Here is a 72,089-nt window from a genome sequence, read left to right on the forward strand (position 1 = left end):
CATAAATATGAAACATAAATCAGGCCCTCGGCCTCACTCAATCATAAACCTCTCAAGCCACTCGGGCATCTCAGTTAAACAGGGCATTCGGCCCAAAATATTTTTATGCATCAAAATAGAGTCATAAAACTGAGTTATGATATGCAATGAAATGAATATGACTGAGTATGACTTTTCAATTTAACATAATAATTCACAGCAATATGACCTCTGTGGGTCCCAATAATACTGGCACATAGCCTCAACATGATTTGTAATATGCTTTTCAGCTCAATGTCTTTAACACATAAAACCGCATGGAAAATACCAAGGTTATTTAACTATAACATTCCAAATAAATAATTATGTCACAATTTCTATAGTGCACGCCCACACGCCCGTCACCTAGCATGTGCGTCACCTCCCAACAATTTACAAAATACATATATTCAGGGTTCATACCCTCAACTCCACGATTAGAAGAGTTACTTACCTCAATCCAAGCAAATTCTTTATTCCAATAAACCTTTTCCTCATGATTCGGCCTCCGAACACCTCGAATCTTAGTCAAAATAATTCGATACAATCAACACGAGGTATAGGAATCAATTCCATATGAAAATGCTAATTTTTCATAAAAATCCAAATATTAGCTCAAAAATAGCCCATGGGGCCCACGTCTTGGAACCCGACAAAAGTTACAAAATTGGAATACCCGTTCTGATACGAGTCCAACCATACAAATATTATCAAATTCCGACATCGGATTGACCTTCAAATCTTTATTTTACATTTTTTGAAGATTTTATAAAAAATCTGATTTTTCTTCCATAAATTCATGGATTCATGATGTAAATGAGTAGGGAATCATGAAATATAATCAATATAGGATAAGGAACACTTACCCTAATATTTTCCCGTGAAAATCGCCCAATCCGAGCTCCCCAACTTTATTTTTGTCAAAAATGGTCAAAAAACCCGTTTATAGAGCCTCTGGTATTTTTGAGCGTCACAGGGCGCTGCCTGTGGCGCAGCTTCCAGTACCCAAAAATTCCCAGCGCCAGGGCTAGTGCCCCACGCTACCCTGGGCGCTCGCGGCGACGGAAAAATCATTCCAGACACGAAAATAGGCATAACTCTCTCATATGATGTCCGAATTCAATGATTCTTTTTGCTATGGCTCTGTAATTTCAATACGGATCAAAACTGAAGTTGGAGCTCATTTGCTTAATGTGATACCACATATTCTTGAAGAATCGACATCCAGTCACTATTTTAACTTAAGCTTTAACCTTGGAACTAGATATTCCAATTCATTCCAAAACCTCACTGGACCCGAACCAATTGCCTGACAAGTCACACAACAATTGTAAAGCCCAATTTTATGAGTAATGGGGGAAGCAAGGTTGTAATACTCAAAACGACCAGTCGGGTCATTACATTCTCCCCCACTTAAACATATGTTCGTCCTCGAACGTGCCAAGAGTTGTTTCCAAGCCATCAAATCACCGTTCCATCTTACCACACACGTACTCTGGGGTGAACCCACGTCACCCTATTCCATATAGGCTTGACAACACAATCCAACTGAATTCATTAATTTAACTCTAGACCATAAACCTTGGAATTTTATTTTCAACCTTTAGAATTTCTTTCAAGACACAAGTCTTAAACTTACACACCGTATAAATCCGACCAAGTTGCATCGAGCTATAACTATCACCACGGATATAATCAACCAACATATTACACAACTCGCTTGCTCGTAGCACCATTCCCGATCGCAGTGACTACTCCAAAACTAACCGCATATTAGTATTAAACCCATATCGAACCAAACCTCATCCCAAAACCTTCGTACCCTGTTGATAATAAAAGAAACACGCGAAATAAACAAGTCACAGAGCTCTCTCGCCCAACCAGAACCATAATCGCTTTTTGAGCCGACTTTCAATATTATCCTCCCTAACATACGGTAATCAAACATGATAGTACCCATTCGAGGTCCAATGAACTTATATTACTAAACACAACTATTTCCACAGACATGCCGCACCAATATAACTCAGAGCCACAACCCGTGCCATCTGTGCACCAATACGCAACAATTCAAATGTACTCAGTCATGAAAAATGACTCAAATGAGAGAACTGCCCTGCAATATTAATAACTACCGCCACAACGAAATGCTAAAAATTCATCATACACCGTAGAACCATCACCCGATTCTAACACGAGGTTCATACCTTAACATAGCTCTGCTGCAATGTGTGTCCCCATCCTAACGTTGGTCCATATAATATACCCCTAGCCACCCTGCTCAAAATCAATAACCACGGAGAAGCAAATGACAAAAATGCCATACAAAACCTGAAAGAACATAACCATTACGCAATCGATCATGCAATACCCAGATACTCACCACGCTCAAATTCCACTATAAAACTCAAATAGGAATCCAATGAATCACAACTCCTCGTAGCATAAAGGAGAAACTCACAGATCATCTTAGAACACGAATAAGCTCAACATCAACCGAATGTCACATCCCTCAACAATAGAAATATGGAGCCAACCATTCCGGCTCGGTGTAGAATACACATCTTAATTGGGCCTACCAATGGACCGCCAAATCAACTCGGGTTACCCAAAAATAGATAAAAATTCTTCTGAAACTCCATAATGACTGAATCATAACACATTCTATCATCTGGCTAGCTCCGGCCACCACTTCATAGTCCATAACCATGAAACAATCCGCTCTTGAGAACTCCCAATCTCCAAATCCATAGAATACACAAATCACCATATTTGATTCCATCTCCACCGCCCAAATGTCTAACACCTCTCTCATACATGATCATCCCATGAGAAATACCTTAAAAATTCTTCCGTGCCACTTGGCAAAATTTGAATATCAGCAGTCTATCAACTATGTGAGTACCGCAATACTAATTTATACATCCGTAAGTAAAAATACAATGCTCCTTCTGAAGTCCTCTCTTTTCTCATACAACACCAAGTAGTAATAGTATTCATCTAGTTATTTGAAACCGTCCATGTCTCTAAGAATTTATGACCTCCCTTTCAAGGCTAAACTGTGACCTTGCACACGCCAACCTTAATCCCACACAACTCACCGCATCTATTATGCCATCATGTGACAAGCACAAGGGTCCCATTATCAACTTTGAGTCACCAATAATTTACCCCTTTTAGTTAGAAACCTTTCTCTTTCTTCTTTCCAGGAGAAAATCACAGTACATAACACGTTCTCCACACCGGTAGAAACCATCAAGAATTCTTTGGAATCCATTTGCACAACCAAGCCACCAGGATTGAATCCCTCCAACTCATCCAAGCCACGCAGGTTGCCAAGTCCAGGTGTATTGCCACAAAGCACCTGTAGAAACCCCCCCACATCATAAGCACCCAAAAAACCGATCATATCCATTACCATACTGATCCAACCTACTACCTAGTTGTCCTATTTTCTCCGAGTCCCTTCTGAATTTGTCTTCCGATTGATACTTCTTCTTGATAAAAATACCACGATCTTTAACCACAACTCACCCTACAAACCTTAGCATAGAACCACAACGCCCTACAGCCCATAAGCAACTGTATTTTTCTTAAGTACCTTAAAAAATACCACAATTATAACACTCACTCTTAGAATACCTTATGTGAATTTGAAATTGTTCTTCTTACCTTCCTTATAAAAAAATGTAGAATCCTTAGTCATATAGAATTTTCGCAAGTCCAGGCACCATCAAATGCAAATCTCAGATTTTATCCATACACAAGTCCAGAAATATTTTCAATTGCTACATATAATTCTCAAACCCACTGAAATTTTCTCGGGAGTCACCCACTTTGCTCAAATCTAATTGCACCACCCAAATGGGCCAAAAGACACGTGCCCCATTAGCACCACAACACTCAAAGAAGCAACTCTACTTTAACACCACATATCAAATTCATACTCCATGCGCACTACGTCATTCACCAATAACAACTCACTCAGCCCACGGATTTTATATACTCATACGTGCAATATAATCCTTACCCAGAAATTTCTTATTAGAGTCATCCTTGATCTCAACTTCTGCAAGTCATAGCTATCCCACAAGTATGCCTCATACCAAAATTAAAGTTTAACACCTAACCATGAAATCAAATTGTCAATAGTAGACTCACCCACTTGGCTCAAAGCCATAGATTAAAATATTCCATAACTCACAATACCAATACTCTCTTACTGCCATAATGCCACAGTCAGTCTAATTAAACTTCTTCCCAAGTTCATACAACGCCAATCATAAACATATCTAAATCATCCGCTAAGCTCGTATTCATCCTCTTAACACACAAGTCAACTTTCTCAACCACATTCAGATTCAAATCTCCACCCATACACCCCTTCATTAGAAAAGAAACTCTCTACTCACATCATAAGGAATACTCCTACGTAGATTACTCTGCAGGGGATAATCCACCTACTTAGCCTCAATCTGGTATCTTGTTATACCCTTTCACATTCACAATAACTATGCAATCACTTAGTCTATATGAGTCCAAACTCATTAACCAGACGTGAGATTTTAGTTTTACCCCAAAATTTAACAATGTGAAAGATCCATCAAAACATTTATACTAGAGACTGTACGCCACATCAATTCGAAAATCAAGCACTCAATGGCCTTTTCTTTACATTTCAAGGAAACACTTCTCGTCATATTCAAATCATCTTAACACATCCCGCACATCATACTCATCACAAAGCCATTCCATCGCTCATCGAGCCACAACTTCCACTCATAGGGATATTACCGGACATATGAGTCCAAATGTACAGGTTACAACTGAAGCTACTGAGCCTAAGCTGCAGTCTAAACTTGGCCTCAAGTCCTCCAGACTGGCCCATCACCAAAACACAAAATACATACCTCTAACCTCATTCATAGAATCACAAGCTGGCGATGCACAGCTGATACCGAGCGTTCATGACGTGGAAGAAATTCAAAGAGTTATATTTCAAGCTGAATCAATTCCGCACGATAAGGAAAGAAAGATGGGAAATTATCCTAAATGCCTTGTAGCCTCTTGAAGATAAGTATGGATGTCATCATATCGATCCGCAAGACTCTACTAGACACTTGCTCATGACTTGTAGAACCTATGAACCTAGAGCTCTGATACCAACTTGTCACGACCCAAAATCACACTAGTCGTGATGACACCTAACCCAACCCGTTAGGTAAGCCAATTTCCAACTATCCAATTCCAATGAAATTAATTAAAATAAAATATCTAAAACTGATACATCTCCCTAAGAACTGGTAGTACAAATCATGAGCTTCTAAGAATAGAGTATACAAAGCGAAAATGAAATAAATACATAGTCTGTTTGAATAATACATAAACAGAGCTTTTATAAATCTAAGGCTACCTGAACAAGAGGCAGCTACAACAGGAACGCATGTACATCTTCAAGTCCCGCAACCAGCGAGCACAACAACAACAACAGCCAACATCTGCACGCAATGTGCAGAAGTGTAGTATCAGTACAACCGACCCCATGTACTGAGTAAGTAACAAACCTAGCCATAGGTTGAAAGTAGTGACGAGCTTCTACCAAGGTCGGGTCCACAACCAATAGTACACAATAATCCATAACAACATAAAACAAATAATACCAGAAATAACTCAGGGATAAAATACTCAGCCAAATAATGATTTCAAAAAATTATAGTTCTTTCTTCCAAATATCTTAGTGAAAACCCAAATCATTTGCCGAAGTTTCCAATAATATAAATAGTTTGAAAATAATAAATTTCTCCCAAAATCTTGTCAACAATAAATAAGATGTTTCATTTTCCTTCCGGATAACCAGTGTAAAATGAATGCATCACTATGCCCATCTATCAAAAATGTGTGAGAAATCATGAATGATGTGATGTTGTACAGTATGAGGAAAAATACATCTCTATGCCTGTATGTCATGTGTGCATGCCAATACAATACAACTCAATGATAAAATCATAGACAGCCCCTCGGGCAGAACATCACTCATATACAGCCCCTCGGGCAAAAACCTCACAGTCACTCGTGCCACTCGGGAATACCTCACAATCACACTTGCCACTCGGGCATACCTCACAATCACTCTTGCCACTCGGGCATACCTTACAATCACTCATGCCTCCCAGTCACTCAACACTCGGCACTCGACACTCGCACTCAGTAGGTACATGCGCTCACTGGGTATGTGTACATACTCCGGAGGGGATCCTTCATCCCAAGCGCTATAATCTGTACGGACAACTCACGTGCGATAATAATAAAGTATGTTGTAGGCGGGCAGCCCCGATCCACACTCATCCTCACAATTCAGGCCCTTGGCCTCACTCTGGTATGCTGCAGGCGGGCAGCCCAGATCCACACTCATCCTCACCAATCAGGCCCTCGGCCGATATCAAACATGCTGCGGCGTGCAGCCCGATCCCATGAATATGCAACATGCTACGGCGTGCAGCCCGATTCCATGAATATGCAACATGCTGCGGCGTGCAGCCCGATCCCATAAATATAAAACATAAATCAAGCCCTCGGCCTCACTCAGTCATAAACCTCTCAAGCCACTCGGGCATCTCAGTTAAACAGGGCATTCGGCCCAAAACATTTTTATGCATCAAAATAGAGTCATAAAACTGAGTTATGATATGCAATGAAATGAATATGACTGAGTATGACTTTTCAATTTAACATAATAATTCACAGAAATATGACCTATGTGGGTCCCAATAATACTGGCACATAGCCTCAACATGATTTGTAATATGCTTTTCAGCTCAATTTCTTTAACACATAAAACCACATGGAAAATGCCAAAATTATTTAACTATAAAATTCCATAGAAACAATTATGTCACAATTTCTATAGTGCACGCCCACACGCCCGTCACCTAGCATGTGTGTCACCTCCCAACAATTCACAAAATACATATATTCAGGGTTCATACCCTCAACTCCAAGATTAAAAGAGTTACTTACCTCAATCCAAGCAAATTCTTTATTCCAATAAACCTTTTCCTCGTGATTCGGCCTCCGAACACCTCGAATCTTAGTCAAAATAATTCGATACAATCAACACGAGGTATAGGAATCAATTCCATATGAAAATGCTAATTTTTCATAAAAATCCGAAATTTAGCTCAAAAATAGCCCATGGGGCCCACGTCTCGGAACCCGACAAAAGTTACAAAATCTGAACACCCGTTCCGATACGAGTTCAACCATACAAAAATTATCAAATTCCGACATCAGATTGACCTTCAAATCTTCATTTTACATTTTTGGAAGATTTTATAAATAATCTGATTTTTCTTCCATAAATTCATGGATTCATGATGTAAATGAGTATGGAATCATAAAATATAATCAATATAGGATAAGGAACACTTACCCTAATGTTTTCCCGTGAAAATTGCCCAAACCGAGCTCCCCAACTCTATTTTTGTCAAAAATGGTCAAAAAACCCGTTTATAGAGCCTCTGGTGTTTTTGAACGTTTGAGCGTCACAGGGCGCTGCCTGTGGCGCAGCTTCCAGTACCCAAAAATTCCCAGCGCCAGGGCTAGTGCCCCACGCTACCCTGGGCGCTCGCGGCGACGGAAAAATCGTTCCAGACACGAAAATAGGCATAACTCTCTCATACGATGTCCGAATTCAATGATTCTTTTTGCACCTTAAAGGACCAATATACCGAGGGCTTAACTTACCCTTCTTCCCAAACCTCATCACACCCTTCATGGGCAAAACTTTGAGCAAAACCTTCTCACCCACCATATATGCAGCATCACGAACCTTCCCATTAGTATAACTATTATGTCTGGTCTACGCTGTACGAAGCCGCTCCTGAATTACCTTAATGGAACAAACTGATCCCACGAGCCTCCGAAATCCATAACACATGCACGTAACATATCCTCCAAGATTTGAATAGTGCGTTCGGACTGCCTGTAATCAACTCAATCTGTGTGCCAAACTCTCGCTGCACTGCTTTCCAGAACTGCTATGTGAACTGTGTGCCTCGTTCGGAAATGATGGAAATGGGCACGCCATAACAACAACAAAAACCCAATGTATTTTCCATAAATGGGGTCAGGGGAGGGTAGTGTGTACACAGATCTTAGCCCTACCTTATAGAGATAGAAGTGGGTACGTCATGCAAGCGGATAATCTCCCGGATGTATAGCCAACTGTTATGAGAAATAGGAGGTCACCACTGGAATGAAGTGTGCACACTTATTCAACCAGTCCATAATAACACATACTGTATCATATTTCTTGAAGGTCCGTGGCAAGCCTACCACAAAATCCATAGTGATGCGCTCCCACTTCCACTCTGGTATCTCCAATCTAATAATCAACCCTCCCGATTTCTGATGCGCATACTTCACCTGTTGATAATTCAAACACTGAGAGACATAGGCAACAATATGTTTCTTCATTCTCTGCCACCAATAGTGTTGTTTCAAGTCACGATACCTCTTCGTGACACCTGGGTGAATGGAATAGCGCGAACTGTGAGCCTCCCCAAGCATCAAATCTCTTAACCCATCAACATTTGGAACACAAATCCAGCATTGAAGCCGTATAACACCATCATCACCAATCACAACCTCCTTGGCACCACCCCGTTGCACTGTGTCCTTTAAAACCAACAAGTAAGGATCATAAAACTGGCGAGCCTTGATATGCTCCAACAACAACGACCGAGCCATAACGCAAGCAAGAATCCGATTAGGCTCCAGAATATCCAATCTCACAAACTAATTGGCCAAAGACTGAACATGCATGGCTAGGGGTCTCTCTTTTACCGATAAATAAGCCAAACGACCATACTCTCAGTCTTCCTACTCAATGTATCGGCCACCACATTGGCCTTCCCTGTATGATATAATATAGTGATATCATAGTCTTTCAACAACTATAACCATTTTTGCTACGGCAAATTAAGATCTTTCTACTAGAACAGATGTTGGAGACTCCGATGGTTAGTATAGACCTCATAATGAACACCATACAGATAGTGCCTCCAAATCTTCAATGGGTGAACAATAGATGTCAACTATAAATCATGCACTGGGTAATTCTTTTCATGAACATTTAACTGCCGAGACACGTAGGCAATTACCCTATCATCCTGCATCAACACCGCGTCAAGCCCAATACGCGACGCATCACAATACACAATGTAAGATCCCGAACCTATAGGCAACATTAACACTGGGGCTGTAGTCAATGCAGTCTTGAGATTCTGAAAGCTCTCTTCACACTCATCAGACCACCTAAATGGATGATGTACTTTCAAGGTTTTGCACCTAAACTTGCTCATGACTCGTAATACCAATAAATATAGGGCTCTGATAACAACTTGTCACCAACCAAAATCCAAATCATCGTGATGGCACCTAACACACTTGCTAGGCAAGCCGGACATAACAATAATAAACCAAAATAATGGAATTTACAAAAATAACCTAGGTCCAAAACCTCAATATAGTAAAATACCGCTAATACATGATAAATCCCCGAGAAACTAGTAAATACTGAGTCATGAGCTCTAATACGGAGATACAAATCTGAAATGATCAAGTACAATATTGTCTGGAATAAAGGCAACAATACATAAGTAAAGATACACCAAGAGTGCGGTCGAGAAAGCAGTTCTACCTCGTCTCTCAATGATCCGCTCTATTACAAGCCTCAGCTACCAATGACTGGGTCCGACACTTGGATCTGCACAATTAAGTGCAGAGTATAGCATGAATACAACCGACCCAATGTACTTAGCAAATATCATAACTAACCTCGGAGAGGAAAAAGAAGCAAAAATTATAAATGATACTTGCTATAACCTGTTCAGTTTCATAAATTCAACAAGTGTAGAGTAGTAATATGATCAAGTATAAGGCACAAAGAGAACTACCTATGTCTGAACAAATACTCAAGTACTCTGCCCAGTAAATGCTACGACATATAAGGACGACATGCAAATGAATCAGGTAAATAACCACAAAAATTGCAAGCAAGGATGAAATGCAAAATCCAAAACAAACACTGGCCAGATTTTCCTCAGTATTTCCATGTCTGTACCAAACCACTGATCAGTTTCCTCAAATTCGTGTGTATATCATCAAAAAGGCATATTGAGAGGGTGACCATAAGGGGATGGATCCATATCCACATGCTGCATGGACAACTCACGTGCTAATAATATCAACCACACGGACAACTCATGTATTGTACGGACAACTCACGTGCTAATAATATCAGTATGTGGATCCACACGGATAACTCACGTGCTGCACGGACAACTTATGTGCTATAATATCAATCAAATGGACAACTCACGTGCTAATAATCATAATCTTCCCGGCATAGTCACAGGCTACCAGTCCAAATCATATCACATATAAAGCAGATACAGAAAGATACATGTACATGATCTAAGAACAACAAATTTCATACATCTGGACTGGTATAATTGACATGCTAAGGTGTATGCATGTGCAAGTGTGATAGCATAGTTCAAATTAAGTAAATATCACAAAATATCAACATCGGGTTTAATCAGGAGATTAACCACTATGAAACCTCAAAAATGGCTCAAATAGCTCACAATGGGGTACAAGTATGAGAAACATCACAACATGAAACTTGGCAATCGATTCAAGGCCTATCATAGCCTAAGCACTACCGTATAGAGGTGATTATCGGGCGAATCAGGCGGATAATTACGTTTAACGGTTTGGCTTATCGGTTATTAGATTATAAATATAGTAATTCGCTGGTCATCCAAAGACAACGGGTGGATTGGTATCGGATTAACGATGATCGAGCGGTTATCAGACGATTTATCGGCTAAACCAAATAATTATTTTTTGAACAATCCTAGTATTGTGAATATACTAAACGATAAACTGCATAGTTCACTGTCTTTTATCATTTAAACCCTCCAACTGTAACAACACAGAAAGCTCAAAGATTTTAAAGAAACAACGTAAGAAAGAAATGGAGGAAGATAAACTTGGTGATGCAGCTAGGTGATTATGTCTAAGCTTCAGATAGCAGTACTCTATCACCTTTTACTATTCTATATATATTAAGTCATCCGTATTTTATTTTGAAGACCTAAATCTTCAACTGTATCCGAAGTTTCTGTCTTTCATGATCTACGAATCTATCTGAAGTGACCCTCGTGATTTAAGTTGTTCAATTAATCAAAGTAGCATAATTATACCTCATTGATCTCATTCTCTTGTCAAAACTTGTTTGGAATTCCTTTAATATACTTAACTTACTTATGAATAAGGATAAAACTAGCTGAACCAACACAAAAGTAGACTACACCAGAGGGCACCACCAAGCCAGTACACAATGTTGCTCATACGCAGCTATAGAAATCCAACAGTGATTCTATAACTGTAAACACTTTGCCAGAAATACCAGCTTATCGGCATAATAAAGACAAAGCTGATTCTGATACAAAGATGAAAGACCCAAACTTCTGTTGCGCACAGTGGCAATTTGCCACTATTATACCCTACTTCGTTACCCTGTTTATCAAGTTAGAGATTCCTATGATCATCAACCTGGTTGTTCTAGTATGTCAACACGAATGCGGATTATATTATCCTATTGTGAACATGCAGTGTGTGTATTTGAACAACTAGGGGTAAAAGTGTAAATATAAACATTCTTAACGGGTTAACGGTTTATCTGATAAGAAAATTGAGTAATCCATCCCCAAACCGTTAATCCGTTAATTATAAAATCTCAATCCATTCACCATTAATTATCAAATCTCAATCCGTTCACCATCCATTACCCCGATAACCCCATACTAAGAAGTCAATAAGCCATCGGTTCAGTTCGGGTAACGGTCACGGTTCGGTTTTGAATGTCTCTACTACCGCAGGCATGACAATAGTACCCAGGTGCATACATATGGGCTCCACCCCACACATATGCGCCACTCATAGCATATAGCTATTACAAATAATTCAGGCAACTAGTGGCTCAACCAAGTTTAGGTAAGATACTTACATCAAGCAAGCAAACTCACTCATCTAACAAGCCCTTCCCCCGCGTATCAATCTCTACAAGGTCTTGATGTGATTCCAAAAGAAAAATCTAGGATCTTTAACTCAAATAAAAAAGTCAACCCAAAAGGTCAACCCCGGGCTTGCACTCGGAACCCGACAAAATTTATAAATTCCGGACACCCATTAAATTACGAGTCCAACCATACCAAAATTATCCAATTCCAACTAAAAATCGACCCTCAAATCCTCAAATCTCACTCTCTAATAACATAGTCCAAAAATCCCCAAATTCTATCTTAGATTCATGAAAATTAGGCGTAATAATCAATGGATAATTAATATCTAATACACAAATGAATGAACTTCTCTTACCTTTACAATTGGCATGAGAAACACTCCAAAAATAACATTAGACAGAGTTCCACAATTCCAAAAATGAGAAAAACACTCAAACACTCGACATATGTAGTCTGTCCAGCAAAACTACATCTGCGGTCCAAGCAGTCGCATCTACAATGCCACTTCTGTAGAAATTCCATCGTAGATGTGGATTCTCATTAATACCCGACCATCTGCTTCTGCGGTTAGACCCTCGCATATGCGCATCAACGCCACTTTTGGGACTCCCTTCCCCCGCTCATCCTCCGCACATGCGCACAGCTGGCTGCATCTGCGGCACCGCACCTACGGTCTAATGTCCGCATTTGCAGACTTCCCCTGAAGCTCTCCCCTTAGCTTTTGCAGCCTCGCACATGCGTCCACATTCTCGCATGTGTGATTGCACCAGACCTAGAAATCCTCATGAATTCTTCTAAGTCCAAACTTGATCCGGCAACCATCTGAAACACCTCTGAGGCCCCTGGGCCTCCATCCAAATGTACCAACAAGTCCTAAAACACAATTCAAACTCGCTTGAAGCCTCAAATCACATCAAACAATACCAAAACCCTGAATCCCATATCAATTCAAACCTAATGAAACTATTGAACTTCCAACTTCTAAAACTCATCCCGAACCATATCAAATCAACTCCGATTGACCTCAAATTTTGCACACAAGTCATAAGTAAAATAACGGACCTATTCCAAATCTCGGAACTGAAATCCAAACACGATATCAATAAATTAAACTCTCGGTCAATCCCCTCAACCTCCAAACCTTCAACTTTCCAACTTTTACCAAAATACATCAAATCAACCTACGGACCTCCAAATCTGGACATACGCCTAGATACAAAATCAGCATACGAATCTATCGGATCCATAAAAATTCTATTCCGAAGTTGTTTACACAAAAGTCAAACTCCGATCAACTCTTCAAACTTAAACTTCCAAACCTTGGGACTAAGTGTCCCAACTCACTCCGAAACATCCCCGAAACCAAACCAACCATCCCAGAAAGTCTCATAACCACAAATGAATGTAGAAGAAGCAATAAATACGGGAACTGGGCTACAATAAAAAAATAACCGGTCGAGTTGTTACAATAATACATTGTAATGTCGGACTCATGTGAAGGTTTTTGTTTATATTCCATTTGGAAATTGATATGGAATTGGGACACTTTATATTCATGTAGAAGTATTCGAGTAGATGCTTCTTGGCACATATCCATTTTGTATGTGGAATTGGTGCATGTTGTATTTGCTTTGACCTATTTAATTGGAATAGAACGCTTATTATCTCTTCTTCAGTTGTGCACCTTTATTATTGATATTTGTTGTTCTGTGACTGTTTCATTAGATCATTCTCTGTATTATGCATGTTATTGAGCTGCACAGGTATAAAGTGAGTATCTTTTGACTTAAAATCTCGTCACTACTTAGCTGCAATTAGTATTGATACTTATTGAGTACATAAGGTAGTTTTTATTCATACTACACACTTGCACCATGTGTGCATATTTTGGAGCTGAGTAATTGTAGATGATGAAGGCTAGTATTCGAGATGTACAAACATTCCAGTTACAAGCTACCATTTGTTCATGGTAGTTTAGAACTTATATTTCTATTTATGGAAATTTCAAACAAATGATGTAATTTTTCTTCATTTCAGAGTTAGTTGTCTTATTTAGTATTTGTCTTACCTAGAATGTTGAGGTTAGGTGACATCACGACTTGGTGGGTTTTTGGGTCGTGACAAGTTGGTATCAGAGCTCTAAGTTCATAGATTCTACGCGTCATAAGCAAGTTTAGTAGAATGTTGTGGATCAGTATGATAACGTCTATACTTATCTTCGAGAGGATACAAGGAATCTAGGAAGGTTCCCTTTCTTTCTTTATTTCTTTATTTATCATGTGACTTTATTTCAGCTTGGAGGCTATATTTTTCATTTCTTTCCATTCATTCGTATGTGATATTGAGTACTCAATTCAGTTGTGCATCAAAGCCTAGTGATGTCATGTATGGGGTGAGATATGTTTCTTTCTTGTGAGGTAGGCCAGTCTGAATGAATTAAAGCTAGGTTTAGATTGCAAGTTTGGTTTAGCATATTCAGTTGTGTGAGAATGTGATTTTGGACTCTTGCATCCGGTAGTGTCCCTGGTGGTAGGATTGATGCTCAGTGAGTGGCAAGATATATATGTGATGAGTATTATATGACTGAGGGCAATGCATAGATAGTGTGCATGTGACGAAAAGGATTTTCTTGAGATGCAAAATAGAATATGGATGTTTGATTATAATCTTGATGTATAATATACTCTTGAGTTGTGAGTGTCTTGGTGGACCTTTTAGTTATTTATTTATGGAATAATGGGATTCTTATATCTTGTTGATGATCATAGACTCGGGAGGATCAATTGATTACATAGAGGTAGTAATCATGGTAAACTCATAGAAAGATGTTGACTCGAGGCAAAGCAAATGAGCTATCTCCTACTGTTACAACACGACCCGTTACTTTGAGCTTTAGCATCCCGTTTGACAGTTTGAGACCTTGGGTAGCTTTATATGATGCATTATGACTTGTGTCTATGGTTAGTTTTGATGTTCAAGAGGTGCGAGATTGATTTAGTAGAGTGATTCTCAATTTGGAAGCATTAAGTTGGAAGAATTGACCAAGGTTTGACTTTTGAGTAAAAACCTCATAATAAGGATATTATGATTTCAATAGGTTTGTATGGTGATTATGGACTTAGGCATCTATTCGGATTTGAATTTGGATGTTTCTAAAAGGTTTTTGCTCTATTTGTCGAAAGTTGGCAATTTGAAGAATTAGAGAGTTTATAGATTTTACCGGAGGTTGAATTTGATGTTATCATATTTTGTTTTGTGTTCTGCAAACTTGGATAGGTTCGTTTAGCTGATTGAAACTTGTGCACAAAGTTTGGATGTGTTGTGATCTAGAATGTCTAAGTGTGATTCGGACGCGTTTGGCGAAGTTGGAATGTTTGAAAGTTAAGGGAATGATTTGATCATCGATTCTATTTTGATGTTATTTGTGGTGTTTCTAGCCTTTGTATAATTTTGGTTAATGTATTTGGACTTGTTGGTATGATTGGACAGGGCCCCAAGGGGGTCGGGTGTGTTTTGGGATGATATCTGACCATTTGAGAGTTGGTTGAGTATTGATGGTTTGGCAGGGATTTGGTGCGTCGCTGAGGTTAATCAAGATACTTACTGAGTACACGAGGTCAGTTGTACTCATAATATACTTATGTACCTTGCGTACAGATTTCGGCGTTGAGCTACTGTGGATGACGAAGGCTAGCATTGCAGAGGTACCAGCATTCGAGATGCAAGCTACCACTTGTTCAGGGTAGTTTAGTACATATATTTCTATTTATGTAAATATCAAACAAATGATGTAAGCTTTCTTCATATTAGATTTGTATTCGTATTCTTGTTCTTAGTCGTTTATGACTTGTACTACCAGTCGTTGGGATAGTTGTATGTATTTTCACCATCTTATTTATTATTTATTGATGATATTTCATTCGAGTTGTGTAATTTATTATTTGGCTTACAATTTTGGGATTACGTTCCATCAAGACTAGGTGGGATTTTGGATAGTGACAAGTTAGTATAAGAGCTCTAGCTTCATAGGTGTTACGAATAATGAGCAAGTGACTAGTAGAGTCTTGCGGATTGGTATGACGACGTCCATACTTATCTTCGAGAGGCTACATGGCATCTAGGAAATACTTCTCTGTCTTTCTCATCCTTATCGTGCAACTTTGTTTCAACTTGAAGCCTAAATCTTCAGTTTATTTCTCTTTGATTCGTATGCGATGTGTGTTGACGACCAATTTTGATCCTCCCCTCTTTTAAAATTAAATTATTTACATTTATTAATCAAAAATAAAGGTAGTAAAATATTTTTAAATCAATAATACCTATTTTCTAAAAATATAAATAATATAATACATAATAATAATTAACATTATTAAATTAATGGCAATTTAGTATTAAGAATTTATAAATTATATTACTCTTACTGTTTCAAATTATTACAATTTCATTTCTTGATAAACAAGTTTACAATTAATTTAATAAATTAGTCTTTAATTTATAACTATACTACCTTTATTACTTTAATTAGGCAAAATTAGTTTTCATAGATGAAGTATTATGATTAATTTGAATAAATGATTAATTACATTAATTATTAGTATATTTAATGATTATATTTTATTGTATTTAATTGAGATTAATTAAGTCTAATTAAGTTAATTTTAAAAGCGATTAAAAACTTAAAAGGCTGTAATTGCAATTGGTTAATTAAGTGCAATGTGTCTATGAATTAAATTTCATTTAAGCTGATTCAGCCCAAAATACAGGCTCAAATATGTTTTGAACCGATCCAGAACCCACACCACCTATCCAAGTTTGCAATCCTTGTCACCCTATATGAGCCAATTAACAAACACCACGTCACACTTCTTCTACACTCACAAAAGAAACACAATGCATCTGGATCGTTAATTTAAATCATCAACAGTCCATAATTAATCTCAATTTCTCTTTTATTCTAGAATTCCCAATGCCCCATCTCAGCCGTTGGATTCAAGCAATCCAATGATTCCCATTTTATCCACTTTTATAAGTTTTCTTCCCCTTTATCTCAAAAATGTCGGAGCCGTTGATCACAATGATCTAACGACTCCCCTTCATTCGTGCACTTTAAACCGAAGAACCCTTAATCCTAAAATCATTCTAACATCGCCCTACCGCCCTCACTTCCCTTTTATTTCTCTTTTCTCTCTATTACACTCCATGTTTTCATACGTAAAAGTATGTCGTAAGTCAGTTGATGTATGCTCGGAAATTAGATCATATTTGAAAGTACATAAATTAAATTAATAATATTACTTTAGAGGTTACAAATATTTAAGATCATGAACTGCAAGTACCAAGAGGGTTGGAAAGTTTAGAAGCTAAGTAAATCAAAGAAAATAAGTTTCGTCAAAAAGGCAAGTTGGGAATGTTATAACCCATACTTTTGGGATGATGCTAGGATGATTAACATGATAAGAAGGTGATATTATGAGGTATTTTAGTCTTATTATTGTCGTGTGTTGAGTTTTGAAGTCAAACAAGTTAGGAATCAAAAGTTTACAAAAGTTGTCGCAAGTTATGTTCATAATTTTACTTAAACTTTATGTCTAATATTATAGAGCTTTTCTCTCAATGTAATTAGAATTACAGGGTGATCCACCCACCAAATTGAAGATCTACTAGTCTAGTTTCCAACGCATTAAACCTTTCATACATACAACATTGGAGTGGAGAGATATTTACATTTTTGCTAGAATGCGCAAGCAGCTTCCAATGGGACCCACAAAATCGGTTGAGGATTATCTTGATATATAAAGTTGTAGCCTTCGTCTCTAAGGCTCATTTCGACCTAAATCAGACCTAAAATGTCTCTCTAGACATCCTAAATATAGCCTTGGGGTTTTAAAGCAATTCCAACATCCGCAACTCAAAATCAGGACGCGAACACATCAACGCGATACTTACGACATAGGTAAGACTTTGCCATCCTCATTATCCTTATAACTCGTGTTTTGGAAAGCGTTTCATGGCTAAGGAAGATTTTCACCTGTGTATTTTAGTTATACAAGCATAAGTAAGGGTGTGGATCAAATGAAACAAAGTTTCGAAGCAAGAACACAAGAGGTATGTAGGGTTTTCGTTTTGTTTTCGGCCTGATTTGGATTAGCTATGTTCTAGCCTTTCTTCTTGATATTTTAAGGGTTGTTCCAGGGGAAGTTTAGCATGTATGGTATACTTTTATATTATTCAATTCCATATGTGAATTATGGAAGAAACTAGTTTAAGTTGAAACTTCAAAACTCAACAAAAACAAAAAGGACGAATTGCCCATTTGTCCTATGCCATTTGGACATTCGTTTGTTCCGTTCCTTTGATGTTTTTAGGTATACCTAACACCCATATGATCCTAATAGCTTCGTTTAATATTATATATATACTTAATTATCAGGTATTGATGCTAATATTATTCCTAAATCACATTTAGACTTTTATGTCACAAGTTAGCCACTATGAGTCGACATTACATTGACAATTCCGTTTTGTTGATCGTCTGAAACTATTGTGGATAACAGGATCTTCTTTAGTTTCATGTTATCATCTTGGAAGGTTATCCATTCCCATGTATATTGTGGTGCTTGCTTTTGTTTTTGGGGATCATCCAATATTAGGGAAAACTCTGCCAAAAGTTTTTGAAAATCGAAGAATTAGACAAATATTGAGTTCCTTGCTTCTTAATTGATTATAGAGGAATCCTAATGAGCTAATTAACCTTAGTATCTCATGTACATACTTAGTTTCTCCCTAAAATTTGGATAGGCTCTTCCGTCCAACTTATGGATGACGAGCGTCAGATTACGTTTATGATTCCCTTTATGGTTTCCTTCATGATATGAGTCCATATGATGTTGCCACATGTGTTATGCCTCATACATTCTTACTTTGATTATGTTGGGGGGATATATCCCATAACACTAGTGAGGCTTATTGATTATATGCTGGGGGAGATAGCCTACAACACCAGTGAGGCCTATTGATTATATGTTCGGGGAGATAGCCCATAACACCAGCGAGGCCTATTGATTATATGTTTGGGGAGATAGCCCATAACGCCAGCAAGGACTATTGATTATATACTGGGGGGAGAAATCCCATAACACCAGTTGGGCTTGTTGATTATATGTTTACCTCCTGGGAGGATATAGCCCATAACACCAGTCATGCATGTTACATACGCGTATATAGCTATAGTTTGCATTGCATGACTATACATGAGTCTAGTTTAGTTTTACAGTTACCTGATTGGGGGAGATAGCCCATAACACCAACCAGTCCTATTTATCTGCTAGGGGATATAGCGCATAACGCCAGTCAGGCATGTTATATACGTGTATATAGTTACAGTTTGTATTGCACGATTAGCTTTTAGCTTATATTCAGATTTCTATCTTATAGTCACACTTTAGTATGCTTTACATATGCTTTCCACCCTACATGCTTTGTACATATCGTACTCATGTCCCTTCCGGGGCGGTTTATTTCATGCAGTGCAGGTACATATAGATCAGCATTTGATCCACATCAGTAGGCCATCCACCAGCTGCTGTAGTCACTCCGCTTACTCCCAGAGTTAATTATCTTTTGGTATGTGTACAGTAAGCTATTTTGGGTATGACGGGGCCCTGTTCCGTCCAGTAATTTTTCAGTTCAACACTCCTAGAGGCCTGTAGATATGCACCTATATAGTTAGTATGTTTTATATGTCAGCTTGTGTTAGCCTTGTCAGCTTTCCAGATCGTATAGTTCTTATCAACTATGCTTATACTTGTTAAGTTTATCGATTTATATTCATGATTAGTAGATTATCAGCAAGTTTAGTGATGATCGGCACTTAGTTTCAGTTATTCATCGCGACCCTAGACTAGGTCGTGACAAACATGGTATCATAGCAGTTAAGTCATAGGGTGTCTACAGACCGTGTCTAGTAGAGTTTTGTTTATGGGTGCGTTGTGCACTACACTTATAGATATGGAGCTACGAGATATTTAGGATGGTTACATTTCTTTCTGATCTAGATTGTTTGATAGAGCTGAGTCGTAAGTATCGCTCCTAATCTTTATCTTATTTATGTTCTCAGAGATGCTTATTACTACTAGACTACAGCTGCCAACCGCTAGTACGAGTTAGAAGGCTACGAAAGTTTTAAAAAGAAGTATGAGTTACACTATAAAGTTAGACCCATCAAACATCATGGGTTCTATTGAGGAGGATCTGTCTGATGATCCATATTAGTCATATGTTCAAGTAGTTTCGATTCTGCCAACAGCAGATGGGGTGAGAGGAGTTTCGACCTCACCAAGGCCCTTATTTTCATTATCAGGGCTAATTGATTAGGGTATAAAGGGAGTGGTGCAGGGATTGGCACAGCCGGGTCCCCCGGGCTCAAAATTATGTCAGGGTATTTATGGACACCAGCTCTTCCAACATGCCGGATAGTCCACAGTCTTGGGAGTCTGTCAATCAGGGTTCATCTGTATATGTCATAGGATATTCGGAGGAAGAGGAGAGTAGTCAGGCCAAGAAGATGAAGGTAGCTGATAGGATGTGAGAATTCTGCTTCAAAGTGTGTCTGATCGAAGCTCTCATATAGGACCAATGCAGGATGGTTAGAGGTACATTAATCCCCCCACTGAAATTTCCTACATTATGAACTCAGGAGGAAACTTATTATTTATTATACATGAATGAATGTTATTCCAGAAGCAATAGAGTGTGATTGTAAAATGTAAAGGGGGGACCAGAGTAGAAGTAACGGGACCGCAACACTGCTCTAGCAGGCTAATAAGATATGGGTTTTAGTTTAGTTTACACGGAAGACCCTGGCAAAATTTACATAGGTCTCTAAGAGTTAACATTTGAGGACTAAGGGAGGAGAGGGGAGTGACCTATGATATTAAGAAGTTAAAACTCTGATGGCTCTAATGCCCTAGGGAGGAAACCGTGGATAGTACACGATATTTTGGGGAAGTTAGTATAGTGGAATAGAAAGTTAAGAATCCGGTTAATAAGTTTACAACCAGAAGGTGCTAGTGCCTAGAAGATTGATTAACAAACTCGTAGGTGACGAATGGATTAGGAAGTAGTTTTAATGAGGGAGGGTGTCCTAACCCTGTGAGAGCTCGATAGTTGTTTCATTGGAGTATAGCCCGGGAAGGTATATATACATTTAGAATTGCTGAGTATGTCATGTAGATATTGCAAGTTTAAATATTCGAGGACGAATATTTCTAAGGGAGGGGAAGGATGTTACATCCCGCATTTTCGTACATTAAGTTTCATCGTAAGTTAATCGACGTAAGCTCTGGGATAAGATTATTTTTGAGGTGATAAGTATTTATGCTATTTATAACAAGTGATAAGTAAGTGTCATGAACTTCAGAGGATAAACAATCAAAGAAAATGAGTTTCGTTGAAGTTTGACATTTTGGGATAAAATACGGTCCAAGCTAAATACCCCGTATTTATGGACTAGTGCCATACAATATACCACATGACCATGATAGTAAGGTATATAAAGTATGTTAAAAGTAGTTAGTATTTTTAGTTAATTGAGATGAGATTAGCCTGTCATTCTTAAGATGAACATAATGAGGAAGTTAAAGATTAGCCTGTCATTCTTAAGTAAGTGTTATGGTATTATACGACCTACCTAGATGCAGAAATTCCATAAGGATATATAATCGAGGCTACAAAAAAAATATAGTAATAGTCGTAAGTTTGACAAAGTACCAAGCAAAGAATTTCAGTACACCTATAGATGCCTAGATGAACAGTTTGTCATAGTTCTGTATATGTTCACAAAGTGAGGTTTAGAGATATTGGATAAAAGCTGGAGGAAAAAGGAGAGAAAAGTCGCATAAGTGTGCGTACAATGACAGAGTCATACAGGCTGCATGACAGAAGGCAGCAATAGTTACGATATTGGAAGAATTCCTAACACATGTCATGGTGTGAGAAATAGGCCTAAAGGGGGGAATGCCCTGGCCTTTGGATTTATTTGCAGAGCAGTTGCCTAGATTGAAAGGATAGTATAAAAGAATTCGTAAAAGTTGTAGGTTATAAGACTGATAAGCACATCAGTCAATATTCGAGGACGGATATTCCAAAGGGGGGAATGATGTTACACCCCATGTTTTCGTCGTAAAAGTACATCATAAGTCAGTTGATGTATGCTCGGAAATTAGATCATCTTTGAAAGTACATAAATTAAGTTATAATATTACTTTAGAGGTTACAAATATTTAAGATCATGAACTGCAAGTACCAAGAGGGTTGGAAAGTTTAGAAGCTAAACAAATCGAAGAAAATAAGTTTTTCCAAAACGACAAATTGGGAATGTTATAACCCGTACATTTGAGGTATTTTAGTCGTATTATAGTCATGTATAAAGTTTTGAAGTCAAACGAGTTAGGAAACAAAAGTCGACAAAAGTTGTCGCAAGTTACGTTTATAATTTTACTTAAACTTTAGGTCTAATGTTACTGAGATTTTATCTCAATGTAATTGGAATTACGAGGTGATCCACCCACCAAATTGAATATCTACAAGTCTAATTTCCAACACATTAAACCCTTCATCCATACGACATCGGAGTGGAAAGATATTCACATTTTTGCTAGACTTCACAAGCAGCTCCCTTAGCCTTCATCTTTAAGGCTCATTTTGACCCAAATATGATCTCAAAAGTCTATATTGACATCCTAAATACAAACTTAGGGTTTTGATGCAATTCCATCATCCTCTACTCAAAATTAAGATGCGATCCTTACGACATAGGTAAGACTTTGCCATCCCCCGTTCTCCTTATAACTCGTGTTTTGGAAAGAGGTCCATGGCTAAGGAAGCTTTTCACCTCTGTATTTTAGTTATAAAAGAATAAGTAAGGGTGTGTATCAAAGGTAACAAGTTTTGTAAGCAAGAACATAAGAGGTATGTAGGGTTTTCGTTTCGTGTTCGGCATGATTTGGTTTAGCTATGTTCTAGCCTTTCTTCTTGATATTTTAAGGGTTGTTCAAAGGGAATTTCATCATGTATGGTATCCTTGTATAGTATTAAATGCCATATGTGAATTATGGAAGAAACTTGTTTAGGTTGAAACTTCAAAACACAACAAAAACAAAAAGGACAAATTGCCATTTGGCCTATGCCATCAGAATATCCATTTGTTCTGTTCCCTTAATGTTTTTATGTATACACCCATATGATCCAAATAGATTCATTTAATAATATATACATATAAATATATATATATATATATATATATATATACTTAATTATTAGGTGTTTATGCTTATATTATTCCTAAATCATATTTAGACTTTCATGTCACAAGTTAGCCACTATGAGTTGACATTATATTCACAATTCCGTTTTGTCGACCGTTTGACACTATTGTGGATAATTGGATCTCATTTAGTTTGATGTTATCATCTTGGACGGGTTTTCATTCCTGTGTATATTGTTTTGCTTGCTGTTATTTTTGGGGATCATCCAAATTTAGGGGAAATTCTGGCAAAATATTTGGAAATTCAAAGAGTTGGACAAATCTTGGGTTCCTTGGTTCTAAATTAATTATAGAGGGATCCTAATAAGTTAATTAAACTTACTATCTCATGTACACACTGAATTTCTCCCTAAAATAGGGATAGGCTCATCCATCCAACTTATAAACGACAAGCGTCAGATTACGTTTGTGATTCCGTTTATGGTTTTCTTCATGATCTATTGAGTCCATATGATGTTTCCACATGTGTTATGCCTCATACATTCTTACATTGATTATGCTGAGGGATATAGCCCATAACACCAGCGAGTCCTATTGATTATATGTTGGGGGAGATAGCTCCTAACGCTAGTGAGGCCTATTGATTATATGTTATGGGGAAATAGCCCAAAACGCCAGTCGATCCTGTTGATTATATATTTACCTGCTAAGGGATATCGCCCCTAACACCAGTCAGGTATGTTATATACGTGTATATAGCTACAATTTGCATCACATGACTATACATGAAGCTAGTTACGTTTTACAGTTACCTGATTGGGGGGATATAAACCATAACATTGGATGGGTACCAGTTCAGATAGTAGTTCAGTTTCAACACAAATTCAGCTTAACCTTTGGTTCAGTTCGAGATCAATTTCTAGTTCAGACTCTTGTTTAGCTTTCAGCTTATATTTAGATTTCCATCTTACAGTCATACTTTAGTATGCTTTACATATGTTTTTCACCCTACACACTTTGTACATATCGTACTCACGTCCCTTCAGGGGCGCTGCGTTTCATGCCGCGCAGGTACAAATAGATCAGTGTTTGAGCCACATCAGTAGGCCATCCACATGCTATTGGAGTCACTCCGCTTACTCCCGGAGTTACTTATCTTTTGGTATGTGTACAGTCAGCTATTTTTTATATGATGGGGCCCTGTTCCGTCTAATACTTTTTTAGTTCACCATTCCTAGAGCTTGTCGATATGCACCTATGCAGTTAGTATGTTTCTATGTGCCAGCTTGTGTTAACCTTGCCAGCTTTCCAGATTGTACAGTTCTTATCAACTGTGCTTATGCTTGTTCAGTTTATTCATTTATTTTCATGATTATTAGATTATCAGCATGTTTAGTTATGATTGGCACTTAGTGTCAGCTATCCGTCTCGGCCCTAGGCTAGGTCGTGACACTCGCATCCCACCAAACCTCGTCAAACAAAAAACCTTGCAGAAATTTATACAAGTTAATCGATTCAGCCTCAAATCATCTTATTTGTCCCTACTAGCCAAGAATCATGCCGGATTCTTTTCCCTTTCATCGTTACAATTCAAAATCCAAATTAAAACCCTAGACCTAAAAGCGTGACCATGGGATTTCATTTGTTGTGGCTCTTCTCTTTCAAAATCAGAGCATGCATGAACATTATCTCTAATTTCATCATTATTATTCGTTGTCCAGAGGTCAAACGCTATGAGTTTAGACATTAGGGCTTGACCAATGGTCCAATGTCCTCAACGGTCTTCCTCCCCATCTCCTCGTGTCCAGGTAAATCATACACTAATTTTCCCTTCTGTAGTTCTCTGATTTCACCTCTATTGCTATTATCATCTGTCTGTCATCACTCTCAACTAACTGTTTGAACCTATCAGAACCCTATGCTGCTTGAATGCCAATATTAATAGGGAATTCGATGTCGTTACCTAAAAAACAATCAATATACACTTAATACCAATGGCTCATACACTGAAAGAATTAAAAAGTTCAAGCCTTTTATGCTAAGTTTAAGTTCCAGTAATTCCCCTTTAATTTCTCTTTCTTCCTTTTCATTTTCAGTTCGAGTTCAATCTCCGTGAGTGGATCATTGTTTGGTTGGATTCCTAAACGGCTAACAATCAGCATTTACTTGGCTTGCTGCTCCTCAAAAGGTCAGTTCATACTGACCTCTTCTCTTTATTTCTCCTTTTTGTGTCTATGTTGTTCTGCTGTACATGCTAATATGTGGTTTTCACCATGTCTTTCTATTCATGTTATTCTGTTGCTTCTAGAATTAATGATTTCCTGATAGTCATATTGCTTTTGTATTGTTGTTTAATCTGTGATAGTTATTGAACTTTAACTCTCATGGTTTAGTTAGTCAAGATGATTCTACATTATCCTTATGATCAAATCCTTTTAAGTCTTCATGATCAGAATAGAGTAAACCTTATATTAATGATATTATGTGTGATTCATCCCTAGAAATCAAAAGATAATGATTATATAGTCACTGTCATGTCTGCTAAGTCGATTCAATCATTTTTTTAAACTCCATTGATGTTGTATTAAGATATCTCTTATTCAGGAACATGTTGCTTTGATCTTCACAACCATATGAATGTACTGCTTTATCTTGGTCCAATAATCTATTCTTATTACTGCTCATGTCTTGTCTTCATTCTGTTTGCTATGACGATCCTAACTAACAATCTTGTTATTAATGCCATGTCTATTCTAAACATTGTGGTTTGAAGTCATGTGATGAACTAATTGGCATAGCCCTCATTAAACCTGCTCACTTACCATGTCCTGATCAGCCATGTCATTACTTGTTACCTCATGATTGTTTGAACCTTGTGGTGTAGCTGTAAGTTACTTGTATTGCAACATTTATTGAATGACCTCTGTTTGACTTTTGTGATTGTATCCTCACTTATCATGCTAGTTCTGTTAGTCCAGTTATGGTCATGAACTCTTTCTATGCCCTTAACTTGAGAAAATTATATGCTTGGATCACTGTGCTGCTTGCCAAGATTTATACTTGTAGACAAATAAATGATCCTAATTAAGAGACTTGCTCTTGTTTCTCATGTTAATCTATTTTGCTTAAGTAACTCCAGACTTGATCATGTTACCATGTCATCTTGATGGAATGAGATTGATAATCTGTGTGTATGAAGATAATGAATTGAACTCTGTAGGTGTAACTTGAACTCACTTACTTGTTTAAATGAAATTATTATGGTCTGTTTATATTTTTTTAACCAACTAAGGATAGACATACCTACTGCTCCATGTCTGTCTATTATCACTAGGTATAGAAGAACCATATCATGAACTAGAGTGCTATTTGGCTCTGGCAGTTTGAAAACCTATTAAACTGTACATTGTTACTATTAGACATTATTAGGAAAAATGTACTTTTATGTTTATATTCATGTCTCTGTTGTTTGGTATCATCTCTAGGATGTTTGATCAAAGTTTTTAGTATAGGTGTTTAGTGAAGTAAGATTTCAGCTATGTGTATATCTACTCTAGACTGATATGAAGATCACTGGAATATTTGTTTACCTGTCCTAAGTATTATGAATCTAGTTAATGATACTGAAATGTTGAATCCTCAGTAGAATTAATGAGATCAATGCATATGTCCTTCCATATCATTTACTGATACATTAGATCACTTAACAAGACATCTCTGAACTTGAAGTGGTTAAAGATAACACCTATCTACTGATAATATGCAACTTATACAGTAAAAATATACTGGTAATATGCAACTTACTGATATTTAGGGCTAAATTTCAGAAATGTCATTGTTTTAAAATGTTTTGTTTAGTTTCTCTACAAATTTGTATATGTACTTAGTGTTCGAGTAAGGGACCTTGAGGTCAATATTATGATTGGTTCTGAACTACCTTTGAACTCTAATAATAGAATAATGTTCTCTAGCTTTGAACCTTTGTGTCCACTTTTGACAATGTGAAACTGCTAACTTGAAACTTTATTTATGTTTAAACCTTTGAGGAATATTAGTAGTGGGTGACTAAGGGTATTTGGGAGCGGAAGTTGGGTTGTGATTAAGATAAGACACAAGCACTGCTCGGGGTCCATGAGACAGTCGTGAATACTTAAGTGTTAGGAGGCCCACAAGGGGGTTTTACTCTAAGCCTTTGATCATCAACTCTTATTAATCCTCATAGAATTAATACAAGTAAAACGGGTTTCACTGTATCTCTAAGCCTTTCATTATTATTGTTACATGTTACAATTTTTTTATCTCACATTGATTTACACTAATTATTTCCTTATGGTTTATGCATGTTCAATCTGGGCCTGTTGAGTTCCTTGGGACTCATGCCCAAGTCCCAGATATGGATTTCCTCTTTTATCCGCTTTATTGGAGTTTGTCGCTGATGTGAACCCCATTGAGCCTGACTATCCGCTAGCCCAATATCAATAGTCCAGCTCTCTCCCTCCTTTCTCTCATTTTTTAACGATAACAATTACTATTTGTTGCCTTTATGTATATGTCTTTGAAGTTAACATTGCTATTGGAAATTGTATTGATATTTTGGTTGTTTAGGAAACATATGGCAAACCAATATTTGTAGGTAAAAAGGCCAAAGTGGAATTATAAGATCGCTTGCATTCGATATTTGAGAAATAAAGTTTTTGAGGCTAATCTAGCTCATAAACAAACGGTTTTATCTATGTTTCTTATACAAGCACTATTTTAATGAAATAAAGGCAGTCGCATTCATAAGAAAAAACAAATGAATTTAAAAAACCTAAGACTTCTTGCTAAAATAGTTTTCGGATAAGGTATACCCCATTTCTAATTTAAGGCACATTTTTAAAGTAATCTTTTGCTTTACAAAGTTATAAAAATTACAAATAATTAATATCATTCTCTTCAAGGTAAATGCACAACTCTATTCAAAACGATGAGCTTTTAAATAAGACCTAAAACAGTTTTTCATAAAACTTACTTAGCCATTTTTACCACTAATTAAACATAATATAGACCTCTCTTTCCCCAAACCTAGACTAAATTTAAGGAGTAACCTCAGGTAGATTTTATGTGATGCTTAACACCTTCCCCTAAGAATAACTAGAACCATTACCCAAATCTCACCAGTTAGCAGACCATTAGGCTAGTAATTTCATGGACTTATAGTTACCCTAATATACCTTAAATATTAAGTGAAGACTCTCTTTTATCAACATAAAAAAAACCATTAGTTTTATTGTGACTAGTGCAAAATAGGATGCAACAACATGGCGTCTCTGTTCGGGATTTACACTTGGGGATGTTTGTTTATTTTCTACCTGCCAATATGTGTTTACTCATTTTTTCCTACGTTTTTGCATGTCTTTACAACCTGGTAATATGTGTTTACCTACCTGCTATTATATTATCATTGTTTCACCACAATATGTGTTTACTCATTTTTTCACGTTTTTGTACGTGAAAGTATGTCGTAAGTCAATTGATGTAAGCTCATAAATAAGATCGTATTTGAGATCATAAATGAGGTTACAAATCTTTATGATCATGGATAACAAGTACCAACAAGGTTGAAAGGCTTAGAAGCTAAACGAATTGAAGAAAATAAGTTTTGTCGAAAGTCGACAAGTTGGAATGTTATAACATGTACTTTTGGGGTGAGACTAGTGTGCTTAAAATTATAATGAGGTTATGTTATGAGTTATTTTAGTCGTATTATAGTCATGTATTATGTTTTGAAGTAAAGCGAGTTGGGAACAAAAGTTGGCAAAGGTCATCACAAGTTACATTCATAAATGTGCTGAACATTAGGTCAATTGTAGCTGAGATTTTGTCTAAATATACTTATAATTAGGGGGTTATATGCCTTTCAAATTGAATATCCATGAGTCTAGTTTCTAACACATTAAACCGTTTGTCGATACGACATCGGAGTTGAAAGATATTCGTATTTTTGCGAGACTGCGCAAGCAGCTCCCATGGGACCCACAAAGTCAGTGTAAAACTCCAGCTTGTATTTAAGTCAATTCTAAGTTGTTTAAACTCATTTTTCTCGTCAAAAACAGTTCCTAAACCCTGCTAAATTCTCTCCATGATTCTAGGGTGAAAACCTAAGATACAAACATGAATCTAACTCTAGAAATCTCGTGGTGCTTGCTAGATCGTAGTTCCTCATCTTGTGGTTGTTTTGGAGGTTCTTCAAAGGTAAGTAACCTCAGATTTTATATTTTTCTTATTGATTAAGGTAATAATCCGTCCCTCCTTCATATATATTAGATTTTCAAGGTGAACTACAAGTGTTTACACACCAACTAGAAAACCAAAATTTGATTCAAGAAGAAAATACAACACCTATAGTGTTGTGATGTCATTGAAATAGTTGTGGGATGTTCTTGGCTTAAATATAATGTTGTTTTTACTGCTCAAGGTGAGTATAACATCCTACCACATGTGCTTGAAGTTGTTTGTGTGTTGGTTGCATTATTGGAGTGAAATACTACAAGAGGAGGCTTGAAATAGTTTGAGATGTTATTGTCTTTAATGGAGTATTTTGGAAAGGTTGTTTCCATGAACTATAAATGGTTGGAAACCCTTGAAAATGACTGTCTTATGATGTTGTTATTATAAAATATTGTCTACATGTCGAAATTGTTGTTGGTACTATGAGTATGAAGAGAAAGGACAACATAACAATGGAAGTTGCACTTGTTGTTGTTGTTGTTGTTAGATTGTTGGGCTGTTTGAGGGTGAATTAGGAGATGAATAGGAGGTTAGAAGTCCTCCCATTGTACTTAATATCATGCTGGCTATGTTGTTAAGTTAATGAATGAATGACTTTGGGGTTAAAGGGTTCAAAAAGGATTCAATTCGAGTTTGCCGTTTGTCATTTTAAATAGTAGTTTCATTGGTGATGTTTATGCACTTGTTGTTGTGTAGCTTGATTTTTGTTATGGTGATAAAAGTATATAGGTGAAGGTTTTATGGTAAGATGCTTCCCAAATTGACATAAACGAGCTACTAGTTTAAGTTCCGGACTTAGCCTTTATTCAGCTTTGATTTTGAATCTCCTTATGCTATGGTTAATTGAGTTGGGTTGTTTGAAGATTGCTTGAAAGGTATTAAGGAATCATCGGAGTTAACGTATGTTAAGGCTATCCCTTATTTTCCTTTTGGAATAACCCGTATGATACAAATGAAACGAGCAGACATGAAACTTTCACAAATAACTCTATTCTTATAAGTACTAGGGGTGCCTATGTTCTTGATTTCCCATGTGTCATATTATTATATCGTCTGTTCATGGGTGTCAGAAAATACATAAGTTGATAAAGTTTAGTTCATGATATTAACCGAAGGCATATCGATCTGATGACATCCCGAGAGATCTTATTGACTTACTTCTTATTCATTGCAATCTTTTATACATGTACATTGACCCATGATCAGATGGTATTATATACGTCTATATTAGATGTACTGAAAGTTAAAGTAAAGCACAAGTTAAATGATCAGCTGGTATACATTGATGATTTCGCCCACAGAGGCCAAGATGATATGATGGGATGCCCTTAGAGGCTTGATGACATTATGTACGCATATACATATGCATGATATGATATTTATATGCATACACATGAAATTATAAAAGTTACATGATTCAAAGAGCTATTCAGATTTACAGGTTGAGTTCTTTACTCCATGTTTCTTTTATGTCTTTTATATACTCTTTTCATGCCTTACGTACTTGGTACTTTATTTGAACTGAAGTCCCTTTTTCCTGGGACGCTGTATTTCATGCCTGCAGGTCTTGATAGAGAGGTTGACAGTCCTCCTAGTAGGCTATCAGCTCAGCGGAAGGTGGTGGTGCACTCCACTAGATCCAGAGTTGCCTCTTTGGTCAGTATGCTTTGGACATGTATTGATTGGTATGGCGGTGCCCTGTCCCAACCTTTATGATGTTTATGTACACTTAGAGTCTTATACACAAATGTGTTGTATATGGATGATTGTATGGACTTGTCGGCGTATTTTTGGAGTGTACAAATGATCATTTTAGTCTTATAGGCCTATATAACACATGTATAAGTTGGTATACCGTGTTGTGTCATCCTATGTCAAGTATTCTCTTATGTTTAATTATGGTCATCTCATGACGGCCTTTCCGGCTCATTTACACATAATGGTATCATAAGAAGGATACATTACGTTGGTACTCGATTGAGTTAGGCACCGTGTTCCCATCGCAGCTCTTCGGTTTGGGTCATGACAAAAGTTATATCAGAGTAGTTCTGTCCTAGGGAGTCTACAAGCCGTATCTACTAGAGTTTTGTTTATGGGTGTGTTGTGCACCACACTTATAAGTGGGAGGCTACAAGGCATTAAGGACTGCCACTCTTTCTTCTTATTCTAGATCGTGTGGTAGAGCTCAGTTGTAAGTATTCAAACTCCTAAATTCTATTTTATTCATAATATAACGATACCTACATCGAGAAAGACATTTGGAAAGAGATTGAATGTGGTTGTGAAAGAGTTGAGTCAGAGGAACTCAATTTTTCATCATGCTTATGATGAGTAAATGTGAGGTCTTCAACAGATCATATGTGTACTAAGATGTGTAAGCTTCTTGATAAGGAGCCCTAAGGCATGAATATATATCCATCCATATGGTAAAAAGCAATAAGAGAATCAAATGGTAGATACAAGTTTCAACAAGTAACAGAAGCAAGGTGAAGAAGGGTACGAGGTACCTAGTTAGTGAAGATTATCAGTATTTACAATTCAGGCAGAGAAATATAAGCATTCCGAGTTACTTTCAACAGTAACAAAGATATATACAATTGGCCACATCTATCTCAGTTATGCCCTATGGGAGCTAACAAATATAGTAAGAGAAGAATAGGATATCAGAATCCATCTGGGGTTAGCGTAACCTAAAATGATGGATGGATTGATATCATTAACTAACATTTCCAAAGGATAGTGCAAGCGTGGTAATAAATCTCCTTGTGAGACACCCAGATGGTGCACTCTAGAATAGTACAGTCAGATATGAATACTAGAATGTTCAAAAATTTCAGGAGATTGGTAGTGAAATCCTAGAAGGGATAAATATTTACCTTAGTATGACTCCCGCCCCTAGTAAAAAAATGGAGAATGTTAGGCTACCCGATGATCCAGTGAGATGGTGCAAGGGCAGCTAAAAGTGAAAGAATATTTTGTTGAAGTTTTCAGAACAAGGTAATAGACAAAAGCATTAGCAGGAGAATAAGAAAAGAGTAAATGAAGCATTAGGAGTAAGATGTGATAAATGGGTGATAACGATAAATCAAAATACGACAGAATGACAGAGTTTATAGTCAAGTGAAGTTAAAGACAAGAGGTGACATGCCTTGAGATAGTAAAAATGTATAAGCCATAATGTCATATCCTCATTTCGAGAAATAAGTTGGTGACTCCAACGTGATTACCGGAAGTAAAAGTTAGACCCCGGAGTAATAGAAATCGCTATGGGCTAGTGAACAAGATAAATTGAACATAAATTAGGGATCAAATGATTTGATAATAGTCGGCATTATGGGAATTTAAGAGACAGCATTCCGACAATAATAGAATGGACAACAAAAGAATAACCTTTAAAGGTCATTCAGGAAGACGTTTCCCTAAAGCAAGCATTGTGAGCAGAGTTAAGCTTAAGGGACTAAGTGTACCAGCTACACTAGGTGTCACCTTCGTGCGTATGAAATTCAATTATCCTTGGTACAAAAGGGTTACCGCAAGGCGAGTAAGAGTCCGCGAAGATGTGAAAATATGCCAAAGATGAAGAGGTAAAACATTTATAGGTAATTTTTCATAGCATTAAATGATAGTGCTCCCCTAAAGGGGGAAGATGTTGTGATATGGTATTAAGTCGTAGTTATGTGGTTCAGGTAACTATGGAATAGTAAAGGAAGAATGTGGTAGAAAGGCGAAAGGAATAAGATTGCATTTATTCAGATCGTACAGATATATTGTGACTCTTGAACATTATGCAAGCACGACACCAGGGAGAGGGAGTAAGAGTTCCCGGCCAGGATGTTATTGATCAATAAGTGCAAATGAACACTTGATACATAAGGAGCCAGTACGAGGGGTAAGTTAAGACAAAGGACATAACCCAAGAGAGATTACGCAGAATATAGATATGAGAATGGAGCAACGAGTAGATAGTAGTTGATTCAGGAAGATCCTTGTTATGGCAAGACAAAAGGATACAGACAAATCAGCAGATTATGTAAGATAAACGTAGTGAACCCTAACATAGTGAATTTAGTCTCGCAAATATGACGTCGTAATCCTTGAGAAATATTTAGATCGGAGTTAGGGTAGTTAAAGGTATCGTATAAGTGTTACAGAAATAAAAGAGAGTGCTATTGGGAAGATAGTCAAAAATTTCAGTTCAGAAGCAAACCTACGAGCAAAAGGGCGCGAAGGTAAGTAACTAGGGATAATTATAGGCGAGCAAGAACATCAAAAATTATGTCAGCTATATGATGTAATAAGCTCGCAGCTTTACAAGATTAAGAGGGTCTCCCCTATGTACTACAATGAAAGACTAGCTGAGGAAATAAGGAAGAAGGCTTCAACCTAAGCATAGTAACTTGAAGAAGAAATGGTCTTGTAACAATAGTCTCACTACAATATTGTATACACTCCATAAAAAAGTGGCACATATCGTGGCTAATGAAAGGGAAGTAAAAATCTAAAGTGATATTTGAGATCATATGAGTTACAGGAAATTCTAGTAATCTTGAGCAATAAGATAAGCCAAGTATTTATGAAACAAGTGGCAGAACGACCAGAAAAACTAATTGCTTACATTTAAAGACAACTGAGAAGGCACGAAAAGAAATCTATGGAGGTATCAAGTTAAAGGAAGGTTGCGAGTAATATAAATGGATATGTGTAGGTCGCAAGCTCAAGTATGGTAGAGCGACAAGGTTTTAGGTAGATAGGAGTAAGGATAAGAAAATGTTAGTGAGAAGGTGACGAGAATAGGTAAGGCCTCAGGATTAAGCCCAACAAGATATTTGATAGTTCTTGTAAGTTATAGAAAGCTCAGCATAGCCTGAATGAACTCGGAGGAGTTTAAGACTAGGAACATGTAGAAGAGACGAAATGTTGGCCTGGTAGTAGAGTAAGGGTGTAATTGTGATAGATAAGTGGATGACGTTTAGTCCTTTGATTCAGTAATGATTTAAAGAAAAGGTATTTCATAAATTTCATATGAGTAGAATACCCCCATAAGATGAATCATGTTGGGATGCTATGAAATACAGTTATTGAAGTATAGTATCGCCCCTAGGTGGATCAGGAAAATAACTTCAGATGTTCCCCGATGAAACGTGAGACCGAGTGACATTGTATTACGTAAGATGTTTCAAGTTATAAGTGGTAGATTATAGATCAACATTAAGGTTAATTAATAATAGATGGATAAACGTTACAGAGTATGAGATGAGATTAGGCCATTTTTGTTGAGATAAACAGTAATGAGAAGTATTAAAGGACTTAGATTTATACATATAGGATAAGCAGCGAGAGAGTAACCTGGAGTTGGGTAGAAAACCCGATAATAATAAACTGAAGTAAGAGTTATGGTATAGTATGGCCTACCTATATGTAGTAAAGCCATAAACATATATAACTGAGGATTTGAAATAAGATCTAGCAATGGTCGTAAGTTTGACAAAGTACCGAGCGAAGAACTTCAGTACACCTATAAATGCCCAGAGGGACAAGTTGTCATAGTTCTGTATCTGTTCACAAAGTGAGGCCTTGATATTGGCTAAAAGCTGGAGGAATAAAGAGAGAAGAGTGGTATAGGCACACATACAAGGACAAAGTCGTACAGACTACGTGACAGAAGATAGCAACAATTACGAGATTGGAAGAATTTCGATCACAAGTCGTGGTGTGAGAAAGAGGCCTAAAGGGGGGAATGCCCTGGCATTTGGATTTATTCACATAACAACTACCTAGATGGCAAGGAAAATATTAAAGTATTCATAATAGCTATAGGTTATGAGACCGATAAGCGCATCAGTCAACATTCGAGGACGAATGTCCAAAAGGTGGGAATGGTGTTACACCCCATGTTTTCGTACGTGAGAGTACGTCGTAAGTCAATTGATGTAAGCTCATAAATGAGATAATATTTGAAAGTACATAAAGTAAGTTAATCATGTTAACTTGGAGGTTACAAATCTTTAAGATCATGGATAACAAATACCAAGAGGGTTGAAAGGCTTAGAAGCTAAACGAATTGAAGAAAATAAGTTTCGTCGAAAATCGACAAGTTGGAATCTTATAACATGTACTTTTTGGGTAAGACTAGGGTGCTTACCATTACAAGGGGGTTACGTTATGATTTATTTTAGTCATATGATATTCGTGTGTTATATTTTGAAGTCAAGCGAATTGTGGAGCAAAAGTTGGCAAAGGTCCTCACAAGTTACATTCATAAATATGCTGAAATTAGGTCAAATGTAGTTGAGATTTTCCCCAAATATACTTGGAATTACGGGGTAATATACCTACCAAATTGGAGATATAGACGTTTAGTTTCTAATGCATTTAACCATTTGTCGATACAACATCGGAGTAGAGAGATATTTGTGTTTTGGTGAGACTACACAAGTAGCTCCCGTGGGACCCACAAAATCGGTGTAAAACTCCAGCTTGTATTTAAGTCAATTCTAAGTTGTTTTTACTCATATTTCTCTTCCAAAACAGTTCCTAAAACCTCATAAATGCTCTCCAAGTCTTCCTCCTTGATTCTAGGGTTAAAACCTAAGATAAAAACATGAATCCAATACTAGAAATCCCGTGGTGCTTGCTAGATCGTAGTTCTTCATCTTATGACTGTTTTGGAGAGTTCTTCAAAGGTAAGTGACCTCAGAATTCTTGTTTTTCTTGTTGATTAAGGTAATAATCAGTCCCTTCTTCTTATATATTAGATTTTCAAGGCGAACTACAAGTGTTTACACACAAACTTGGACACCAAAAGTTGATTCAAGAAGAGAATACAACACCTATAGTGTTGTGATGTCATTGAGAATAGTTGTGGGATGTGCTTGGCTGAAAAATCATGTTGTTTCTACTGGTTAAGGTGATTATAATATCCTTCTACATGTGCTTGAAGTTGTTTGTGTGTTGGTTGCATCATTTGAGTAAATTACTACAAGAGCAGACTTTAAATAGTTTGAGATGTTATTGTTTTTAATTGACTATTTTGGAAAGGTTGTTTCCATGAACTATAAATGGTTGAAAACCCTTGAAAATGAGTCTCTTATGATGTTATGATTAAATATTGTATACATGTCCAAATTGTTGTTAGTACTATGAGTATGAATAGAAATGACAATATAAGTTGTACTTGTTGTTGTTGTTGTTAGATTGCTGGGCTGTTTGAGGGTGAATTAGGAGATGAATAGGAGGTTATAAGTCCTCCAACTGTACTTAATATCATGTTGGCGATGTTGTTAAGTTAATGAATGAATGATAATGGTGTTGAAGGGTGCTAAATGGATTCAATCCGATTTTGTCGCTCGTTGTGATATATTGATAACTTGTTAATGAAATATTTTGTACCCTTTTATTGATATTGTTCTTATTGTATTTCTATAGTTGTTGTTGTTGGTATGTGGTATTAGATGAGGTACTTGTTACAGGGGAGGTGCTGCCCAAATTTACATAAACAAGCTACTAGTTAAAGTTGCGGACTTATCCTTTACTCAGCATTGATTTTGAATCTCCTTGTGCGATGGTTGATTGAGTTGGGTTGTTTGAAGAAATGCTTGGAAGTTATTAAGGAATCAACGGAGTTAAGGTATGTTAAGGCTATCCTTTCTTTCCCTGTTGGCAAGATCCATATGATACAAACGAAACAAGCAAACACGGAACTTTCCAAAATGACTCTATTCTTATAAGTACTATGGGTGCCTATGTTCTTGATTCCCCATGTGTCCTATTTTTATATCATTTGTTCATGGGACTTAGAAAATACGTAAGTTGATAAAGTTTATTTCATGATATTAACCAAAGGCATATTGATCTTATGACATCCCGAGAGATCTTATTGACTTACTTCTTATACATTACATTAATTTATACATGTACATTGACCCATGACCAGATGTCATTATGTACGTGTATTCTATGTATATGGGGTATGGAGATAGGTTGTGGCGTTATATACGCACCACCACCTGATCACCTGGTATACATTGATGATTTCGCCTACATAGGCCGAGATGATATGATGGGCTACCCTCAAAGGCTTGATGACGTTATGTACGCATATACCTATGCATGATATGATATTTATACGAATACGTGTGATATTATAAACATTTAATGATTCACAGAGCTATTCAGACTTACATGTTGAGTTCTTTACTCCATGTTTCTTTCATGCCTTTTATATACTACTTTCATACCTTACATACTTGGTACATTATTAGTACTGACATTCCTTTTGCCTGGGACGCAGTATTTCATGCACGTATGTCTCGATAGAGAGGTTGACAGTCCTCCAATTAGGCTATCAACTCAATAGAAGGTGTTGGTGCACTCCACTAGCTCCGGAGTTACCTATTTGGTCAGTATACTTTGGACATGTATTGATTGGTATGGCGAGGCCCTGTCCCGACCTTTATGAAGTTTATGTACTCTTAGAGGCTTGTAGACATATCTATTGTATAGTGATGATTGTATGGCCTTGTCGTCCTATGTTTTGAGTGTACAAATGATCATTTCGGTCTTATAGGTATGTATGTCAAATGTATCAGTTTGTATACCATATTGGGTCCTCCTATGTCGAGTATTCTCTTATGTTTAATGATGGTCATCTCTTGACGACCTCTTCGGCTCATTTACCCATGATAGTATGATAAGAAGGATACGTTACATTGGTACTCGATTGAGTTAGGCACTGGGTGCCCGTCGCGGCCCTTCAATTTTTGTAATGACATACTGCTTTATACACTGTCATCACATTTTTCCTATCGAGTCTTCGTCGTACACAATCACACACAATGGCACGCAAGGGTTATCTTTTCACCCCTCCAAACTTTCTTTCAAAACTCTCTAGTTTCAGGAAACGGCTATGTCATATCAACTAACATATTGTCTCGCTGTTATTCAGTCCAACTTAAAACTTAGGAAACACTCTACTTTTAGCAATCATAGGTCGAGCTGCATAAACTTTAGGTGGGTTAGTCCTTTGTATTGACTCACAATCAGGAAAGTCGCCTTAATGTCAACGGGTCATACACCCAAATGATATGCCTTCCGTGGAATGATGAATCAACCTAGATAAGACACTAAGGATTTGGAGCAAAAAAAACTTACCAAACCTTTCACCCCTTTCTAGATGGAAATCAACCACACGTCCCTTAAATCAGCGTGGTCATAGGAGCACCTCACAAATTGAAGCAGTGGTGGAGGAATATCTGATGAGAGCACGAAGATGAAATTAGGATGCATCTAGAAGAACTAACCACCCTGATGAACCTTCGAGTTGACAGGGTACTCACCAGATTATTGATAGAGTTCTAGGACCCATCCAAGGTGGTTTTCAAGTTCGTTTATTATGAATTGACACCAACTCTGGAGGAATTACCCGTTTTAGCGAGTTACCACGTTCCGGGGGAATCCTATACTGCCAATCATTATGCTGGACTACAGATTCCTCTATGCAATGGGTTTGAGGAATAACAAGAACTTGAGAAATGTTGAGAATGGATGAATTTGACAAATTTGGGTACCTTTCGAGGTAATTTGCGGGTAATGCTTATTAATATGACACTGTCATAGATGTTCAGAGCACTGTCGGCATGTTCAAGAGGATATGATTTCACCAACAGCTGTAATTTTCTACTATATATATGGGCTATGGAGTATTTCTTACAGAGGGAGCCAACCATTAACTACTTGAGGCATTGGGATACACCACAATGAAAGGATGAGGCATTGGGATACACCATATGGAAGGAGGAGTGGTAGGAGTTGTTGACCCACCTGAGCAGGGAATTCATCAACTAGAAACTTTCTTGGTTGAGTAGTAGAACAATCCTGAGAAGCCCCGAGAAATATTTGATCGAGTTGGTAGGCCTGGAAGGGATTCAACCTTGTGTGCCACTAAGGGTTCTGAGGTAGTTTGGTTTGATTCAAGACGTGCCTCTTTGGTCAAGGACATATTTGTAGGAGGATGATTACAATGGGCAGATTGCAATCCCAAAGGTAAGAAGACTCTAGGATGAGTGGAACGACCTGATCACAATGGAAATGGGGGAAAACTCCTAATGCACTCCTGAGTAATTTGTGTGGATCAATGAAGAAGACGAATTGGCTAGGCCTAGTATAGAGGGATTAACCGGATTGGAGGACTCGACAGCAGTCTTGCAAATATGCCACGAGATCCTGCTTCAGTACCTTGTCAGCAATGCCATGCATCAACAAGTGGTTTCGGGATCGATCGATTACATGTTGCCGCCGCTGGATGATTATAACCATATAGTTCAATACATACAGATCGAGTCTAAGATAGAACCAGAAGGAGATCCAGAAGAAGAACCAGAGTAAAATCATGATGAAAACAAGGAGGAGTTCAAATAGGATCATAAGGAAGATCCAGAAGAAGAGAGTTTAGGAGGAGACTCTGGGAGGACTATTGAGTTGCTAGTTGATTTCCCATTTGAACTTTTTGTTCCCTAAGGGCGATTCTATAAGCCCATGCAATCTTTGTAATCACTGGAAAAACCGTGTCACCCTCCCCCATATTTGTATCAATGATGAAGCCTTGTAATCCCACTTGTAACCTATATATTCCATCAATGAAAAATTAAGTTTGCTCCGGATCCGAATGTGTCAAAATCTGATTGTTTGTCAAACGCTCACGATTTCGCCATACCTCTAGCAAAGAGACATCCTTACATATCTTATAAAACATGCTTGTTTGAATACATAAACTAACTGTTCTATGTGATACTGACTTCTACTTTTCTTTATTTTCTTGCTTTATCGCTTTATTTATTTATCCTTGAAATAAAGGTTAATTTGTGTTGATACCTAAAACTAGCCGAGCCACCATACAACCTGAGGTCCAAATGGAAGATGACTGCTACAGACGATCCGATTGGAAATGCTCAGGTGGTAGCCGACAACCCAAGTGGATCAGAGGGAAGGGACAAGACTCGGAATGATGAACATGTTTCCCGAATGGAACACGAGATGGAGTCATTAAGAGAAGAGGTACAAAAGATCAGGGAATTGTCACATCTGGCCATGACGATACCTCCACAACAACCCTGTTTTCCACCATTTGAATCAATCCCCGACCACTTTCCTCCATCCCGACAACCTATTAACACCCCAAGAGTTGCCACCACAAACCCCCTCCATAACCCAAGTTATACCACCGGTAACCCCCGCAAATCCACCAAACTCTCCCATACACACACCTTGTGTTACCAATTATGTTCAACCATCATAAAATCCACCAGCCACTACAAATTTGGTCCACATCCCTCCTCGTGACAATGTCACTTTCACCAACAACCACACATAGCATATACCTGCGGCATACACCGCCACCCATGAGAAATATGTTCCACCCGTATATAACGCATTTGAACCTACCTTTACTGTGCCCGTCACGGCCAAAATGCCTTATGAGATAGACCAGTATGCTCAAATAGAGGCAGAAGCAAAGTCTAAAGAAGACGAGTCACTGTCTGAACATATACAGGTACTAAGGAAAAAGATGAAGAACCTACAAGTTGCTCGAGGGAGCGAGAGCTTGAATTATGAAGACCTATTCATACACCCTGATGTTGATATACCCATATGGTCCAAGCTTCCAAAGTTCGATATATTTGATGGAGCAGGCGATCCCCATTCTCACTTGAGGGCATACTATGACAAGTTGGTCGGAGTGGGGAGAAATGAAAAGTTAAGAATGAAACTATTTATAAGAAGCTTGACTGGGGAAGCACTCCCTTGGTACATCAGGCGAGCCCAAAAATTGGAGGGAGTGGCAGGACATGGCTGGAGATTTCATGAACCGCTTCAGGTTTAACACTGAGATCAACCCAGATAGATTCACTTTGGTAAACCTACGGAAGAATCCCTCCGAGTCATTTCAGGAGTATGCTCGTCATTGGCGATCAGAGGATGCCGGGGCGCAAACCCCGTTGGATGACTACTAGCTGAAAAATTATTTCATCCTGCTCAAGAGGGAATCTTCTTCAAGAAGATGATGGGGATAATGGGTCAGAGGTTCCCCGAGCTGGTCAAAATGGGAGATTTCTTGAAAGAAGGTATTAAGTCAGGGAAGATACAATAATGGCCACATTACAGGCTGCCACTAAAGCTATAGAGTCCAGTTCTATCGCTAGTGGGAAGAAGAAGAAAGAGAAGTGACGGAGATTACCCCCTATTATCACTCGAGTCCTCCATGTCTATAAAACCTCTATCACGCAAACACTCATTCTCCAAACCAACCCGCTTACACCCCAGTATATAACACCCAACCATACTACAATACTCAACCCAACTACAACCCACCCCGAGCATATGCTCCCATCTAAACCACTACCCAAAAAAATAGACTCGTTTTTGCTCCCAGACCATGTCTGAAATTTGAAGTAAAGAACCCCATAATATTCACCCCGTTTGCTGAGGCTTTAGTCCAATTTGTTCGAGAGATTGATGAGAGTCGGTCTGATATACCCGATGGACGAAAAAATCATCAATCAACCCACCAAGTATGAAAACAAGCATTATGCCTATCATTCAGGTATTCAGTCACACAGTACTGTATAGGACCAATCCAGCTCAGGGAAGATCCATCCCTCAATATAAATAATTAGGCAATATCCATACCTAGGTGCAAATGCTTAGGGAATATCCATCCCAAAAGTAAATGCTTATGGAAGATCTATCCCGAATGTAAATGCTTAGGCATGATCCATGCCCAAATGTAAATGCTTATGGAAGATCCATCCCGAATGTAAATGCATAGGCAAGATCCATGCCCAAATGTAAATGCTTAAAGAAGATCCATCCTAAATGTAAATGCTTAGGCAAGATTCATGCCCAAATGTAAATGCTTAGGGAAGATCCATCCCAAATGTAAATGCTTAGGAAGATCCATGCCCAAATGAAAATGCTTAGGGAAGATCCATGCCCAAATGTAAATGCTTAGGGAAGATACATCTCGAATGTAAATGCTTAGGCAAGATCCATGCCCAATCATAAATGTTTAGGCAAGATCAATGCTCAAATGTAAATGTAATTGCGCTGATTGTGGGAGGTGCAGACTCCGAAGGGGCTCCTTCAGCCCAAGTGCTATAATAAGCCATATCTAGGCATAAATAAATAAAAATATATTGCGGCGTGTAGCCCGATCCCATAAATATAACTCACAATCCGGCCCTCGGCCTCACTCAGTCAATAATCTCTCTAGTCTCTTACTCACAATGTCATGAAAATTGACCCGACATGATGATATGATGTATCACTGAATGGCAACAGAGAGTGAGATATGATATGCAAATGATAGATGTGAGTGAGTACAAAATTAAAATTAAAACAAATAATTCAATAGCAATAAGACCTATTAGGGTCCCAAAAATATCGGCACGTACCCTAAACATGATCTTTAACATGAGTCTCAGCTCAATTCCTCTAACATGTAGAGGATATGTGGATAATGACATGATTATTTAATTATGCAACTCAGCGGAATCAATTAAGTCACAATTTCTATGGTGCACGCCCACACGCCTGTCACTTAGCATGTGCGTCACCCCCAAACAAATCATATAACATGTATTTTCGGAGTTTATACCCTCAGCTCTAAGTTTAGAAATGTTACTTACCTCGAACAAGCCGAATCAAATCCGAGCAAGCTAAACAATACTCTAGAAAATCCATTATGCGTGTATCAACCTACGAACGCCTTGCTATCTCTTCAATTCCAAGCCAAACGATCCAAAACTAGTCAAACAACATGAATATTAATCAAAATATACTCCGATGCTTAGAGTGTAACAATTTATAAAAATATTCAACTCTGCTTGAAAAGTCAACCACAAGTCGATGGTGGGGCCAACATCTCAGAATCCGACAAAAAATACAAAATCTGAACCCTCATTCAATCACGAGTCCAACCATACCAAAATTACTCAATTCGACCACAGCTCGGCCTTCAAATCCCCAATTAAAATCTATGAAATTTCTACCATTTTCAACCCAAAACACTAATTTGTTGATAAAAAAATAATAGATTCGTGTAATTTAACAAAAATCGAGTTAGAATTACTTACCCTAATCCATATGTTGAATATCACCTCAAACATTTCTTCAATCTGAGCTCCATAGATCCAAATGTGTTCAAAATGGCTGAAACCCCCGTTTTGGAATCTGTCCAGGCAAGTCGCATTTGACACCTGAGACTTATAAATTGCATTTGATACCTGCGATTTGCCTCTGCCCTAGAAAAACAGCAATCTTTTCCAACCCGAAAATGTGCATAACTCTCTCATACGATGTCCGAATACGATGAATGTTTTTTCTATGGCTCTGTAATCTCAAAGAGGATCTAATGCTTCAATCAAAACTGAATTTGGTTCTAATTTGCTTAATTTGGTACCACTTATGCTTGAAGAAACGATGTCAAAACATTCTAGAAATATCCAAATTAAATTTCGGGCATACGCCCAAGTCCAAAATCAGCATCCGGTCCTAACGAAATCATCAAAACTCCGATCCGAGGTCGAATAATAAAAAGTCAAATTTGATCAATTCTTTCAACTTAAGGCTTCCAACATGGAATTCATTCTTCCGAACATATTCTGAAACGCCTGAAAACAAAACCAACGAATCATACACGTCATAATATATCATATGAAGCTATTCACGACTTCAAATAGTTGAAATGGACGTAAATTCTCAAAACGACCGGTAGGGTCGTTACATTCTCCCCCACTTAAATATACGTTTGTCCTCTAACGTACCAAGAGTTGTTTCTAAATCTCCAAATCACTGTTCCACCTTACCACGCACATACCCGGGGTGATCCCAAATCACCCTATTCCATATGGGCCTGACAATACAACATAATTGAAAATCATTACTTTAAGCCTAGTCCGAAAAAGAGGAAGAAAAAACATAGAACCCAATTTCCAACATCCAGAATTTTCTACAAGACCCGATTCTCACAACTACACATTGTATAATTCTGAGCAAGCTGTATCAAGACATAATCATAGCCGAAGACGTAATCGCATAACATACCACATAACTCTTATACTCACATTACCATTCCCGATCACAGTAACTACTCAAACCCAACCAAGTACTAGTATAAAACCATACATTCAACAGAACCTCGTTCCAAAACCATCGTACATTACCGATAATGTAAGAAACATACAGGAAATCACAACCACCCACCAGATCAATAGGTCATGGAGATTCCTTCGTTAAACAAGTATCATAGCCAATTATTTAAGCCAAATTCTAAATTATTCTTCCAAACACGCTGTAATCAAACCTGATAATACCCAGTCTAGGTCCAATGACCTTATATTATCAAACACAAATATTGCACAGATGAACCACACCAATATAATGCAATCCACAAACTGCACAATCCGTGCACCCAAAAATGGAAAATGTCTCAATAAAAAAGAACTGTTTCCCACGTTCAACACGCACCACCATAACCGCAATGCTTTGAGCTCATCATTCAAGACACATGAATCTAATAATGGTAACTAGCTCTCTTAGAGCTCACATTAACATCAACCGCACGGACAACTCACGTGCTATAGTATTATTATCTGGACCCGTATGGACAACTCATGTGCCAATAACATATTCCGTGTGGCATGGTCACAAGCTTCCAATCCAGGCATATCATATAGGAGCAATCAAACAATTACACATGTATATGATAATTGAAATAAGACTCTTATGCTCTTGGACTGGTATAAATAACACGTCGCAGAGTATGCATGTGCAAAGTGTGCTATCACAGCTCAAATCGGTAAGTTAACGCAAAAATAGTAACTACCAAGTTTATTCATATAATTAGCCTCTTTGTAACCTCAAGTATAGCCCAGATAGTTCTCAACAAAGGTACGAATATGAGAAACATTATGACTTTACGCTTAACATTCAACTCTAGCCATATCATAGCCTAAGCATTCTTCCGAGTATGAATACTTGCCCCGATGCCCGCACATGGGCTCAATCCTCACATATATACGCACTCATAGCGCGTAGCCATCAAAAATAATTAACGCATCTAGTGCCTCCACTAAGTTTAAATAAAACAATCACCTAAAACAATATGCATCTGAGAACTCTAGTCTCCAAATTCATAGAACACATGAATCACTGTAACGGGTCCCAACTCCAGTAATCGAATGACTAACACATCTTTTATGCACTATCATCCCACGAGGAATACTTCTATAAATCTTCCATGCTGCATAGCGAAAATTCAAATGCCAGTAGTCTATCTACCAGGTGAGTACCGCAATACTAATAAAATATCCGTAAGTTAAAACGGTCACGCCCCGACTTTGGGGAGCGTGACCGGTGCTCAACCGAGGTAACCTGGACAAGCAAGCCTGCTTGATTTCCTTCTACCCAACTCACCCACAAATAAAGAGAATATAAACTTCATTAATTAATACTACGAGGTTTCATGAGCAATACTAGTTCCATCACCATTAGTTACTTTATTTATAAGTCTCCAAAACAATACATTTCAGAACCATTGTTCTATATTGGAAGCATGAGATACAATTGCGACATCTTTAGTTTAACTTTCCCACACTAATACACAATCCACACTATGTCTACGGAGCCTCTAATGATAGTGTCGGCAGCAAGGCTCCGGCTATACCTCAAAACATAATTTGCACAGAACAAAAGATGCATAACCCGGGAATGAAGTGGGGATCACCAAGTCAGCTAGGAAAATGTGTATCGCTATCACTTGTCAATGCCTCTCTCTATGGAACCATCTGCATCCATTAAAGATACAGCGCCCCCGGCAAAAGGGAAGTTAGTACATGTCGAATATACTAGTACAAAAATAACATATTCAAGGACTTGGAAATACAACATGAATATGATGAATCATGGTAATAGTCATAGGGCTTATGTAGCCATAAAAGCAAAACAGATTTATTAAGAATTTCCAATAACACTTATAAATTTTAAGTTAGGAATCCTCTACAACTACCTTTAAATAGAGCGGCCTTGCTGCCTCACCATAATGTATGTGGGTGGAGGTGCAACCACAATAACAGAACTCTACACAAAGTGGCCCCGCCGCCTCACCCCAATGTATGCGGGTCGAGGTGTATTCATAATACCACAACTATATACAAAACGGCCCCGCCGCCTCACCCCAACGTATGCGGGTGAAGGTGTAATCATAATACCATAGCTCTACCCAAAGCAGCCCTGCCGCCTCATCCCAACGTATGCGTATGGAGGTGTAACCACGATGCCACAGCTCGAGTTCCCAAAATGATAATTATATGTACAAAAGAGTTCCATTTTAATCAACTGTTTGGCACCTTTTGCCTTAGCAAGTGTAAATTCATAATGTTTCATCATATGAGAAATAAGTGTTTAATCACATTGATTTCATACAAGATCTTCTTCCCAAAGGGGTATAACATGATTAAGTCAAAAATAGAGAATCATTAACACAGGAGGGTTCTAACACGTTATGCCAATCGAGCATCAATTCTACTAGTTTGAATACTCCACATCAATAGCATTCCATGTCCGAACTTTACACGATGGAGTTTTGTAATAACACGGGAATTCCAATACCAGAAAAAGAGTTTAGCCTTCATACCTTAAATTCGCCCCTTAATAATACTACGATGGTCCACCACACTAAATAACTTCAATCTACAACAATGCAACACAATTGCGCCAATATTAGTAAGATTTCTATATTTTAAGTCATTTAGACTTTTTATCAAAGATCTAATGTGCATATCTTCCTACAACCTCCTTCAATGGAATTTCTTCACCTAACAACCACCTTTCATACCAATGATTCACCTCACAACTTCTATTAGCACATGCATGCCCAACACTTCACTCCCAACCCATAAATATTATCAATTACTTAATTTTACAATCTCTACAATACTAACACAGCCTAGGTTAGGCACTTATGGTGTCCAATAACCATCCCATAAGTCATAACACATATTTCATACATAACTAATTACCATAGATTAGTTAGAGATGGTAGACATACCTCTTATAGTGAAACTCTTGAGAATCCCAACTTGTAGTGTTCTTGACCAATTTGGGGATTTGAATGGAAATCTATGGATGTTCAAGATAAATCCATGTTAATATAATTGTTTAGGAGTAGTTTTGAACTCAAAATATTCCAAAAACATTACCTTGGTTCATGGGAGGGAAGTATAGGACGGATTCCCCTTGATAGGGCAAGCCCTAGCTCAAAGAAATGACTTAGCCACTCTCCCTAGCCTTGGGGGTATTTATAGGACTCCTACATCTGTGGTCACGCACCTGGGCAAGTGACTACGCATCTGGTTGCACACACAAGGCAGAATATCATCCAATATGCCCGGCCGCGCATCTGGGCTTACATATGGCATAGGTCCGGTAAAATGGCCATAACTTTCTGTAGAAATATCCAAATGATAAATAGTTTGATGCGTTTGATACTAGACTCAAAGGTATTTAATTTTATAGGCATATCACCACCTAAGTTTTTATGGTTTGGTAACAGGATGCGTTTGAAGTCCGATCTTCTGCGAATTTATCTAAAACTTTAGCCCATTGCATAGTTCCCAACATGGCTTAGTTCTAGGGATCTCCTTAGGCCCTCAACAATATCCAATACAACTCCTACATTTAATATCATGATCATCTAAGTTTTTATGGTCCTTAACCCCTCGTGGAAGGCAAGACGACACTTAAGTGACTTGTGAGCGTGCTTATGGCCTTAGACTAATAGGAAATTTGAGGGGCCTCACATCCTCCACCACTTAGGATCATTCCTCCTCGAATGAGAGTAAAAATCCACCATTAGCATCTAATGTGACCCAACTGTTACTTCACATACCAGCAATCCCAAATTTTGACTAACTCCATAAATTTCTAAAAATGTAGCAGAAGTCTCCCCTGTAATTAGGTCTATCCACCTGCCAGAGAATCCCAAAACCAGTCGTTAAAACATAACCACGACACAACGATGTTAAACAATGTTAACAACACCAGCCACAATGCCATAAACATTACACTACCAAGAAGGAGAATCCTTAACATAAGTTGTATAGGGGAAACAAAATTTGTAGAAAGATAGATTTTAACATCATGGACACAATTACATAGCTATTCAAATAAATTAGGATACTTCTTCTTCATCTCTTCCTTGGCTTCCCAGGTGGCCTCTTCGACTTGTTGGTTTTTCCATAACACTTTCACGGAGGCAATCTCTTTGTTTCTCAGCTTTCAGACTTGCCTATCAAGAATGGCAACTGGAATCTCTTCATAAGTCAATTCCTCACTAACCTCTATAGTCTCAATCGGAACAATAATTGACGGATCTCCTACCACCTTGTTCAACATGGATACATGAAACACCGGGTGCAATAAAGACATATCTTGAGGTAGTTCTAGCCTGTAATCCACTTGACCAATCCTCTGAGTGATTCTGTATGGTCTGACATACCTCGAACTCAATTTTCCTTTCTTACCAAACCGTATTACACCCTTCATTGGGGTAACCTTCAAGAATACCCAATCATTTTCTTTGAACACCAAATCCTTACGACGCACATTCGAATAGGATTTCTGACAACTCTGAGCAGTTTTCAACCATTCTGTAATGATCTTAACCTTCTCCATAACCTGATGCACAAGGTCCGACCCTATCAGTTCTATTTCCCAAATCTCGAACCACCCAATGGGAGATCTATATCTCCTACCATATAAAGCCTCGTACGGTGCCATATGAATGCTAGCGTGATAACTATTGTTGTAGGAAAACTCTATGAGTGGAAAATGATCATCCCAACTACCCCTGACGTTAAGAACATAACCTTGTAACATATCCTCAAGCGTCAGAATTGTTCGCTCTGCCTGCCCGTCAATTTGCGGGTGAAGAGCTGTACTAAGATTCATTTGAATACCCAAACCTTGCTGAAACGTCTTCCAAATATTAGCCGTGAAATGTGACCCACGATCACAAATGATAGATACCGGAGTGCCATGCAACCTAACTATTTCTTTGATATACAACTGAGCATATTATTTTGCTGGGTCGGTAGCCTTGACCGACAAGAAGTGTGCTGATTTCGTGAGTCAGTCCACATTTATCAAAATTGAGTCAAACTTACGAGGAGTGCGAGGTAGTCCTACCACAAAGTCCATATTAAACATTTCCCACTTCCACGTTGGAATTTCTATGTTCTGTGCCAACCCACTAGGCCTTTGGTGTTTAGCCTTCACTTGCTGACAATTTGAACATCTCGCCACAAAGTCCGCTGCATTCCTCTTCATATCATTCCACCAATAGACCTCCATAATATCATGATACATTTTTGTAGGGCCCGGGTGCACGGAATACCTCGAAGTGTGAGCCTCAGTCATGATTCTCTCCACGAGACCATCTACATTTGGAACACATAGACGCCCTTGGTACCTTAGCTTACCATCATCCATACCAAGAGAAAATGCCATGGTATTATGTTTATGATTCCCCTCCTTTAATTGCACCAACAATGGATCATTGTATTGCTTCTCTTTGATTTCCACCACAAGCGACGATTCGGCTCTATTTTACACAATCACTCCTCCTTCACTAGAATCCGCAAGATGAAATTCCAAACTATCCAATCGATGAACCCCCTTGGCTAACGACCTTTGATATGCCTCCAAGTGGGCCAAACTACCCATAGATTTCCGGCTAATAACATCCGCTACAATATTAGCCTTCCCCGGATTACATAGAATATCAATGTCGTAATCCTTGAGTAACTCCAGCCATCTTCTCTACCTCATATTCAATTCCTTCTATTTGAAAATATATTTAAGGCTCTTATGGTCAGTGAATACATTCACATGGACCCCATACAAATAATGATGCCAAATCTTCAACGCAAAGACCGTCGCAGCAATATCTAAGTCATGTGTTGGATAGTTATTTTCATGATTCTTGAGTTGCCTAGAAGCCTAAGCTATAACTTTTCCATGTTGCATTAATACACACCCAAGTCCGATTCTTGAAGAATCACAATATACCACAAACCCGTATGTACCCTCTGGTAAGTTCAACACTGGTGCCGTAGTCAATATGGATTTCAACTCCTAGAAGCTTCTTTCACAAACATCTGACCATTGGAACTTAACTGCCTTCTGCGTCAATTTAGTCAACGGAGAGTGAAGAGTAGAGAATCCCTCCACAAACTTCCTGTAATATCCAGTTAAGCCCAAGAAACTGCGAATCTCAGTAGCGGTAGTAGGTCTAGACCAGTTCTTCACCACTGAAATCTTCTTTGGATCAACCTTAATTCCTTCTTTGGAGACGACATGCCCTAAGAATGTAACAGATTCAATCCAAAATTCACATTTCGAAAACTTCGCATACAACTTGTGTTGATGTATAGTCCGTAGAACTGCCTTGAGGTGATTAGCATGGTCCTCCCAACTTCGTGAATATACCAGAATATCATCAATAAACACTATCACCAATGAGTCAGGGAAAGGCTTGAAGACTCAATTCATAAGATCCATGAAAGGTGTCGGGCCATTTATTAGCCCAAAAGACATAACTAGAAATTCAAAGTGCCCATACCGTTTCCTCAAAGCTGTTCTCGGAATATCCTGCTCCCTGATCTTCAATTCGTGATACCCAGATCTTAAATCGGGTCTTGCAGAAATACTTAGCACCATACAATTGATCAAACAAGTCATCTATCATTGGCAATTGGTACTTATTCTTGATCGTGACCTTGTTGAGATGCCGATAGTCAATACACATTCTCAGTGACCTATATTTCTTCCTTACAAAGAGAACCGATGTTCCTCAAGGAGACACACTCGGCCGGATGAAACCCTTCTTGAGCAAGTCGTTCAATTGTTCCTTTAGTTCCTTCAATTCTGACGGTGCCATTCTGTATGGTGGAATAGATATAGGCTGCGTGCCTGGAATCACATCAATCCTGAAGTCAATCTCCCTATTTGGTGGGATCCCAGGAAGCTCATCCGGAAAGACCTCCCAAAATTCATTCACAACAGGCACAGACTCAAGTATAGGTGCCTCAGCATCAATGTTTGTAACCCGGACCAAATGGTAGATACACCTTTTGTTAATCATCTTCGTGGCCTTAAGGTAGGAAATAAACCTACCCTCCGGTACCACATCCTCCCCCTTCCATTCAATCACTAACTCGTTTGGAAATTCAAACATCTGGTTCGACAATCAAGCTTAGCAAAACATGAATAAAGCCAGTCCATCCCCATTATTACATCAAAATCAACCATCCCCAATTCTAGGTGATCGGCTAGGGTGTCTCGACCATGCACCATGACAACACAATCCCTAAAAACCCATGCGGCCACAATAGACTCACCAATCGGACTAGATACACAAAACGACTCATGAATATGTTCCGGTTATATCCCAAATTACATAATAACACAAGGAGTGACATATGATAAAGTGAAACCGAGATCAATAAGAGCATATACATCATGAGATAGGATAGTCAATATACCTGTGACAACATCTGGAGAAGCCTCTGAATCTCGATGCCTCCACATAGCATAAAATCTGCTAGGTCCTCCGAAACTCTGTGCACCACCCCTAGTTGCACCACGCCATCCGGGTGCTGAAGTTCCTCGATCTGGAAGAGATTCTGTGGATGTAATAGATGCAGAGCTAGCTGGTTGTGCCGCACCTCTGCCCATGATACAGTGGGAAGAGCGAAAATCCTTCTGAATGTGACCCCTCACACCGCACCCGTAGCATATAAGTAGGTCCATGAAGCAGACCCCAAAGTGCATCCTCCCACACTTAGGGCATGGGGGCCTCCACTGCTACTAAAATCTCCCTCCAGGATGACCCTGCTGGTGGGGTCCCTGGTTGCCCTGACTGGGCCCGGATGGTGGTGCACTCATCGAAGACTGAGCGAATGACTAAGATGGCCCTGATGACCCTCCCCTAGATGCCGACCTACAACCACCAGAAGAATCACCCAAGTTGCCCGCGGTCCGGGCCTTGCTGCTACCCTCACGCTCCCTTTTATTTTTCAGTTTACGATCCTCTGTAGCTTGAGAAAATGCCACCATCTTCCCATAGTTCATATCAGAATTCAAGGGTGCCGTAGCAACCTCATTAATAACCAAGGGGCTAAGGCCCTGCATAAACCGGCGCACTCTAGCTTCCACAGTAGGCAATATGTGAATAGAATACTTGGACAGGCGTGCAAATTCCATATGGTACTCCCACACATTCATGCTACCCTGCTTCAGGCTCTCAAACTCAGCAGCACGGGCCTCCTTAGTCTCGGCAGGCAAGAAATGATCCATAAAAGCATTAGTGAACTCACTCCACCTCACTGGATGGCTCCCCTCCTCACAGGACTCCTCCCACATCTCAAACCAAGAATAGGCCAACCCTTTCAGGCGGTAGGAGGCCAACTCCACTCCCTCCGTCTCAGTAGCACGCATAACTCGGAGAGTCTTGTGCATCTCATCAATGAAACCCTAGGGTCCTCCTTTGGATCAGTACCTGTGAACACTGGAGGATCCAACTGGAGAAACTTGTTCACCCTGGAACTAGCGGAATTCCATTGCTGAATAGAAGATATAATTGAAACATTTGATCTCTGGGCGTGGGAGGCCACTATCTATGCCAACATCTGTATGGCCCCACGAAGATCCCTATCAGAAACAGCGGGACTAGAATCTGAAGCTAGAGGTGGAACTGGAATATCAGTTGGAGGGATCGTTACACACTCAGTATGTGTAGGAACTGGTACAGTCTGAGCAGGAATAGTAGATTCAAGCGGAGTAGTAATTGGGGGACTATCCTCACCCCTCGGGTTCTTAGCCGCATCATCAAATATCGAATTAACTGCTACTCTTGTGGTGGCATTGGCTTCTTGGCAAGTTATTGCCTTCTTTCTAGGCACCGTGTACTGTAAGTTAGAGTAAAGCACGAGTTAAAGGAGGAACAATCTTATAATCAGCTTTATCGCACGATCGAGAACATCAAAGAAGGGTGTTATTCCTAAGTGCCCAAGTAGCCTCTTCATTATAGATGTGGTCGACAACACACCGATAAGAATGACTCTACTAGACACGGCTCCGAGACATCCTAGGACACTTTAAAACCTTAGGCTCTAATACCAAGTTTGTCACGCGACTGGCGCTCAACCGAGGTAACCCGGCCGAGCAAGCCTACTGGTTTTCCTTCTACCCAACTTACCCTTGAATAAAGAGAATATAAAATTTATTAATTAATACCGCGAGGGTTCATGAACAATTCTAGTTCTATCACCATTACTTACTTCATTTATAAGTCTCCAACACAATACATTTCACAACCATAGTTCTATAGTGGAACCATGAGATACAATTGCAACATCTTTAGTTTAACTTTCCCACACTAATACCCAAGCATACGATGTCTAAGGAGACTCTAATAGATATAAAAGAGTATAATGATGGTACCAGAAACAAGGCTCCAAAAATACCTCACAACATAATACACACAGAACAAAAGATGCACAACCACCGAATGAAGTGGGGCTCACCAAGTCAGCTGGAAAAAAGTGTACCGCTATCACTGGTCAATACCTCCCACTGTGGAACCACCTGAATCCATTAAAGATACAACGCTCCCGGCAAAAGGGACGTTAGTACATGTCGAATAGTACTAGTATGAAAACCAAAACACCTATTCAAGGACTTGGAAATACAACATGAATATGATGAATGATGGTAACAGTCATAGGGCTTATGTAGCCATAAAAGTCAAAACAGATTTATTAAGAACTTCCAATAACACTTATAAATTTCATGTCAGGAATCCTCTACAACTACCTTTACACAGAAAGGCCTTGCCGCCTCACCCCAATGTATGCGGGTGGAGATGTAATCACAATACTAGAACTCTACACAAAGCGGACCCGCTTCCTCACCTCAATATACTCGGGTGGAGGTGTATTCACAATACCATAACTATACACAAAACGGCCCCGCCGCCTTACCCCACGTATGCGGGTGAATGTGTAATCACATTACCATAGCTCTATACAAAGAGGCCCCATCACCTCACCTCAACGTATGCGGGTGGAGGTGTAACCACGATGCCACAAATCGAGTTCCCATAATAATAATAATATGTACAAAAGATTTCCTTTTTAATAAACTGTTTGGAACCTTTAGCCTTAACAAGTGTAAATTCATAAAGTTTTATCATATGAGAATTAAGTGTTTAATCACGTTGATTTAATACATGATCTTCTTCCCAAAGGGGTATAACATGATTAAATAAATAATAGAGAATCATTAACTCACAAGGGTTCTAACACGTTATGCCAATCGAGCATCAATTCTACTACTTTGAATACTCCACATCAATAGCATTCCATGTACGAACTTTACACTATGGAGTTTTGTAATAACACGAGAATTCCAATACCAGAAAAAGAGTTTAGCCTTCATACTTGAAATTCGCCCCTTAATAATACTACGATGGTACACCACACTAAACAACTTCAATCTACAACAATGCAATATAATTGCGCCAATATTAGTAAGATTTCTATATTTTAAGTCATTTAGACTTTTTATCAAACATCTAATGTGCATATCTTTCTACAACCTCCTTCAATTGAATTTCTTCACCTAACAACCACCTTCCACACCAGTGATTCACCTCATAATTTCCATTAGCACATGCATGCCCAACACTTCACTCCCAACCCTTAAATGTTATCAATTAATTCATTTTACTATATCTACAATACTAACACAACCTAGGTTAGGCACTTATGGCTTCCAATCACCATCCCATAAGTCATAACACATATTTCATACATAATTAATCACCATAGATTAGTTAGAGATGGTAGACATACCTCTTATAGTGAAACTCTTGAAAATCCCAACTTGTAGTGTTCTTGACCAATTTGGGGATTTGAATGAAAATATATGAATCTTCAAAATTAATCCTTGTTAATATAAGTGTTTAGGAGTATTAATCAACTCAAAATTCTCCAAAAACATTACCTTGTTTCATGGGAGGGAAGTATAGGACGGATTCCCCTTAATAGAGCAAGCCCTAGCTCAAAGAAATGACTTAGACACTCTCTCTACCCGGCCTTGGGGGTATTTATTGGACTCCTACGTGCACGATCGCGCACCTAGGCAAGGGACCGTGCATCTGGCTATGCACACAAGGCAGAATACCCTCCAATATGCGTGGCCGCGCATATGGCATAGGTTTGGTATAATGTCCATAACTCTCTGTAGAAATATCCAAATGACAAACGGTTTGATGCGTTGGAAAATAGACTCAAAGGGCTTTAATTTTATAGGTATATCAGCGCCTAAATCTTTATATTTTGGTAGCAGCATGCGTTTTAAGTCGGATCTTCTACGAATTTGTCTGAAACTTTAGCCTATTGCATAGTTCCCAACATGGCTTCGTTCTAGGGATCTCCTTAGGCCCTCAACAATATACAATAAAACTCCTACACTTAATATAATGATCATTTATGTTTTTACGAACCTTAACCCCTCGTGGAAGGCAAGACGACACTTAAGCGACTTGTGAGCGTGCTTATGGCCTCGGACTAATAAGAAATTTGAGGGGCCTCACAAAGTCACAATGCGCCTTCTGAAATGCGCATCCTTCTCATGAAATACCAAGTAGTAATAGAATTAATCTAGTCATTGGGAACTACCTATTTGTCTAACAATACATGACCATCCCTTCAAAGCTGAACAATCACCTTATACATTCAAATCACAATCTCACCCCGCGCGCCGCCTCTATTTGGCCATTACATGAAAACAAGAGAACCTCAGTAACACTCTGAGTCACAAGAAAAATGCCTACCCAGTTAGTTAGAAAACTTCCATTTGCTCCCATACAGGAGGAAATCACAATACACAACATTTGCCCCACACCGGTAGGACATATCCATCTCAAACCGTGATAGAAACCATCGAGAACTCTTTGAAACCCATTTGCACATAACCAAGCTATCAGAACTGAATTCCTCTAACACGACCAAGCCACACAGGTTTCCAAATCTGAGAGTATTGACACAAAACACCCGTAAAGCCTCACCTCATCATTAGAACCAAAAGAACTGAGCATACCAGTACCATACTGATCCAGCCTTTTACCCATTTGTCCTCTTTTCTCTGAGTTACTTTTGAATTACCATCAAGTTGATACTTCTCCTTGTCAGAACACCACGATCCTTACTCAAAGCTCACCACCAAAGTTCCTAGCATAAATCACACTGCCCTAATGCCCATAATATGTTGTATTCCCTCTTAAGCACCACAAAAGTACCACAGTCGAGACACCCAATCTGAAAAGACCTTATGTGAATTTAAAATTGTTCTTTTTACCATTCTTATATTGAAATGTAGAGTCCAAAAGTCATACAGAATTACCGCAAGTTTCGGCACCATCAAATGTAAATCTCAGATTTTATCCATACACAAGTCCAGAAAAATTCTCAATTGCTATATATAAATCTCGAACCCATTAGAACCTTCTCGAGAGTCACCCACTTTGCTCAAATTTAAAATGCACCACCCTAACATGCCGAATGACACATGCCCCATTAGCAAAATAACACCCAAAAAAGTAACCCTGCCTTAACACCACCAATCAAATTCATACACCGTGGCACTACATCATTCAAAATAACAACTTAATCGTTGGATGTTTTTCATATTTTCATAAAGTGCAATGTAACCCGTATTCAGGAATTTCCTTGCTCGAGTCATCCCCGATCTCAACCTATGCAGTCATAACTAATCCACAAGTATGTTTCAGACCAAAACAAAAATTTAACATATAACCATGAAAATCCAACCGCCAATAGCAGGCTCCCCCACTTGGCTCAAATCCATAGATCATGACATACAATAACTCACAATACCCATACCGTATTACTGCCATGATACTGCATTGAGATTCAAATAAATTATTCACAAACTCATGCAACGCAACCCGTATAGTACCCCAATTCATCTGCTAAGCTCGCCTTCATTCTCTTGACGGTCAGGTTTATTTCCTTGACCATTTCAAATTAAAATCTCAAAACATAGAACCTGTTAGTGGAAAAGAAATTCTCTACACAACATTGTAAGGATTACATATCCGTAAATTACCCCATAGGTGACAACCCACCAGCTTAGCCTCAAACTGGCATCTCTTTACACCCTTTCGCAGCCACAATTAAACAACATGAAATATCCTTCAACACATTCATACTCGAGACTATACGTCAAATCAAGTCAAAATCAAGCACCCAATAGCCCATTTTTCATCACATTCAAGCCATCTGAACACATCCCGCAGTCACATCAAAATCATCACATAGTTATTCAACCGCTCATCGAGCTATAAATTCCACTCATAGGGACACTACCAGACGTATAAGTCTAAACTCACAAGTTCTCACAACCAAAACTACCGAGCTTAAGCTGCGGTCTAACCCTGGCCTCAATTCCTCCAGACTGGCCCATCACCAAAACACAAAAACACATCTCGTACCTCCTTCATAGAATCACAAGCTCTCGATGCACAACAGATACCGAACATTCACATACGCATACGAATGAGTGGAATGAATTCAAAGAGGTACACTTTAAGACGAATCAATGTTGCATGATAAGGAAAGAAAGTTGGGAAGTTTATCCCAAAATTTCCTATAGTCTCTCGAAGATAAGTATGGATATCATCATACCGATCCGCAAGACTCTACTAGACACTTGCTCATGACTTGTAGAACCTATGAACCTAGAGCTCTGATACCAACTTGTCATGATCCAAAATCCAACTAGTCGTGATAGCACCTAACCTCACTTGCTAGGTAAGTCAAATAACAACAATCCGATTCAATTAATATTTAACTGACTCTAATATACTCTCCAAGGACTGGTAGTACAAATCATGAGCTTCTAAGATTAGAATTTACAAAGCTGGTGCGAAATAAAAATAATACGTCATCTGTTTGAAATATACATGAACACATTTAAAAATTCTAAGACTACCTAGAACGAGAGGCAGTTGTGACTGGATCGCAAGTCGTCTTCAATGTTAGCTCCCGCCATGTACAGCAGCATCAACATCCAAAATCTGTACGCAAGGTGCAAAAGTGTAGTATGAGTACAACCGACCACATGTACTCAATAAATAACAAACCTAACCTTAGGTTGCAAGTAGTCACGATCTTGTACCAAGGCCAGAGTCCACACCAATAACCAATAAAATCTCATAACAATACAATTTAAAGCAACACAAGTAATAACTCAATAATAAAATTTTCAACTCGTATACAATTTTGGAAAATAAATATTTTCTTTTCAAGTATAACAGTAAAACTCAAATATTTTGCCTAAAATCACCGAAAATATGAGTAAGTCTGAAATTTGTGATTTTTCGCAATAACTTTAACGGCAGATAAGAAATTTCATTATCAGATGGCATGAGGAAAAATACTTTTCTATGACTACATATCAAGTATGGATGTCTAATGCAATGCAACATAGTGATGAACTCATGTACTCACACTCTTAGAGTACTCAATCTCATTGTCTTGCATTTCCACTCATCACACTCAATATTCAGCACACTCAGTCACTCGGCATTGCACAGGGCAGATCCAGCCCAAATATTAATGACAACCCGCGCACAGTCACTCAATACTCTATATGGCCAATCCAGCCTAGGGAAGATCCATCCCAAATATATATATATAACACTAACATTCAGCCACTCAATACTGTATAGGGCCAATCCAGCCCAGGAAAGATCCATCCCAAATGTAAATGCTTAAGGAAGATCTTTCTCGAATGTAAATGCTTAGGAATGATCCATGTCCAAATGTAAATGTTTAGGCAAGATCCATGCCCAAATGTAAATGCTTAGGGAAGATCCATCCCAAATGTAAATGCTTAGGCAAGATCCATGCCCAAATGTAAATGTTTAGTCAAGATCCATGCCCGAATGTAAGTTCTTAGGGAAGATCAATCCAGAATGTAAATGTTTAGGCAAGATCAATGCTCAAATGTAAATGTAATTGCGTTGATTGTGGGAGGTGCAGACTCCGAAGGGGCTCCTTCAGCCCAAGTGCTATAATAAGCCATATCTAGGCATAAATAAATAAAAATATATTGCGGCGTGTAGTCCGATCCCATAAATATCACTCATAATTTGGCCCTCAGCCTCACTCAATCAATAATCTCTCTAGTCTCTCCGGCTCACAATGTCATGAATATCGGCCCGACATGATGATATGATGTATCACTGAATGGCAACAGAGACTGAGATATGATATGCAAATGATGCAAGCCCACACGCCTGTCACCTAGCATGTGCGTCACCCCCAAACAAATCATATAACACGTATGTTCGGGGGTTATACCCTCAACTCCATGTTTAGAAATGTTACTTACCTCGAACAAGCCAAATCAAATCCGAGCAAGCTAAATAATACTCCGAAAAATCTATTTCGCGCGTATCAACCTCGGTACGACTTCCTATCTCCTCAATTCCAACCCAAACGATCCGAAACTAAACAACGTGCAAATTAATCAAAATATACTTCAATGCTTACAATTTAACAATTTATAAAAAATTCCAACTTCGCTCAAAAAGTCAACTGTGGGGCCTAAATCTCGGAATCCGAAAAAAATTATAAAATCCGAACTCACATTCAACCAAGACTCCAACCATTCCAAAATTACTCAAATTCAACCACAACTCGGCCTTCAAATCCTCAAATTAAGTCTATGAAACTTTCTATCATTTTTAACCCAAAATACTAATTTATTGATAAAAACAACAATAGATTCGTGTAATTTAACTAATACCGAGTTAGAATCACTTAACCCAATCTATATGGTAAAACTCGTCTCAAAAATTGCTTCAATCCGAGCTTCATAACTCCAAATGTGTTAAAAATGGCCGAAACCTGCGATTTGCCTCTCCCTCAGAAAAGCAGCAATCTTTTCCGACACGGAAATAGGCATAACTCTCTTATACGATGACCAAATTAGACAATTATTTTTGCTATGGTTTTATAATTTCAATACGGATCTAATGCTTCAATCTAACCCAAATTTGGTATTCATTTGCTTAATGTGGTACAAGTTATGCTTGAAGAAATGATGTCGAAACATTCTAGAAATATCCAAATTAAATTTCGGGCATATGCCCAAGTACAAAATCAGCATCCGGTCCTAGCGGAATCATCAAAATTCCGATCCGAGGTCGAATACTAAAAAGTCAAATTTGGTCAACTCTTTCAACTTAAGGCTTCCAACATAGAATTCATTCTTCCGAACATATTCCGAAATACCTGAAAACAAAACCGACGATTCATACACATCATAATACATCATATGAAACTATTCAAGATTTCAAATAGTTGAAAGGGACGTAAATACTCAAAACAACCTATGGGATCGTTACATGTACATAGGAATTAAAAACACTTGTGCAAAATTACACGTGTTTAGAATTCAAGTTTCTAGGTAGAATGAAGACAAAAGAAAGGGAGCCAATGATTGTTTGGATAAGAAACTCATGACGTATTTCCATGTATCACTCAGCTTGTTTAACAGGGACGTCTTTTAAATTCGATATCATAATTCATAGATCATTATCAAACCACTAAAAAAAATTCTTGATTTTATATTATGATCTGAATTTTTAGCATAGCTTTCTTTTCTTCTTGGAATTCCTTTAAGTCGTGATAATTTTTTAAAATTAAATAACTATAGTATTAATGTCATGTTTTGACAAATCATTCATTGTCTCAGATTTTAATTTCCTTTGAACCGTTTTACTAAGTATGAAGTTTTGCCTATAAAATTATATAAGCAAATTCTTTCATGAAGCAAATAAAAAAACAGATGCTAATAGTGGTGTCACTAGTATTTAATAGTAAAAGGTTAGAACGTTTAATTTTAGTCGGAAGGATTTTTTTTTTTTCACATTGCTTTAAATAAATACTCAAATTAAGGTCCCGAAAAACAGCATTAATAACGTGCAAACTATAAATAAATAAATAAATAAATACATAAAGCTACAAAAGTCAAGAGGTACATGTAAGTTCCAAAAGTCAAGAGGCTTAAGTGGGACATTGAGGGAGCATTTTTTCTTGTTGAGAGTTCCTCTCGTGTGAATTTCGTCAAAGGCAAATGTATATAGCCAATTACAATCTCGGTCACTTTTCATTACTCATTGTTATATCATACATTGTTGTTGTTTTCCATAAAATAGCATCTTAGGAAGCTCAAATCTATTCAAGGAAAAGGATGAAGCTTTGAAAGTTCAAAGAGGGTCTGTAACAAAATGTCAAGCTAAATAGTTGCAAAACAAGGTCATTAGACTTCAAATGCAAATAAAGAAGTTGTTAATTGGGAGGAAAAACTTAAGGATAAAGGATGTGAATTGGCTAGGTGTTACAATTATTTGATGGCCCAAATTTATGTCCAAGAAGATGAGTATTGGATCCCAAGAAACATCTTTTGAAGAAGGTCCTAATCAGTCCACTTTGGACCAATTTGGCACTTAAAATGTGTCCAAACTTGCAGCCCATGAAGTCCTACATAAAGTCATATTTTTATAACATAAAAAGGACTTACTTAATATCCAAGAAAGGTATAATAGGCGTTCTAGAAGTTGAGTGCAAGTTGGTGTCAAGTTGCTTGCAAATTTCCTTCAAGATTTTCGAGATTCTATCCAAGATTGGTTTGAGACTATCAAGATCCTATTCTTGATTGGTTTTAACTTTTTTTCCATATATTTTGGGACTATATTTATTGCTTTCCTAGTTAGTTGAGGTTATATTTTTCTTTTCCTAAGATTTTTGGAATCACTTTCCAAGAATGACTTGATTTTTGTTTTCTAGTATTTTTTCATTCTCCTAAGGTAGTTGGATTTGTTGTCCAAAGTAGTTTAGAACTTTATTTCCTTGATTTTTAGTCTTCATTTCGTGACCCCTCCTACATAAGGGGAGTCTTCTTTGTTTTTAGAGATAGATTATTATAGACTATCATAAATAAAAATTGTGAGATTTTTCTTGCACTCTTGTGTGTGGCTACTCTTGGGTTTATTTTGCAACCTTCAACACACAACTTAAGGTGTAAAATTAAACCCTATTCGAACTCTTAGATCACTTCTCGGTAGTCAAGAAAGGTGATAAGTTTATGATTATTCTTGTTCTTATTATTCTAAAAGGGTTTTCTCAATATATCTCTTGTTTTTAAGTAGAACTCTACCAATGGCGATCAGTCCTTCGTTAGCTAATTTTTGTTGTTAGGATTCAACATCAAGAATAGACTATCTTTAATCTCTGTCTTCTTTTTTGTTTCTTTGTTTTTTTAGCTTCCGCACGTTTCTTGATTTTCACTACTAGAAATTCGGTAAAAACCGACCAAGGTCGACCGACCAACTTTGATCGGTCAAAAAACCGACCAAAAAACCGACCAACTACCGACCAAATTTGGTCGGTTTTTCAAAATATTTTAATTTTTAATTTTTTTTTTATGAAACCAACCAACTTTGGTCGGTTTTCTTTAGCGGAAATTATTTTTGAGTCCCGCGAAATTTATTTTTCAAGAAACCGACCAACTTTGGTCGGTTATTTTACTTTTTAATAAAATCGACCAACTTTGGTCGGTTATTTTCGTGTGAAAATACAATTAAAGAGTATAAATTAAATAAAAGACAGTCTTAAAATAAAATATACCAATGATCTAGTAGTAGAATAGTATCATACCACAGTACAGACCCCGGTTCGATTCCTAGATGGTGAATCTTTTTATTACATAATTAAAATACCGACCAACTTTGATCGGTATGCCTTCCCGACCACAAAAATACTGTCCACACGTAAATGGTCGCGTTTTGGTTAGTTTTTGGCCATTACCGACCAACGTTGGTCGGTTTTTACCGAATTTCTAGTAGTGTTTCTTTAATAGTTCTCGGACACCTATCATGTTGTTATCAAGTGGTATCGCAACATAGGCTAATCAAAATTTCAATCTTGATAATCTTGAGCAAAAACAAAAACCAAAAAAAAACATTAGCCAAAAAAAAGTGTTATTGCTCATTATTATTTTTAGAATTCAAGTCAAGAAAGGAAACAAGAAAAGGGGATCCTAGTTCTTGAAGATTAAGGTAACTTCTTTCCTTATTCTTGTGGGTTTTGGGTTTCTTAAATTCCTTCCTTTTTTTCCTAAAGGTCCTTCACTTTTTCTTTTTCTAACTCCATATTCTTATCACTAAGCGTTGTAACTAGTAAGGTTTATTAATAAATCTAAAGATTAACGATTAAGAGTTTCTTTGAGTGGAAAAAGGTAAGATAGGTGAGAACATTAGAGGGGAAAAGGCAAATTCCAAAGATACATATTTCTTCTAATTAGAAGAGCTACATATAGCACGGAAAAAAATAGATACTCTTTTGATATTAACGGGAAGAAACTCATTCTTGGGCCTTTGACTCCCTCACAAATTTGTGAAGATGAAAATACTGTTAATGAAAATATGAAAATATATGAGAGAGAAAAGAATGAGGGGAGTAAGGGAGTGCATGTTGAAATCCCAAGAGAGGAAAAAAGAGAGGTTGTGTTGAGTGAAGAGAGTGAGATATCAAGTGAGGAAAATAGTGAGCTTGAGAGAAAAGAAAAGATAGAAGGCCATGAGATAGAAAAAGTTTGTAAGGTAGAGAGAGAGAGAAAAAAGAAGGTTTGAGTAAAGAAAAAGAAGAAAACTTTAGTGAGAAAAAAGAGGCTAAGGGTGAGGAAACAGTTAGTCTTGTAATAAAAGCTAAATAGGGTGTAACTAAAAAAAATATTCTTTACTTCCTAACCCATTAACTCTTTCTTATTTTAGTTCTTGTGATTTTGTGCAGATAAGTGTTGAAAGACCTTTTGAAAGGGGAGGTAAGATCCAAGAGATGGTGGCAAATGGTCCAGTTGGATTCCAACATTAATTTGGTGAAATCAATTCTTGTTGGATGGTGGAAGATAAAATCTAAATTTGTTGTTATTAAACCTTTTGACTACTTTGATTCTTACTTTCAGGGTTATGACGTGGAGTACCCTAAAGCCATTGCTAAGTTGGAACCATTGCAAAAATGAATACAAGGTGATGATGTTCTATTGGTAAATAAGTCCAAGTATGTTATGTATAATTTGTTTGTTCGAATTCCTGAGCTTTCTAGAACACCCAAGGTATTTTTGCATGTAATGAACTATACTCTTAATTCTTATGTTGGTGACTTTATAATTTTTGTGAATGATGATATTTTGATGCATATCAAGTTATTAACTGTAATATCTAAGTTCAAGTGCACGAGTAATTTACTTCCTTTTGAAATTCAGTATGACATAGATGATTATGTATTCCAACTTGGTGCAAAGATGCATGAAATTTATGAGAAGAGGCTTGCAAATGAGTTAAATATTCTTTCTCCTCTTATTCAAGTGTCTAATGAGTTTTCATGTGATAAATTATTAGAATGCAATTTTTGTTGTGTGATGGGAAGTTATTCTTTCAGTCATATTGGTTGTGAGCCTGTAAAAGTGTTTGCTACTAGTAAAGAGGATATGCATGATTATTATGACGTTAGTGATCAAATACTTTTTCATGAACCCATCTATGACTCTTTCTGTGACAGTTTGAGCAACTATGTAGAATCCATTGATGTTGGGAATATTATTGGAAAAAGTTATGATCATGAGCTTGAGTGTATTGTAATTTATATTTTGGGATTTATGGGTTATTCTAACCTTCTTGAGAATTTATGTACTTCTTTGAATAGCTTAGATGTAGAAGAATTCATGAGATTTGTAATTGATACTTGGCTGTATCATAAAAGTGTTTTATTTGATAAATGTGGTAGAGATACTTGTATTAAATGGATGCATGGTCAATCTTTTGTATTTTCTTTCTCATGCACATGTTTGGACTACCTTATTGACAAGATAGAATTGCAAATTTCATTACACGGTGCATCTAAGAGATGTTGTTTTTGGACAAATCTAAGTTGGCATTAATTTTATTAGGATGACGATGTCCATATGCTTTATAAAGGAGTATTTATACCTATTAGGTTTAATTGGGTTAAGTGGACACATGGCATATTTTGATATTAGTGGATGTCATTTATTAGTGCGTGACTTCTTTTTCTTGCAAGGTCGAAATTCGATGATGACTTTTCTTCAAGAAGAGAGGAATGATAGCATCCTAGGAAGCTGAAATCTATTCAAGGGAAATGATGAAGCTTTGGACTTTCAAAGAGGGCTTTTTAACAAGATGTCAAACTAAAGAGTTGCAAAACAAGGTCATTAGACTTCAAGTGCTAATAAGGAAGTTGTTAATTGGGAGGAGGAGCTCAAGGATAAAGGATGTGAATTGGCTAGGTGATACAATTATTTCACGGCACAAATGTATGTCCAAGAATACGAGTATTGGATCCCAAAAGAAATCCTTTGAAGAAAATCCTAATCAGTCCACTTTTGGACCAATTTGGCACCTAAAATGTGTCCAAACATGCTGCCCATAAAATTCTACATAAAGCTATATTTTTATAATATAAAAATGACTTACTTGATGTCCAAGAAGGGTACATAGGCGTGCTAGATGTTGAGTCCAAGTTGGTGCCAAGTTGCTTGCAAATTTCCTTCAAGATTTTCAAGATTTTCAAATTCTATCCAAGATTGGTTTGGGACTTATTTCCATATATTTTGGGACTATATTTATTGCTTTCCTGTTAAGGTTACGTTTTCCTTTTCCTAAGATAGTTGAAATTACTTTCCAAATATGACTTGGTTTTTGCTTCCTAGTATATTCCTTTTCCTAAGGTAGTTGGACTTGTTGTCCAAAGTAGTCTAGGACTTTATTTCCTTATTTTTTAGGTAGAATTTCGTGACCCCTCTCTATATAAAGGGGTGTCTTCTTTGTTTTTTGAGATAGATTATGAAAGACTATTATCAATAAAAATTATGAGATTTTCTTGCACACTTGTTTGCGACTACTCTTGGATTTATTTTTGAACCTTAAAGACTCAACTTATGGTGGAAAGATTAAACCCTATTCGAAATCTTAGATCACTTCTAGGTATTCAAGAAAGGTGATAAGTTTAGGCTTATTGTTGTTCTTGCTATTCTAAAGGGTCGGGTTTCAATTTCTATTTCTTGTTTTTAATGCTCTACCAAAGGCCATTAGTTCTTCGTTAGCTAATTGTTGTTGTTAGGATTCAACTTCAAGAATAGACTTCTTGAATTCAAGAAACTCTTTGTTGAATTCATTCTATCTTTAGTTTTTGTTTTTTGATTTTCTTTTAGCTTCCGCACGTTTCTTAATTTTCCTTAGTAGTTCTTGGACCCCTAACATGTTGTTATCAAGTGGTATCATAGTGTACTGGGAAAAAGAAGTGTTATCTTGAAGGCAAGTCTAGAGGAATCTGAAGAAGTTGGGTCAGGTTAACAGTGGTTTGGATCAACAAAGTAATATAATGATCGGTTCCTTTGGTATGATAAGGCTTTACAAGGGTTTTGCGAAAATGCTTTTGAGTTTGCCGGTCTGTATAACTTGGTTGATTTAGAGGGGTTCAATTCTGATGTCTTATTTACGTGCAAACGAATTCAAAAAGTTTACGACGGTCTTGACCACGGCATGAGGCTGATGTCTTCTGTGGGTATGGGATGTTTGTTGTGTGTTGATATGTTCTCCGGGTAGCTCACAGCATCAGGGTTCTCATGCCATGGTTTCGGCACTTGTTGCTGCATCACCTGCTCAGCCAACCAAAGGCAGGGATCAGGCAGCTAGAGGTAGGGGCTAGACTGTTAGAGGTGGAGGTCAGGCCGTTAGAAGTAGAGATCAGCCAGCTAGAGGCCATCCCGGGGACGTAGTTCAGGGTGGTGGGGCCCAGACCCGATGCTATTCTTTTCCAACCAGGCCTGAGGTTGAGTCATATGATGTTGTTATTACAGGTACTGTTTCAGTTTGCAGTAGAGATGCTTTATTTCTATTTTATTCGGGATCTACTTACTCCTGTGTGTCATCCTATTTTGCTTCATATTTGGTTGTGCCCCATGATTCTTTGAGTGCTCCTGTGTATGTGTCCACACCGGTAGGAGATGCTATTGTTGTAGATCGTGTTTATCGTTCATGTGTAGTCACCATTGGGAGTCTTGAGACTAGTGTAGACCTTCTACTTCTCGATATGGTTGATTTAGATGTCATCTTGGGTATGGATTGACTGTCACATTATCATGCTATATTGGATTGTCACGCCAAGATGGTGACTTTAGCCTTGCCGGGGTTGCCTAGATTGGAGTGGAGAGGGACTTCTAGCCATTCTACCAGCAGGGTTATCTCTTATGTTAAAGCTCGGCATATGGTCGAGAAGGGGTGTCTAGCTTGTTTGGCTTATGTCCTTGATTCTAGTGCAGAGGTTCCTTCCATGGATTTGGTGCCGGTTGTGCATGAGTTTCCAGAGGTGTTCCTTGCAAATCTGTCGGGGATGCCACCTGACAAGGATATTAATTTCTGCATTGATTTGGCTCCGGGCACTCACCCCATTTCCATTCCTCCATACTGCATGGTCTCGCCAGAGTTGAAAGAATTAAAGGAACAGTTGCAAGATTTGCTTGATAACGGTTTCATTAGATCTAGTGTCTCGCCATGGGGTGCACCTGTGTTGTTTGTGAAGAAGAATGATCAGTCAATGAGGATGTGCATAGATTATCTGCAGTTGAACAAAGTCACCATCAAGAACAAGTATCTATTGCCGAGTATTGATGATTTATTTGATCAGCTTCAGGGTGCCAAGGTGTTTTAGAAGATTTATTTGAGATCTGGCTACCATCAGTTGAGGATTAGGGCATCATATGTCCCTAAGATACCTTTTCGGACTCAGTACAGACATTATGAGTTTCTAGTGATGTTATTTGGGCTAACAAATGCCCCAGCAGCGTTCATGGATTTGATGAACCGAGTGTTCAAGCCCTATCTGGAGTCCTTTGTGATCGTGTTTATTGATGATATCTTAATCTACTCCTGCAATCGAGAGGAGCATGAGCAGCATCTTCGGAATATTTGTCAGACTCTGAGAGACAACCTCTTATGTGTTAAGTTCTCAAAATACGAATTTTGGTTGAGTTCAGTTGCTTTCTTGGGTCACGTTGTATCGACAGAGGGAATTCAGGTGGATCCTAAGAAGATTGAGGCAGTTCAGAACTAGCCTAGACCCACATCACCTACAGAGATCCGTAGTTTCTTGGGATTGGCGGGTAACTACCGTCAGTTTGTGGAGGGGTTCTCATCTATTGCATCCCCGTTGACCAGGTTAACCCAGAAGGGTGCCCTATTCAGATGGTCGGACGAGTGTGAGGCGAGCTTTCAGAAGCTCAAGACTACTTTGACTACGGCACCGCTATTGGTGTTACGCTCAGGTTCAGGATCTTATACAGTATATTGTGACACATCTCGTATTAGTCTGGGTGCGGTATTGATGCAGGGTGGCAGAGTTATTTCATATGCTTCGCGGCAGTTGAAGGTTCACGAGAAGAATTACCATGTCCATGACTTACCCTGTCCATGACTTAGAGTTGGCAGCCATTGTACATGCGCTGAAGATTTGGAGGCACTATCTTTACGGTGTGTCATGTGAGGTTTTCACGGACCATCGGAGTTTACAGTACTTGTTCAAACAAAATGAGCTCAATTTGAGGCAGAGGAGGTGGTTACAGCTATTAAAAGATTATGATATCACCATCTTTTATCATCTCAGGAAGGCCAACGTGGTGGCCGATGCCTTAAGTAGGAAATCAGTTAGTAAGGGCAGCCTTGCGTATATTCCAGTCGGTGAGAGACCTCTTGCATTAGATGTTCATGCTTTGGCCAATCATTTCATGAGGTTGGATGTTTCTGAGACCGGTCGTGTTCAAGCTTGTACCGTCGCTAGGTCTTCGTTGTTTGAGCGCATCAGGGAGAGACAGTATGATGACCCTCATTTGCTTGTCCTTAGGGACACGGTGAGGCACGGTGATGCCAAGCAGGTTACGGTCAGAGATGATGGAATTTTGAGGATGCAGGGTCGTGTTTGTGTGCCTAATGTGGATGGACTTCGTGAGTTGATTCTAGAGGAGGCCCACAGTTCCCGGTATTCATCCGGGTGCCGCCAAGATGTATAAAGGACTTGCGGCACCATTATTGGTGGAGGAGGATGAAGAAGGATATAGTTGCATATGTAGCTTAGTGTCTAAATTGTCAGCAAGTCAAGTACGAGCATCAGAGACCTAGTGGTTTGCTTTAGAAGATAGAGATTCCTGAGTGGAAGTAGGAGCGTATCACTATGGATTTCGTTGTTGGACTCCCACGGACTCAGAGGAAGTTCGATGTCGTTTGGGTCATTGTGGACAGGCTGACTAAGTCAGCGCATTTCATTCCTGTGGTAGTTACCTATTCTTCAGAGCAGTTGGCAGAGATTTACATCTGCGAGATCGTCTGTCTTCACGGTGTGCCCGTGTCTATCATTTCTGATCGAGGTACACAGTTCACTTCGCACTTCTCGAGAGCAGTACAATGTGAGTTGGGCACAGCGTTTCATCCTCAGACAAACGGACAGTCCGAGCGCACTATTCAGATCTTTAAGGATATGTTCTGCGCATGTGTTGTAAACTTCGGAGGATCGTGGAATCAGTTCTTGCCCCTTGTAGAGTTCGCCTACAACAACAGCTACCAGTCGTGCATTCAGATGGCTCCCTATGAGGCACTATATGGTAGACAGTGTCGATCGCCGGTCAGATGGTTTGAGCCGGGTGAGGCTCGGTTATTGGGTACAGATCTAATATAGGATGCCCGAGTACCAATTTAACATATCTTTCTTATCATACTATCATAGGTAAATGATCTGGAAAGGCAGTTATGAGATAACCAGAATAAAACATAAGGGAATCCTCGACATAGGATGACTCGACATGATATACAAACTTATACATGTGACAGACTAGCCTATAAGATGAAATGATCATTTGTACACTCAAAATATAGGTCGACAAGGCCATAGAATTATCGATATCCATGATATCTGTCTACAAGCCTCTAAGAGCACATAAATGTCATAAAGGTTGGGACAGAGCCCCACCATACCAATCAATACTTGTCCAAAGCATACTAACAAAATAGGCAACTCCGGAGCAAGTGGAGTGCACCAACACCTTCCGCTGAGCTGATAGCCTACTAGGATGACTGTCAACATGTCTATCGGCACCTGCATGCCTGAAACACAACATCCCCAGGCAAAAGGGACGTCAACACGAATAAATTACCGAGTATGTAAGGCATGAAAAGAAGTATATAAAATACATGAAAGAAACACGGAGTAAAGGACTCAACTTGTAAGTCTGATTAGCTTAGTGAATCATGAAACCTTTATAGTGTCATGTATATGCGTATAAATATCATAGCATGCATAGGTATATGTGTACATAACATCATCAAGCCTCTGAGGTCATCCCATCATATCATCTCGGCTTCAGTGGACGAAATCATCAATATATGCCAGCTGATCAGGTGGTGGTGCATATATAACGTCGTAGCCTTTCCCCATATCCCATATACATATAATATAAGCGTATATAATGCCATCTGGTCATGGGTCAGTGTACATGTATAAATTAATGCAATGCATAATGAAGTAAGTCAATAAGATCTTTCAGAATGTCATAAGATCAATATGACTTCGTTTAATATCATAAAATAAACATTATCAACCTACGTATTTTTTTAGACCCATGAATAGACTATATAGTAATAGGACACGTGGTTAATCAAGAACATAGGCACCCCTAGTACTTCTAAGAATAGAGTCATTTGTGAAAGTTGTGTGCTTGCTCGTTTCGTTTGTATCACATGGATCATGCTAAAAGGAGAGAAGGATAGCCTTAACATACCTTATCACAGTCTGTCCAATAACAATGTTGAAATCGTCTCATCGCACTTTAATTGACAACAACGATAATAATGCTACTGTTAAGCTACGAAAGATGCAATTATCGTACAACGAACGACAAACATATTTTATATTAAAACGGGCAACATCTCCCATGTTTTCCTTGCTTTCCCCGAGTCCATAAAAACAACAAGAACAGATACAACCTTCAACTACATACTTTCATCACCACAACACACCCAACAGCCAAAAAACACAATTCACTCTACACGACAACAAGTGCACAAACGTCACCAACAGAACTACTACTTAACACGACGAGCGGCAAGCATGGATTGGAACCAAACACTAACTCTTTTTACCATACCCCATGTACTTACAAAACCATCAATA

Source organism: Nicotiana tabacum, chromosome 17 (genome assembly GCF_000715075.1).
Source record: "Nicotiana tabacum cultivar K326 chromosome 17, ASM71507v2, whole genome shotgun sequence".
Lineage (NCBI taxonomy): Eukaryota > Viridiplantae > Streptophyta > Magnoliopsida > Solanales > Solanaceae > Nicotiana > Nicotiana tabacum.